Source organism: Schistocerca nitens, chromosome 5, assembly GCF_023898315.1.
Source record: "Schistocerca nitens isolate TAMUIC-IGC-003100 chromosome 5, iqSchNite1.1, whole genome shotgun sequence".
Lineage (NCBI taxonomy): Eukaryota > Metazoa > Arthropoda > Insecta > Orthoptera > Acrididae > Schistocerca > Schistocerca nitens.
This window is the reverse complement of record NC_064618.1, coordinates 147,596,645-147,668,733: the sequence shown is the minus strand read 5'-3', so window position 1 is coordinate 147,668,733 and position 72,089 is coordinate 147,596,645. Positions and strand designations below refer to the sequence as shown.

The 72,089-nt window shown below is 43.3% G+C and overlaps 1 protein-coding gene across 1 annotated transcript; it reads right to left on the bottom strand.

Moving 5' to 3' along the window:
• Positions 1-20,971: 20,971 nt before the first annotated feature.
• Positions 20,972-69,328, bottom strand: LOC126260167 (odorant receptor Or2-like). The gene is made up of 6 exons (XM_049957430.1): positions 68,984-69,328; positions 68,664-68,812; positions 64,264-64,363; positions 48,717-48,818; positions 25,923-26,078; positions 20,972-21,479 (listed from the first exon to the last, which is right to left on the bottom strand). The coding sequence occupies exons 1-6, from the start codon at positions 69,326-69,328 to the stop codon at positions 21,426-21,428; spliced, it is 906 nt and encodes a 301-aa protein (XP_049813387.1). The 3' UTR covers positions 20,972-21,425.
• Between the last annotated feature and the right edge of the window lie 2,761 nt (positions 69,329-72,089).

Genomic DNA, 72,089 nt, shown 5'->3' with positions numbered 1-72,089 from the left:
ATCGATTTTTACCTCTTCTCTTAAAAAACGTTCAATCTCGTGTGCCTTTGGTCGTGTATAGTCGTTCGCAAACTGAAATTCAAAGTCGTTTTTCTGTACGAGTGTGCCATCTCGTTCGAGACTCACAACACCGCACACGCGAAGCTGCTCCGGCGTAAACAAACAGGCGCGCACACCACAGCGCCGCCGGCAGGCAACACGGTCCGCACTGTGTCACTGCCGAAGGCAGACTGCAGGGATTTATCTCTAGCACGCCTCTCGCGAAACCCACATTCTCAACGTATTGTCCCGCACTACATTTGTAGTGCCCCCGCCCATTATACTCATTACTCGCGGCGCGTTGCCGATTCCCGTAAGAGTTCGGGCACTGTTTGTGCATTCCCACAGAAGAAGAAGATGGTCAAGTGGCCGGTGAGCCTTAACTATATATTTACTAAGATGGTATCTTTTCTAAGGTAGAGAAATCCCTGACACCTCGCAGCGCTTTTGATAGCTTTCAACTGTGAAGCGCAAACGTCTGTAGGTGAAAAATATCGACATCTGTAGAGGTACGAAGAGGCGTTGCCATAACGATGTTTATAAAACCGCTTTGTAGACTTGCAGAGCAACTGCGTCCAGCGTACAGAAACTATCCGGGACGTTACACTACAAAACAGTTCATTTTTCGTTTTTGTTTCTGATAGAAAACTGGGTGGCAAAATGAATACCTGGTCAATGCCAGATTCGTCAACTATTATGTTACAAAACCAGTTCCAAGATGGAATTTCACCGAATCATTAACACTAATTCAATAGCACATGTCTTGTTTTTGGGGTTTACAGAATAGCACAGGCCATTGCACTATTGTGGGGCTATCCTATTGTTTAACTAGCACGCTTATTGAAGATGATTACATATTTTTGTAGTGAAAGAGAGTCCAGATGGGACATTATTGTATTGTTAATGCTGAATATAACGTATGTCATTGTATTAGTGACTATGGACTTGTCACTACACTAAACGTGAGACTGACAATTGTCGTTGTAAAGTTGGAAATGATAGTTATAACAGTGACACATTATTACTTTTGAATACATCGTGTGAGGAGACAGTGATTAATGTTATTACTAATAGTTACTATTAAAATCAGTCTTGATAACAAACTTATTTATTCTGGTAACCGGTTTCGACCATGCCTGTGGTCATCTTCAGACCAAAATGCTGTATGAGCAGGAGCCTCCTTCTGGTGGTAAATCACTTCGTGACCGAAACCGGTTGCCAGAATAAATAAATTTGTGATCAAGACTGTTTTTAATAGTAACTATTAATGATACATGAGTTTTGAATATATAATTGTTTAGAATAAAATGCATTAACATAGCTAGGTTAAGCTTATCTTTTTCTCTACAAAGCTGTAATTGATACTGAGGTTCATTGTTTTATCTTTATGTGCTTCTTTGCATGTCTCTTACCTTTTACTTTATCGCACTCTGCTTCACGGAAAAAGTGATCAGACATGTATAACTTTTCCAGGACAGAAAGAGATGTAAAATCAGACAATTACTTGCGATAGTGCAAACTGAGGTGGACTGAGATTAAGAAGACATAATATCTTGGATGTCGCAAATAATTATTTATTTCTCACAGAATTCATGTAATGTTAAAATATCGAATGTAATATACTTACAAGATACTACTTGTCTCTTATATGTTTTATTCTTTTATGTTCAGGGATTTTTGTTGTCAAATGTTGAATTAGTTTTGAAATAGTTCTGTGTTGCACAAATTGCCTGGAAGGGTCTTGCACATCCTGGCGATGTACAACACTCTTTGGACTGTACTGATATCTAACTGATCAATTTAGGAGGTGTACTAAATTGATCGATACCACGACTCTTAGTTCATGTAGCACATGTAATCACCCAGATTCCAATTAACATTATAATTATAATGTAAATACAACGTTTGTACCACTGATCTCTACTGTATAATCTTGAAACAGCAGTGCACCAAACGTATAGAGCAATGTTGATTGGTAAAAACAACTGAAATTACGATATTCTGTTATAATTAATGGATGATGAAATCATGTAGTGCTGTGTTTCTTAATTTTCGCCCAACGGTCTAAATACCTGAAATGACATGTGATATGTCAACGTATAAAATTGGACGTTCATACCTCTTTTGGAAAGTTGGCTATTGTTTCCGCTGTTGCGTGCCTACACAAACTCTGAGACTGAGATATTATTGTTGCGAGTGGTAGCAAGCAAACAGTTGTTGAGAGCAGTCGGACGCAGCCTGGGGTGGAAAGAAGCGGCGCGTCAGGAGAGGTCGCAGCTTGCCCTGACGATGCTAGTGGTGCCAGAGGAGATTCAATGTGTGAATTCTCAGTTTCTCAGAATATACTAAATTAAAAGTTTTTATTCACTTCTTTCATTTTTTACACCGGTTAAGGCTGGTCATTGAATTTCTATACACAAAAGGGAGTAGTTGCAGCAGTAGCTGTGACCATGCATTGCACTCTGAATGGATCGCAGTATTTATTTTGAATTATTTTAGCATGTTGCTGTATACAGAATCTTCACGCAGTTGCAGCGGCAAGACGAGATAAGTTGTCTGCTGTGTGCAGGAGCATTGCAGTATATCTGTTGGGAGATGTTAGAGAATATTTTAAAAATCGCACTCAGATACAAGAGAATTGATTTTTCATGAATTATAGGAAGAGCAATTAATTTCTGTTTTTTGTTCTCAGTGACAATATTGATTGTCAGAGATAGAGCTCCACACATTTTTCGTGCGTCTGTTGCCATGATAATAATTTTTTATAATAAAACTTTCGCCAGAATAACAATAATACTAATTTTTTATAATAAAACTTTCAATGGAAGGAAGTAAAAGACTAAGTTCAACATCCTCATAAGCAGAACAACTTCAGGCAACTTACGCACTTCCAGGGTATGAATTACTGTGATGTTTTTCATCAATATTCTGTTTTATTGCAAATTTTATATGATCTTTCTATCTTTCTTAAAACGAAATATTTTTCTTACTAACTGATTTCCAATTAACTCTACATTCTACACCTTCAAGACTCAATCGAATAGTAATCTTGTCTAAGCAGTCCGTAATCACATTGAATTGGAGGGGAAGGACGTAATATGCGCTTCCAATCATACACATTCCAGAAAAAATCATGCAACTGTTCACTTATTACTGGAATATCATCGCAAACTACGCATTGAGGATGTTCTTAGCTTGTGCCATGCATGCATCCACGTGGCTGTTCCAAGTTTCCGTCACTATCGCAAGATGGGCTAGCATACACTTTTGAAATATATTTACATCTAAATAATTTAATATACAGAGGATGTAGCTATTTATCTACTATGGCCCCTGTTACTAACAACGTCTTCTTAAGTTTCAGTCATGCGGCTGATAATGACGCCTGGACACAAGTAGCCACAACATGGAAGCATGCCAAAGGTCTCCAGCAGCCGAAAGCTTACAAAATCAGAAGTGTTTGGATTATATAGTGCCCACATAGTATCACTGTAATCTGTGTGAGAAGATACGCTACTTATCGTGGTTACAATGAATCTACATGAAATTCACAAACACTTCGTGGTAAGACGCCATCCGCTGATCACATTACAAATGAGCGATAATTTCTCAGAATTTACGAGATCAATCCATTCGTTCTCCATGCATCAGTGAGCTTAGTGTACAAGTAATTCCCCATGCACTTACGCTAAAACGATCTAACACAGATTCCTAGACCACGTGGTGACTGGATGCATTGGTCAAAGTTCTCACAAAAAAATCTCATTTAAAATCTGAATTAAATGCGCGAGTAATTTCTTTGTTACCATCTCCTGAAAAATCGAGTGAAGTTAACAGCTGGAATATTGATCGCAAGGCCACCTGATCTAGAATAAAACTCGACCTTCAATCTACAGTAGCATGAACAAAGCCAGGTTTAGAATTGAAACTTTCTCACAAAAATTACCCTGAAATTGGAATTTATTCGACCGGGCTCCGCTTAATCGTAGTTCAGTTCTACCTAATAATATGAGAATATCGAACTGCTCGAAAAATTTAAGAGCAAAATGCCTTTCTTACGTAAAGTACTTCATAAAAGGATAATATTTTAAACCAAACAATATTACAGGCATTGATACCGACATGAAATTGGTAATTTTTGGTAAAATTATAGATAGGTGGCGTAGCACACAAGACGACGCTAAGGACTGTAAGAGAAAACAGGTACTGGAGGTGACATCAGACTAAGAGGCTTACAGACGAGTTGCCACAATGTGGACATGAAACAAGTCGTGCCATCTACTAACAATCGAAGAAATAAGCTGCTTACATTACAAAAATATTTTAAATAGCATATAAGTGGTTATCTCATGACTGAGTAGCCAGTATTATACAAACTGAAAGTTATGCATCAGAATCCAAAAGCAATTATTCTATACAATTTGTAAGATAACGATTACAATGTAACTAACAAGAAGGAAAGAAGAAGGCGATATTTTATAGCCTACTCTGAGGACAAACAGGAATCAATTCCAGGTATTTCTAAGTAAGGACTTTATACCACTGAAGAAATTTCTATTACATAGCTCCAACGTTTCGTTCAGAATGAAACCGTCATTATTTACAGTCACAGAGTATTTACAATGAACGTACTAGTAATGGATCAGTTGGAATAGTACTGGCATAGCATGACTACTGAAAGTAAGACACAGATAAATGTGAAAGAAATGGTAACAGAATGTTTGTAGTAGGGTAAAGAATTCTGCATTAGTGTTTGGCAAATTATTTCGAACATCTATGGGACACCTGATTTAGCTGTAATACATTATCCCTGTGGAAACATAACTATACATTATGTAATACTTCTGTCTACTATTTCTGATATTGTTATCTTTTATCGATGAACTTTATGTCAAAATTCACTATATTGTTTCCTTACTGTTAAGTGAATGATCTTACATGTTGAGATTACTTTTACAATTACTGGTAGTTTCAGACTTTAAAAGGAGCTTTTTGTCACATATGAATGGTTACCAAATGTTTTCTTATAATTGGAATAATGATACATATACCCATCACTACATTGATTATGGATGACAAGAGGATTGTAGGTGATTTGGCTCTTTCAAGATTTTATAAACCTTGACGATCCACACAACAACATGAGAATATTCATGTGCAGTCTAATACACTTAATGAATTATTACATTAATTTTGATTAACCTTGTTACACCAGACCCATTGTAGTTTAATCGACTGTCTGACTGAAACACGTAACGCATGTTGGTTCTTTTACAGGACGAGCTAGCAGTACATGACTAAGTACCACATAACAGTTTCCCACCTAGTAAATGGAGCACACTATTGTCTATCATTGTGAAACAGAGATGAACTGGTTTGGCTCATCACAATACTAGACTACAAGAAATATGACGCGTTTTCATTTTAACTGAACATTTTAACTGAAATTCATTTTAACAGAAGACATTGAAATATCTCGAAAACTACACGTCAGGTCAAAAAAGTTATAATTCCAATTTATTTGCCTCATAGGAGGACACCCAACGATACTACACTTGGCCCACCACAGGGGGGGAATGCCCCGTTTTCACTGCAGATTACGATTCTATGCAAAATCAACATACATTTGGTCTGAAGCATTATCTTCGTTTCACTACAGATGGAACTATAATCAGAGTAATAGAAATGGATACATAACTGTAATTTATGACAGGCTACTCAATGGTCCTTGAATATCCAATGGCAAGTGGGACACCGTCTGCATGCTGGAAGGGTAGAACAGGCCAGTATTTTATAACTTCTAATTAGAAACCCCATTCGCAACGTTGTATTCCTCCGACATATCGAATAGGGGATTACTCGATGCGCCACTGTGGCCTGTAGCGAAGAATGACGTGTCATAACCAACAGCACACTCCGATCGAAGCTCACGTATAGTGCAGACGTAGAACAGATAGCGGCTCTAAACATAACAATACTCGTGCGGTATTTATTGCCTTCACACCTACCTATCATTTGCAGAACAGATGTGCAATTGGACGATGAATGTTGCAAGCACAGAAGAAAAACTGAAAGGATCCCCATTTACGGAGAATATAGGAGAAATGTTGAGGCTACTGTTGCCTTGTATGCCGAGCGTTTTCCAGAGAAAGCTCGCTGTCATTCGTTCTTTTACAACAAATGGAAACAATCCCCACCTTCATTGCCGAGGTATTATTTTCGCGATGAGTCTATATTCACAATTGAAGGTAGCGTTAATCGGCGCAACATGCGTTACTGGCGTGTAGACAATCCCCACAGGTTACGACAAGCTGGCCTTCATCGTCCATGGTCGGTTAACGTATGGTGTGGCATCATGGGAAACAAACTCATTGGTCCGTATTTTATCGACGAAACTTCGAATGGACGGAAATACAGAACGTTTGTGGAACAGGAACTACTTGTACTACTGCGGGATGTTGCCCTGGACATTCGACAACATATGTGGCTTCGGCTTGACAGTTACCCAGCGCATTAAGCAACTGAAGAACGGAAGATATTACACCGTTTTTACACTGGATCGGTCGAGGTGGCCCTATTAATTGGCCCACTAGGTCACCGGATTTGACGTCTCCGGATTTCTTTTTGCAGAGATATTTAGAAGATAGGGTGTACCAGCAAGTGCCAACAGGCCGTGAAGACATGGATGACCGCATCAGAAACAACTGACCTAACTTTCCTGCAGATATGCTTCTGTTCCGTGTGCAGTGGTTTGAAAAGAAGATCACTAAGTGTATTGAAGTTGGCGGTATTATGTTTGAATACTTGTTCTAAGTAGAGTAGCGTTCGCCTCGAGCCACAGTCACAGAGACGCGTTAAGTAATCCCCTGTTCGGTGTGTCAGAGGAATACAAAGTTGCGAATGTGGTTTACAATTAGAAGTTTTGAAATACTGGCCTGTCCTACCCTCACAGCGTGGATATGTCTAACACGTACCATTGGATATTCAAGGGCTATTGAATACCATGGCGTAAATTACGATTGTGTACTTATTTCTATTCCTCCAAGTACAGCGCCATTTGTGGCGAAACGACGAAAATGCTTCAGACAAAACGTATGTAGATTTTGACGTAGAATCATAATATGGAATTAAAACTGGGCTTCTCATTGAAGATTTCAAAGCTGCTCTCCGCCCCCCACGCACAGGGTGTTGGGGGCTGTGGGGAGGGGAAGGGGGGGGGAGGTTGAGTGTGGTGTTACTGGATGTCCCGCTCCGAGGTAGACTAATCGGAATTATAGCTTTTTTGATCCGCTGTGTAGTTTTCGAGATATTTCAATACCTTCAGTTAAAATGAACACCATATATATATATATATATATATATATATATATATATATATATATATATATATATACCTGATTATTACCATTCAGTCGTATTTATATTGGTAGTTACTGATGATGGAAAGCCATATTATATCAATGAATGAAAGGGATGAAGACATATAAACGATTCCTTGGCACTGTGTACAGCGCATGCTATTGAACTAACGTGATGCTATAAAATTGTTTAATTAGCAGCCTTATTGAAATGATTGTTGATAAAAGGATATATTGTGTTAAAAAAAGAGAGGCAAGATGGAGTTTCATTTAATCGATAACACTAATTGAACAGCCTATGTTATTGTGCTATTGCGATAGTATACTATTGTTTAATTAGCCTACTTATTGAAACTGATTAATGATAAAGGGATATCTTCACATATTACAAAAACAGATGTCTGTGTGTATGTTTGTGTGTTCCGCGTCTCCTTCTTAACCACTGGACCAGTTTCAAACAAACTTGGTGCACATATCGCTTACTGTCAGGCAACCATCATAGTCCAGGAGACGTGACGTCATTAACAGTGAGTGTGAGAAAAACTGCTGCAGAATACATGACATTTAAGTTTATTACTTCCGTGCTATTAACTCTAATTGCAAAAAATTTCGCAGACAGTATCACATATGTTACTAAATACACCTACATAATCACATCATGGTACTGCACGCAGTTCAGGCGAGATGACATAAACACTTCAATGCGTGAAAAACTGCACCATGTTATAGTTCTGGGTGGAGATTTTAATTTGCCTGATATAGACTGGGAGACTCAAACGTTCATAACGGGTGGTAGGGACAAAGAATCTAGTGAAATTTTTTAAGTGCTTTATCTGAAAACTACCTTGAGCAGTTAAACAGAGAACCGACCCATGGCGATAACATATTAGACCTTCTGGTGACAAACAGACCCGAACTATTTGAAACAGTTAACGCAGAACAGGGAATCAGCGATCATAAAGCGCTTACGGCATCAATGATTTCAGCCGTAAATAGAAATATTAAAAAGGGTAGGAAGATTTTTCTGTTTAGAAAAAGTGACAAAAAGCAGATTAAAGAGTACCTGATGGCTCAACACAAAAGTTTTGTCTCAAGTACAAATAGTGTTGAGGATCAGTGGACAAAGTTCAAAACCATCGTACATTATGCGTTAGATGAGTATGTGCCAAGCAAGATCGTAAGAGATGGAAAAGAGCCACCGTGATACAACAACCTGTAACCTCCCCCTCACTTATCGACCTTAATGACAGTGAAAAATTAAACTGCGTGTACCTAATGGAAATTTGGGAAAAAGCAATCGTCACCGAAGTTAATCTGTCGGTAAAGAGGGAGGAAAGGGTTACATCTAAATGAAAGGAAAAATGCTAATGAAACTGGTGGAAATTAATTTTGAAATAGGGGTAAAGTTAATAAAGAAAGTAAATGTGCGGCCGTTTCGTTAACAATCAACTAGCGGTAATTAGATATGTGAGATTTGGGGGAAATTACGGTCGCCAGTGCTAAGGACAATTACTATAGTAACTGAAAAAGAAAGATTATTACACATATAATTAGCACTAGAAGCGTGGCAACTGAAGGTTGACAAGTGTAGTGTGAAAACTGAAAGTTTGTCAGAAGTAATAAATTTCGCTACACTTAATTTAGCAAAAGAATTAATAAAACCGGAAAATCGAAAATTAATTTAGTGACTGAAGTTAATAGTGAGCTTTCTTTCTGAAGCACATCGAAATTCAGTAAAATACGGTTAGTCTTGGACTACCTCAACAATCATTTCAAAAGCTACTTGAATCTACGCAATTTAGAAATAAGAGATTTAACTTTGAACTTGAATTAAACGATTCTGAACAATTAACAATAGTAAAATTTAGTACGTACCAAGCTGAGCTGCAGTCACAGGTAAGCTAAAATATGGTAACAAAACTAGCACTCTTAATTTGTGCTTGTGTAATCGAAGTATTGTAGCCAGCTATGAATACTTTAACTGAACTTTGAAATTAAAGCAGTGAAATGGAATTATGCTGGCGTTTGAATTTCAACGACACTCGGGTTCATTTCGGAAAAGGAAGGGACCCTGCTTGGTAATGCAATTGGGACAATGAGCAACAAAGGTTCATGCTAAGTAGCTGTAATTTTGTGATGCAACAATTTTAAAAGTTTGAAAAGCTGAGGTCTGCCATACAGTTCTAAAACTTTACGTGCTTCCAGTCTTCCTTGTTTGTTGATTGAAGGTTTGAAGCCATCGATCGAGGATGTGGCGACAGTCACTCATTGTCGGCCGTCGCTGTTGCAGAAGCTAGACGTTGGCGCGCCTTCTTCTCGACACGGTCACCAGACGAAACGGGCTCTTGATGTGCGCCAGCTAATGCTTCCCGTCCGCGACACCATGTCAGAAACTATCATCGCAAGTCGAGCGCAATTACATGCTGCCAAACCCCGAAAGCGCGGCAACTCGCGGGAGCTTCACACCACACACCTGCTCCACTCGCTACTCCAGCCAGACTCTCTCATGCTCTGCCCGCGCTCCACGCGGCAGAGTTAACACTACCAAAGATCCTACACACTTTGATTCTTCACACGACCTATCGATGTAATCGTTCGATAGCAGTTTTCCCTAGGCAAGACCCAGCGTAAAAATACAAATAATATTCACAAAACAAACCAATTATACATCGACATAAAAGCATATATATATATATATATATATATATATATATATATATATATATATATATATATACATATAGTAAAACAATTACAATATACAAAGACACAGAAATGTTATATCTTCAGGTAACAAAAATAAGCAAAACAAATTTATAGTACAATAGATGGAAATAGGAGGATATGCATTTCCGGCGTTACAAACCGAGTTAGAAAACTGCTGCGGAAGCAAAGGGAACTTCACAGCAAACATAAACATAGCCAAAGCCTTGCAGACAAACAAAAATTACGCGAAGCGAAATATAGTGTGAGGAGGGCTATGCGAGAGGCGTTCAATGATTTCGAAAGTAAAGTTCTATGTACTGACTTGGCAGAAAATCCTAAGAAATTTTGGTCTTATGTCAAAGCGGTAGGTGGATCAAAACAAAATGTCCAAACACTCTGTGACCAAAATGGTACTGAAACAGAGGATGACAGACTAAAGGCCGAAATACTAAATGTCTTTTTCCAAAGTTGTTTCACAGAGGAAGAGTGCACTGCATTTCCTTCTCTAGATTGTCGCACAGATGACAAAATGGTAGATATCGAAATAGACGACAGAGGGATAGAGAAACAATTAAAATCGCTCAAAAGAGGAAAGGCCTCTGGACCTGATGGGATACCAGTTCGATTTTGCACAGAGTACGCGAAGGAACATGCCCCCCTTCTTGCAGTGGTGTACCGTAGGTCTCTAGAAGAGTGTAGCGTTCCAAAGCATTGGAAAAGGGCACAGGTCATCCCCGTTTTCAAGAAGGGACGTCGAACAGATGTGCAGAACTATAGACCTATATCTCTAACGTCGATCAGTTGTAGAATTTTGGAACACGTATTGTGTTCGAGTATAATGACTTTTCTGGGGACTAGAAATCTACTCTGTAGGAATCAGCGTGGGTTTCGAAAAAGACGGTCATGTGAAACCCAGCTCGCGCTATTCGTCCACGAGACTCAGAGGGCCATAGACACGGGTTCACAGGCAGATGCCGTGTTTCTTGACTTCCGCAAGGCGTTCGATACAGTTCCCCACAGTCGTTTAATGAACAAAGTAAGAGCATATGGACTATCAGACCAATTGTGTGATTGGATTGAGAAGTTCCTAGATAACAGAACGCAGCATGTCATTCTCAATGGAGAGAAGTCTTCCGAAGTAAGAGTGATTTCAGGTGTGCCGCAGGGGAGTGTCATAGGACCGTTGCTATTCACAATATACATAAATGACCTGGTGGATGACATCGGAAGTTCACTGAGGCTTTTTGCAGATGATGCTGTGGTGTATCGAGAGGTTGTAACAATGGAAAATTGTACTGAAATGCAGGAGGATCTGCAGCGAATTGACGCATGGTGCAGGGAATGGCAATTGAATCTCAATGTAGACAAGTGTAATGTGCTGCGAATACATAGAAAGATAGATCCTTTATCATTTAGCTACAAAATAGCAGGTCAACAACGGGAAGCAGTTAATTCCATAAATTATCTGGGAGTACGCATTAGGAGTGATTTAAAATGGAATGATCATATAAAGTTGATCGTCGGTAAAGCAGATGCCAGACTGAGATTCATTGGAAGAATCCTAAGGAAATGCAATCCGAAAACAAAGGAAGTGGGTTACAGTACGCTTGTTCGCCCACTGCTTGAATATTGCTCAGCATTGTGGGATCTGTACCAGATAGGGTTGATAGACGAGATAGAGAAGATCCAACGGAGAGCAGCGCGCTTCGTTACAGGACCATTTAGTAATCGCGAAAGCGTTACGGAGATGATAGATAAACTCCAGTGGAAGACTCTGCAGGAGAGACGCTCAGTAGCTCGGTACGGGCTTTTGTTAAAGTTTCGAGATCATACCTTCACCCAGGAGTCAAGCAGTATATTGCTCCCTCCTACGTATATCTCGCGAAGAGACCATGAGGATAAAATCAGAGAGATTAGAGCCCACACAGAGGCATACCGACAATCCTTCTTTCCACGAACAATACGAGACTGGAATAGAAGGGATAACCGATAGACGTACTCAAGGTACCCTCCGCCACACACCGTCAGGTGGCTTGCGGAGTATGGATGTAGATGTAGATGTAGATGTAGATGATATTTAAATTTATTACTTCTTTGTTACTTACTATATTCGCGACGTATTTCACGGACAGTGCCCGCATATGCCGTTGATTGTACCTGCATAAATATGTATATTGATAGTTCAAGAGACATGACATCATAAATACTGAGATGCGTCCGATCACTTTTTCCGTGAAAGAAAAACGTCAGGTAAGATAGATGCAAAGAAGCACATAACGATAAAACAATGAACCTCAGTACCAACTACAGCTTTGTACAGAAAAAGATAAGCTTAACGGTGTTACGTTAATACATTTTATTCTAAACAATTATATAGTCAAAACTCATGTATCACTGTTATAACTATTATTTCCAGCTTTACCACAATTATCAGTCTCACGTTTAGTGTAGTAACAAGTCCATCGTCACTAATACAATGGTATATGTTATATTCAGCATCAACAATGCAATAATGTCCCATCTGGACTCTCTTTCACTACAAAAATCTGTAATCATCTTCAATAAGCGTGCTAGTTAAACATTGGGATAGCCCCACAATAGTGCAATGGCCTGTGCTATATTGTAAACCTCAAAAACAAGACATGTGCTATTGAATTAGTGTTATTGATTCGGTGAAATTCCATCTTGGAACTCTTTTTGTAACGTAATAGTTGACGAAGCTGCCATTGATCAGGTATTCGTTTTGCCACCCAATTTTTATTAGAAACAAAAACGAAAAATGAACTGTGTTGTAGTGTAATGTCCTGGATAGTTTCTGTACACTAGGCACAGCTGCTCTGCGTGTCTACAATACGGTTTTGTAAACATCGTTGTGGCAACGCCTCTTCGTACCTACAGACGACGATATTTTTCACCTACAGACGTTTGCGATTCACAGTTGAAAGCTATCAAAAGCGCTGCGAGGTGTTAGGGATTTTGTTAAGTTGACACGACTGTAGAAGTATCTTACTAGTAAAGTATGACTGTATTAAGACTTCATGCATGATGTGGTTTTTTTATTTCTCACAGAATTCATGTAATGTTAAAATATCGAATGTAATATACGAGTTTTTTACATGATACTACTTTTATCTGTTGTATACTTTTATGTTCAGGGATTTTTGTTCCCAAATGTTGAACTAGTTTTGAAATATTTCTGTGTTGCGTAAATTGCCTGGAAGGGTCTTGCACATGCTGGCAATGTACAGCACTCTTTGGGCAGTACTGATATGTAACTGATCAATTTAGGAGGTGTACTACACTGATCGATACCACGACTCTTAGTCCATGTAGCACATGTAATCACCAAGATTCCAATTAACATTATAATTATAATGTAAGTACAACGTTTGTACCACTAATCTCTACCGTATAATCTTGAAACCGCAGTGCACCAAACCTACAGAGCAATGTTGATTGGTAAAAACATCTGAAATTACGATATTCTGTTATAATTTCTGGATGATGAAATCATATAGTGCAGTGTTTCTTAATTTTCGCCCAACGGTCTAAATACCTGAAATGACATGTGATTTGTCAACGTATAAGACGAATGTACATATAGTGAGTTTTATTGACGTAATTAAAATAATTCAAGAAAAAACACAGCTTGACATGTGGAAACAAATTATCAAACGGGACTTTTATGTAAAAGAACGGAAGTTCTGTGCATATTAATAAAAGGATATCATCATATAGAAGCCACATACATGGTAAAACATTGAATGCAGTTGTACCTACATAAAAGTATGAAAACTAATAAGGTGATTGTTTACTTTACATGTTTAATGCGAATTCCTGTAATAGCGTTCTATTTTCCGTGAACTGTATGTCTATCACTGATCAGAGTACTAGGTACTGTAATTTACAGGTTTCATTCAGTTGAATGCAATTATTTTTAACTGTAAATTCGAAAATCTACCATAATAATAAGGTATACATTGTTTGGAATGATATACATGCGAGAAATCCAGTTCGCTGGTGGGCATTCTTGATCAGAGGTTTTGTGACGCAGTACCTATGTCACTGTGTGCAATATATCTGCAATGAGAAGTGATCTCTTCTTTCACATTACACGCTGACTGAACCTAAAATTGAACGCGGTTCTCAGCAAGAACTCCAGGACAACGAGCAGATAGCAAGTACAGTACACGCTGTTACTGATTTAGATCACCCACATAGACTGTTTATATATCATCGAGTTTCTTACTGCAGTAACTTTATGTAAATATATTTTCATTTAAAGAAGAATAAATAATTTCTCAGTAACAAGTAATGTGCCAGTTTCAACAATCCGTGGAAAAACTGGTCCTGGCTCTGCTTAATAATAATTACAGTATAATAACGAGTAATGTGCAATGCCTCTGCTGTGTCAATATTCACAGATTATAATGCTGCACAATATTACGAAATTTCTTTAGGCATATTATCCATAACATATCCTTGTTGAAATCATTTAAAACTGTTAACTCTTCAGTTCGTTCTGGGGATAAGTCCTTCATGAAACATTGTCATTGTGGTTTTCTTCACAAATTATAGTGTCATTTCTTGCTCTTCCAAGTACTCTCCATAGACCGATAGTTAATGTTGGAACTGATAAGTCAATATTCGTCGACCAATCTTTTATTGGCCGTTTTCTCTTCATAGGTCAAAATTTCCATATTTATTTGGTTGATCGGCCACATTCAATTTGGCCCATCTAGACAGTGAACGACGTTGATCATTTCTTTAGTCGTAGCAGTATTCAGAACTTACTGCAGATTAAACTACAGCGAACCTGTTTGCATTATCTCTGGCGACGTCTGCTGATGATTTAAAAAGTACGAGTATATAATTTTAAAGAAGGTACATACGCTTTCGATATATTAACAATCATTTTTACTTACTAAGGTGTCGATACTAGTTGTGATAGCGTTATATCGTACTCTAAAGTACAATTATACGGCAACAGAGCAGCATACGTTTAAAACACCGACTCAAAAGCAACTGAACATAAACTTAAGAGAAACGAAAATATGGTAGCTGGAGGGTGCCAAGTAGAGATTGCAGAGAGGAGGTGGAAGAGTTTCTTACACAAATGTGCTAATCTTCTCCTGACACAAGCAATGTGAGGACGCGCGTTATCCTGTTGCTGGATGACCTTCTTTCCAGGGCGTTTCTCGTGCAGTGCATGACGAAGCTTCACAATGGTTTGGATATAGTGGGCAGCATTTGTGGTTTGTCAAGGTTCAAGAAAATCACTCAAAATGCAACCCTACACATCCCAGAAGACAGTGCACATAACAATTTCCCAATGTGACAATGTCTTCGCATTCATCTTTTATGGCCAATTCAAGTAATGCCATTCCATACTCTGATGTTTTGTTTCAGGTTCGTAATGATGGAACCAGCTTTCATTGCCTATCACAACACTTATCAAAAAATTATCTCCTTCATTCCGAAATCTCTGAAGAAGATTCTGCATGATGGTTCTTTTCTGAAGTTTGCAGTCTTAGGTCAATGAATGGGCACAAACGCTTCGATAATCTAAGCCTTGAATCATGTCTTGTGCTGTACTGTGTTCTACTGTAAGTTTTGCAGCTATTTCACTCGCTGTGACGCGCCTGTCTTCTCTAATAAGCTTATCACCTCTTCCCTTGCGTTCCGTGGAGGCAGTTCATGGCACCCAAGAAGACATCTCTATAGACAAGTTGAAGTCGGAGGTGAAATTTCCCTTTTTAACAAGAAATCCAATGACAGCACACTGTCGAAACGAAACTTTGATGTAGGCCATTTTGGAAGTTCTGTCCGTTCTCATGTGATACAGGGTTAATGACGTCACAATATGGCAGATTGTGGGGTCAAGTCTATTGATTACGATCCTGCAGTCATTCTTGTTACATTGTTGTAAGTGAAATTTTAACAATGAGTTGTTCATGAGTTTCAGTATGGCCCTTGTATTTGTTGGTTGCATAGAATAGTAGAGACAGCAACTTTCATTTTCTGAACCAATAGTCCGATAAAAATTACTTGATAGAAGATCACACCTGAACCGTTCGAAATTACTAAACTGCCGTGACAGTTAGTTCACTTGTAATTCTTTCTTTCTTGATGTGTTTGGAACCTAAAGCCCTTTTATTTCTTATTTCATCACACATGACAACCACGAGGTCCGACAATAAAGTAATGAGACATGTGAAAAAAAATGTTGCTTACCGTTTTAGTCAAATTTAGTGTTGTCTGCTTCAAAGTAGTTCCCTTCTGATTGCACACACTTTTTCCATCCCTTCTGCCATTGATGGTAACATTTCTGGAACTCATCTTCTGTAATATCCTCCAAGACCCCTCGTCACAGCTTTTTGGACATCTTGTATTGTTCGAAAATGGTGTCCCTTGACCACCGTTTTGACTCTTGGAAGTAGATATCTGGTGAATACGGCGGCTTTGGTAGTACTGAAATTTGTTTTGAGGTTAAAATTGCTGTACTGACGGAGCAGTATGGGATGGCGCATTATCGTGATGCAGAATGCATTTTTGCGAAAAACTTTCTCATACCAAGATCTTCAGTTATTATTAGACGAACCGTTTCTCGATACATGTTCAGTTCTTCTGCAATCATTTTCATGGATAATCTTCGATCAGATCGTATGAATTCACGCACCCTGGCCAAGTTGACATCCGTCCGTGAGGTTTTGGTTCAAATGGCTCTAAGCAATATGGGACTCAACGTCTGAGGTCATCGGTCCCCTAGACTTAGAGCTACTTAAACCTAACTATACCTAAGGACAACACACACATCCATGCCCGAAGCAGGATTCGAACATGCGACCGTAGCGGCCGCGCGGTTCCGGACTGAAGCGCCTAGAACCGCTTGGCCACAGCGGCCGGCGAACTCGTTGCCAGCCATGTTGAAGGCGTAGTATACCGTTATCAGAATCTATTCTGTTGATGGTGCGAATAGAACGGTGTACTGCCTGTCGAGTCTCTGGAACAGTTCTGAAGCGAATGCCACGAAGTGGTTTCTAATATCTTCGGAATCAAATCAAAGTCACAAGGAGTCAAGTCCGGGGAGTATGGTGGATGGTACAGTACTTCCCGGTCCCACGACTGAACAGAGCAGCCACAGCTTGTGCTGTATGTGCCCGCGTATTGTCGTGCAAAACGATGGGTGTGTTGCGCAGAAAGTGTCGCCGCTTCTTTCGCAAAGCTGGTCGCAGGTGATGCTCCAAAAACGAGCAGTAATACTGAGCACTGACGGTCTGCCGTGGAGGAACGTAATGCGTTAGGATAACACCATCACAGTCGCATATGCACTTTCGACTTTCGCGGCGACGCATAATGACGCCATTCGTTGGACTGGCGTTTCAGTTCTGGTTCGTACGATGTGGCCCATGTCTCATACAGTGTTACGATACGGCGTGAGAAAGCCTCTCCTTCCCGCTCATAGTGCGTCTGAGCAGCGTCGTAACGCATCCATTACTGCATTTCCGTCAAGCGATGCGGAACCCATCGTGACCCAATTTTTCGCATCCCAGGCGTTCCTTCAGGATGCGAAGCACAGTCGTATGCGCTAATTCGGTTTCGTGGGCGAGCTCGCGAATTGTTTGGCGTCGATCACTGTCCACTAACGCAGTAACAGCATGTACTTCTCCTTCAGAGACGCTAGGACGACCTGCCCGATGCATGTCTGCCACAGTCTGCCGACCTTCGTGAAGGTTCTTACCCAACGTGCCACTGTTCTGTACGGCAATGCTGGTTCCCCGCACGCCTCTTAAAGACCTTGTTGACACCGTCGGGCTGTACGACCTCTGGCACATTCAATCTTGACCCAACTCCGTTGTTCCTGTTTCGAAAACATAGTGACGCCGTTGTGTTAGACCACTCGCTCCCAAGTGACTGTGTTTCCCTCGATTGTGCGCTCGCCGGTGACGTGGGACAGGCGAGTCCATTTGCTCGGAAGTAAGGTACGTCAACAACGAGTGCTATCAGCGACAATAGTAGATTCCATTGCATAGTGTCTCCATAGTATTTATGCCACTATTTAAGTTCCAACCTACGTAGGGGGATAAATCTTGAAGAGCGAGATGATTTTCCAAGTATTGTACTTCTTACGCTTAATGACTGTGTAACTGAATCTGGAAATTCTAAATCTGTTCTGTTGTCGACTGTAAAAACCTGTAGCGCAATTTTACGCTAGCACAGGAAAGATTCAGTTAATGAAAGGACTAGGCCACAATTCTCAAACGTGATTGACTTTATTGCAATATAACTCTCTGAGCAAGTTTCATTCCTTGGTACTTATAAAAAAAAAAGAAAAAAAAGAAAAAGCATAAAATTTTAAGACAAAGTTTGTCATAAAAATATTACTGTAATTACATATAGAAACGTCAAAAACAAATTCAAGCTGACAAATGAATGACTTTAGAGTTAACTTCTGCAATAGTTCAACACAGGATCATTAAACAACACTAAACAAACTCGTGGTTTTAAAATTGAGCCACCACTCACGCAACTACAAATGCATCAAGAGATCCGCTACGGTCGCAGGTTCGAATCCTGCCTCTGTCATGGATTGTGTGACGTCCTTAGGTTAGTTAGGTTTAAGTATTTTTAAGTTCTAGGGGACTGATGACCTCAGAAGTTAAGTCCCATAGTGCTCAGAGGCATTTGAGCCATCAAGAGATAATGGTTATATTTGGAGGCGTATACTCAAATCAGGATTACACAACTTTCCTTTCATTACACATGAACTGCCGCTCTTGGTACGAGCCCTTTTACTCTCCAACAATCAACAGACCCAGCTCGCACCTCTCCTCAGGCAGGTCGTTGTACACACGGGAGAGAACACAAAGGAACAAGACAAGCTTTTAAAACATACCAACAGATGGTGTTAATTCAACAAACCTCAAAAACATGTTCATACGTGCTTCAAGGAATACAGGCCAGACAATAATGACAATTTAAACTATGGCCTGGAAAATTTCAATCAACCCATTGGTCCAGTAAATAAAATTTTTAAAAAATTGACCACACTTGATAAACCACAAAAACACGGGCATTTCACTACTAAGTAAATCGTTCAGGACTGGCAGTTGGCAATACCCATAGCACAGATTGAAGTAGCTGACGAGAATTTCAAATGAGGCAACAAGAGGCAGCAATACATTAAATCACGTTGTTACCACAGTTCATGGGCTGAAATATTGCTCACCCAAAAAAAAAAAAAATAAATAAAAAATAAAAAAATAAAAAAAAATAAATAAATAAAAAAATAAAAAAATTATATATATACGTGGTCGTGAGCAGAAACAAGGCTGTCCACTCAGAGTCCCGCGAACCAATGAACGTCAGAATCACCAACGCCAGTACCAACAGTCTCAGTTCTACGCGCAGCCAGCTTATCTGCCGCCTAGCGTGCATCCAAACAGTGCAAGCGCGTCTCACGCCTCCTAGCGGCTCCGTGTTCACTGTCTCTTCCCGTGTCTCATCTCAGGCGCGCGCTGTGTGGGCAAACTTTACGCCAGACGGGATCGGTAAAGCGCTAGGTCGATGTGCACACACCAAAAACATTTTAGTGAACCATAATGTCGTGGTATGTTTTTACTTACCTGAAACTTGGCAGAATTTTACTTAGAGACACGTCTTGGTACTTTTACTTAGTACAGAAATTATGTAGTAATATGGAAAACCTACGTTTCTAGCATTAGACTTAGAGAAAGCTTTTGACAATGTTGACTGGAGTACTCTCTTTCAAATTCTAAACGTGGCAGGGGTAAAATACAGGGAGCGAAAGGCTATTTATAATTTGTACAGAAACCAGATGGCAGTTATAAGACTCGAGGGGCATGAAAGGGAAGCAGTGGTTGGGAAGGGAGTGAGACACGGTTGTAGCCTCTCCCCGATGTTATTCAATCTGTATATTGAGCAAGCAGTAAAGAAAACAAAAGAAAAATTTGGAGTAGGTATTAAAATCCATGGAGAAGAAATAAAAACTTTGAGGTTCGCCGATGACATTGTAATTCTGTCAGAGACAGCAAAGGACTTGGAAGAGCAATTGAACGGAATGAACAGTGCCTTGAAAGGAGGATATAAGATGAACATCAACAAAAGCAAAACGAGGATAATGGAATGTAGTCGAATTAAGTCGGGTGATGCTGAGGGAATTAGATTAGGAAATGAGACACATAAAGTAGTAAAGGAGTTTTGCTATTTAGGGAGCAAAATAACTGATGATGGTCGAAGTAGAGAGGATATAAACTGTAGACTGGCAATGGCAAGAAAAGCGTTTCTGAAGAAGAGAAATTTGTTAACATCGAGTATAGATTTAAGTGTCAGGTAGTCGTTCCTGAAAGTATTTGTATGGAGTGTGGCCATGTATGGAAGTAAAACGTGGACGATAAATAGTTTGGACAAGAAGAGAATACAAACTTTCGAAATGTGGTACTACAGAAGAATGCTGAAGATCAGATGGGTAGAACACATAACTAATGAGGAGGCATTGAATAGAATTGGGGAGAAGAGGAGTTTGTGGCACAACTTGACCAGAAGAAGGGATCGGTTGGTAGGACATGTTCTGAGGCATCAAGGGATCACCAGTTTAGTATTGGAGGGCAGCGTGGAGGGTAAAAATCGTAGAGGGAGACCAAGAGATGAATACACTAAGCAGATTCAGAAGGATGTAGGTTCCAGTAAGTACTGGGAGATGATCAAGCTTGCACAGGATAGAGTAGCATGGAGAGCTGCATCAAACGAGTCTCAGGACTGAAGACCACAACAACAACACGGAAAAATCTCCGTTCGAAAAACATATTCCTGATTTTTAGTATTATTTATTTGTGGTAGAATATTATATGTTAACAAAGACACTGGATAGTGATAGATTTACTCTTATCGTAGCAATTAATTCTAATGTACGTAAAACGACTACATTACAAGCCTGATAAACATATAAACACTAGCCCCAAGGAAACGATTTCTAGAATAGTACAACTGATGTTACAATGTTGATTTATGCGACAGTGTTGTTTACAGCGTGAAAAGTCACTTTGGTGCATGGATTTCGAACAATTACAAGTACGTTAAAAAGTGAAGGTAGGACAAAACAAAAATATATTTTATGATTTTGTATAAGGCTGTGACACAGTTGTGAAGACTACAGGTGTTGACCGCCATGCATGAGTTCCTGAGTCTTTTCTAAGCTCGGCCGAAGAAAGTACCGATCCCAACTGGGTTTGCCGTACTTCCCAAAACCTTTAAGATGCTCTCCACTGTCCTGTGCAGGAGCGCCGTATTTCTTCTTTCCCATCAGTTGTCCAAATTTTGAAGAAGTGTGTAGTAAGAGTACGTCGCTTGAATCAACTGAAAACAGTAACTTGATATGAGGTTTAAACATTAGTTGCTCGTAAAGTCTGTCATTAGCATGAGCAATCTTTAATATGCTTAGGCATTACCATAGTCTCAAGTACAGAGTGGCAGAATCTAATGTTACTTACATACAGTGTAGACGTGCTGCGCCCGTGATACAGCATGAATTCAGACCCTCGATCGGTATAATAATTTCGGTTAACCGCACGGAATACCATAATACAAAGAAGACGGAAGATATAGAGAACATTGTACCTACACAGGATGATCCTTATTAACGTTTAAAAACTCTGAAGTGACGCAGATGAAGCTGAGATAATTAATTTAATACACTGCTGGCCATTAAAATTGCTATACCAAGAAAAAATGCATATGATAAACGGGTATTCATTGGACAAATATATTATACTACAACTGACATGTGATTACATTTTCACGCAATTTGGGTGCATAGATCCTGAGAAATCAGTACCCAGAACAACCACCTCTGGCCGTAATAACGGCCTTGATACGCATGAGCATTGAGTCAAACAGAGCTTGGATGGCGTGTACAGGTACAGCTGCCCATGCAGCTTCAAAACGACACCACAGTTCATCAAGAGTAGTGACTGGCGTATTGTGACGAGCCAGTTGCTCGGCTACCATTGACCAGACGTTTTCAGTTGGTGAGAAATCTGGAGAATGTGCTGGTCAGGGCAGCAGCCGAACATTTTCTGTATCCAGAAAGGCCCGTACAGGACCTGCAACATGCGGTCGTGCATTATCCTACTGCAATGTAGGGTTTCGCAGGGATCGAATGAAGGGTAGAGCCACGGGTCGTAACACATGTGAAATGTAACGTCCACTGTTCAAAGTGCCATCAATGCGAACAAGAGGTGACCGAAACGTGTAACCAGTGGTACCCCATAGCATCACGCCGGGTGATACGCCAGTATGGCGATGACGAAACATGCTTCTAATGTGCGTTCACCGCGATGTCGCCAAACACGGATGCGACGATCATGATGCTGTAAACAGAATCTGGATTCATCCGGAAAAATGACATTTTGCCATTCGTGCACCCAGGTTCGTCGTTGAGTACACCATTGCAGGCGCTCCTGTCTGTGATGCAGCGTCAAGGGTAACCGCAGCCATGGTCTCCGAGCTGATAGTCCATGCTGCTGCAAACGTAGTCGAACTGTTCGTGCAGATGGTTGTTGTCTTGCAAACGTCCCCGTCTGTTGGCTCAGACATCGAGACGTGGCTGCACGATCCGTTACAGCCATGCGGATAAGATGCCTGTCATCTCGACTGCTATCGATACGAGGCCGTTAGGATACAACACGGCGTTCCGTATTACCTTCCTGAACCCAGCGATTCCATATTCTGCTAACAGTCATTGGATCTCGACCAACGCGAGCAGCAATGTCGCGATACGATAAACCGCAATCGCGATAGGCTACAATCCGACCTTTATAAAAGTCGGAAACGTGATGGTTCGCATTTCTCCTCACGTCAGCACGTTGTGGGTGTCGCCACCGGCGCCAACCTTGTGTGAATGCTCTGAAAAAGCTAATCATTTGCATATCACAGCATGCGGCGGTTAAGTCCGTCGGCATTTCGGACCTGAGCTTCGTAAGCCAACTCAGCTGTTCGGGTCGGTGTGGCTATGGGCCCTCTTGGTCGACTTAGCTCCTGGAGCTCACGATAGAGTACTACGTCTAGCATGCAGTATTTTCTTCATTGCGTTAAACACTTACGTGTTTACACAGAGGTAAAATTTACTGTGTTATTTACTTTTGGTTTATTATAAAATACGCCGGCCGCGATGGCCGTGCGGTTCTAGGCACTCCAGTCCGGAGCCGCGCTGCTGCTACGGTTGCAGGTTCGAATCCTGCCTCGGGCATGGGTGTGTGTGATGTCCTTAGGTTAGTTAGGTTTAAGTAGTTCTAAGTTCTAGGGGACTAATGACCACAGCAGTTGAGTCCCATAGTGCTCAGAGCCATTTGAACCATTTTTTAATTTTAAAGCACAGTACAATAATACAAAAACCTACCGTACTGCGTCGCAAGTGTGTGAGTATAAGGGATTGCGCCGGTACCGATAAATTACCTACACTACTGGCCATTAAAATTGCTACACCACGAAGATGACGTGCTGCAGGCGCGAAATTTAACAGACAGGAAGAAGATGCTGTGATATGCAAATGATCAGCTTTTCAGAGCATTCACACAAGGTTGGCGCCGGTGGCGACACCTACAACGTGCTGACATGAGGAAAGTTTCCAACCGATTTCTCATACAAAAACAGCAGTTGACCGGCGTTGCCTGGTGAAACGTTGTTGTGATGCCTCGTGTAAGGAGGATAAATGCGTACCATCACGTTTCCGACTTTTATATATGTCGGATTGTAGCCTATCGCGATTACCCTTGACGCTGCATCACAGAAAGGAGCGCCTACAATGGTGTACTTAACGGCGAACTTGGGTGCACGAATGGCAAAACGTCATTTTTTCAGATGAATCCAGGTTCTGTTTACAGCATCATGATAGTCGCATCCGTGTTTGGCGACATCGCGGTGAACGCACATTGGAAGCGTGTATTCGTCATCGCTGGCGCGCCCGGAGCGCATCGACGCCGCCGACGAGTGCCGAGTAGCGGCGGTGGCGCGCCAGCAGCAGCGCGGTCTTGGCGAAGCCCAAGGACACGGGGAAGGCGTTGGAGAGCGCGAGCTTCAGCAGCTGCAGGTCGCCGGAGCAGGCGTAGACGGAGCAGGCGGCGCGCAGCAGGTGGCCGGCGCCGAGCGCCATGACGGCGGCGGCGAGCGCGCGGGAGGCGCGAGGCGCGGGGGCGACGGGCGGCCACACCCCCAGCGCGCACAGGAAGCGCACGTTGTGCCGCAGCAGCGAGCCGGCCGCCGAGCGCCACGTCACTGACCCCTCCTCCATCCCGCACCTGGAGGGGGCAGGTGTTTCTCCGTGACAAGTACACTAGTGGCCATTAAAATTGCTACACCACCAAGATGACGTGCTACAGACGCGAAATTTAACCGACAGGAAGAAGATGCTGTGATATGCAAATGATTAGCTTTTCAGAGCATTCACACAAGGTTGGCGCCGGTGGCGACACCTACAACGTGCTGGCGATTGCGGTTTATCGTATTGCGACATTGCTGCTCGCGTTGGTCGAGATCCAATGACTGTTAGCAGAATATGGAATCGGTGGGTTCAGGAGGGTAATACGGAACGCCGTGCTGGATCCCAACGGCCTCGTATCACTAGCAGTCGAGATGACACGCATCTTATCCGCATGGCTGTAACGGATCGTGCAGCCACATCTCGATGTCTGAGCCAACAGACGGGGACTTTTCCAAAACAACAGCCATCTGCACGAACAATTCGACGACGTTTGCAGCAGCTCGGAGACCATGGCTGCGTTTACCCTTGACGCTGCATCACAGACAAGAGCACCTGCGATTGTGTAGTCAACGACGAACCTGAGTGCACGAATGGCGAAACGTCACTTTTTCGGATGAATCCAGGTTCTGTTTAAAGCATCATGATGGCCACATCCGTGTTTGGCGACATCGCGGTGAACGCACATTGGAAGCGTGTATTCGTCATCGCCATACTGGCGTATCAGCCGGCGTGATGTCGTGGGGTACCATTGGTTACACGTGTCGGTCACCTCTTGTTCGCATTGACGGTTCTTTGAACAGTGGACGTTACATTTCAGGTGTGTTACGACCCGTGGCTCTACCCTTCATTCGATCGCTGTGAAACGCTGCATTTCAGCAGGATAATGCACGACCGCATGTTGCATGTCCTGTATTGGCTTTTCTGGATACATAAAATGTTCGACTGCTGCCTGACCAGCACATTCTCCAGATCTTTCACCAACTGAAAACGTCTGGTCAATGGTGGCCGAGCAACTGGCTCGTCACAATACGCCAGTCACTACTCTTGATGAACTGTGGTATCCTGTTGAAGCTGTATGAGCAGCTGTGCCTGTACACGCCATCCAAGCTCTGTTGGACTCAATGCCCAGGCGTATCTAGTCTGTTATTACGGCTAGAGGTGGTTGTTCTGGGTACTGATTTCTCAGGATATGTGCACCCAAATTGCGTGAAAATGTAGTTGTAGTATAATATATTTGTTGAATGAATACCCGTTTATCATCTGCATTTCTTCTTTGTGTAGCAATTGTAATGGCCAGTAGTGTACGTTTTCTGATGTCTGTAAACGAAAAATAAGGGATGTAAGTAAAGAAACATAAAACAGAGAACCACTTAATGATCTGATTATGGTCTCCAAAGACTGAAATCGGTTCCCATGAATAAATATTTAGAAATTAAGTCCGATTACTTTATTAAACTGGATTGTAAACCGCTTTCCTGCAACCACGTTGTCGGAAATCATATACCCCTCCGTGGTTGACTCCTGTCGCAGACTTGACTCACCGAGAGGAAGGTGGCCCTCTTAACGGCGTAGAGCTTGCCAGCCGTCAGCGCCAGAGGCTTCTGGGCGCGGCTGATCACCAGCTGCAGCGCGCGCTTCAACTTGCTGCTGCTGTCGCACCAGGCGCAGTCGTATGCCGCCATCGCTACCGCCTCACTCTGTCAACACAACAGTACAGAATAACATGGTCCCAGAACGCCACACACTGGAGCTGTATTATCAGCATCTATTTTCCAAAACGCCGCGCGTGGAAACGGGATTTTCCGGTGTTCATACCTCGGGTTCTACTCGTGAAGAAAAGATTGGACATGTATTTTGGATAGCTCCTGAGCTAGGGACCATTTGCATAACCAACAGAAAGATCGTCTTGTGTCAATATCCTACAGTACACAGTCAAGATATGAATATTACACACTTCCTCCTTCTTAGGCAAATGGAGGAAATCGGTTGGTGCTTTTTGCATTTGATATGGTCTACGTTGGGCTTGATGGGACTTATGGAGGCACCATTAATTCATGGTCGGTTCTTCGGAAAACTTCAGCAAAACTGTTTTTTAGTATATTTTCGCCGTCACCAACGGACCAAAACAGAGGCAAGGATTCCAAGACAGCTATGCACAGCAAATGTGTGAAATTTTTATGATACATTCCTAAGATCTCGAACATTCTTGACAGTAGGGGATATCAAATGTGTACAGGATGGGCGTATGGGCAGGCGGTGGGCGTTATAGAATGATTAGGATTATTTTCAAAGAAAGGCCATTTATTGGCGAAAGCATGTTGAAAGGGGCTACATAGGCCTAGGGAGATGAGGGTGAGCCAGAGCTTGGAGTTTGGCGAAACATTGTTCGCGAAGCTACCGAAAGTGGTTGTCTGCCAAAACTAAGTTCAAATGGCTCTGAGCACTATGCGACTTAACTTCTGAGGTCATCAGTCGCCTAGAACTTAGAACTAATTAAACCTAACTAACCTAAGGACATCACGCACACCCATGCCCGAGGCAGGATTCGAACCTGCGACCGTAGCGGTCGCTCGGCTCCGGACTGTACCGCCCAGAACCGCACGGCCACTCCGGCCGGCGAAGAAACTAAGTCCACAGTGCCGCAGCACCGGGAGAAGCGGGAGATGTTCAGTGCTACAGGACGCGCATCCGACTCGCGGGTGAGCAAGAGTACAAGAGAGCTGGCCCGGCGACGGGCGGCCGGGTACATTCGACGCGCCACGTGGCTTCCTCCGCCCTGATTGGTCAGGACCGAGCAAACCGTGCGGCCGGCATGGAATTTTCCAGAGCGTTGCCTGCTAAGCGACGCCTGGGGCGGCGTTACCTCGTAGGCACGTGAGAGAGGCGCGTGGCCAAGGTGCCCTTCATCGGTGCAGACTTCCTGTTGCTAAACCGTGAGACGAAAGAATTTACAGGCAGCTAACATTGCCGGCTGTGGCTTGGCCGCAATGGAAAAATGAAGTTACCGTTTGAAAGCTCATATAATAAAGTAAAAGCTCCTACAGTCTGGCTCATCCTTTACAAATGAAACACCTTCAGCTGTTTAGTTTCCAAACTTATTTTATTTGGCTACTAGTTTCAGCGTTTTACTACACCATCTTCAGGCCTCTGACCGACATGCAGGAAGATTCTGCCTCAGTTCTGATCAAAACAGGGGCCAGCAATGCCGGTATTAGTAGACTTTTGCTATAGCGATCACTTCAACCATCATCTACCATCATCTGAGCCGGCAGATGATGGTTGAAGTGATCTCTACAGCAAAAATCTACTGATACCAGTATTGCTGGCTCATGGTTTGATCAGAACCGAGGTAGAATCATACTACATGTCGGTCAGGGACCTGAAGATGGCTAGCGAAATAAAATAAGTTTGGAAACTAGACTACTGAAAGGTGTTTAATTTGACATCCTGTATCGGACAGCGAATACAGTAACCATCTCTAAAAACATGGACATACAGATCTTTGACAATGTTCTTATCTTTATCCGTTTCCGAGGTACAGAGGTTCAAATGTACCCTAATTGTACACGTAAAATACGCACGTAAAATCCGATGTGAGTCGGAAATGTAGTTTATTAAGGGGAGCCGGAGGTGCCTATGCTGCCCATGTTAAAATCACTAAGTTTGAGGAACACTTATGAATAAACTACCAAATAGAAAAATTCGAATTTCTTTTTACATATAGAGTGGTTTCGTATTGGAATTATGACAGAGGGATTTTGGAGTATCTTTTCTAGTTTCCTTCCAATTATTTTTTTTATTAATGACCCAAATTTTTTTACAAATAATTGCTTTATAATTAAACTGAAATGAAACTACTGAACATATTGCCAGATGGCTGTGTTACAATGTAAGTTTGACCACTAGGAGTGCTGTATAAATATTTCATCTCTCTAGCTTGAGTGGATTTTGAGAAAACGTTCCTTATATTCGAAAAATTCTAATTTATGGGAAATGGCTATCAAAGTTTCTCAATACATTCCTGCACTATAGGATGGATTATCAGGGTCTTCTTCTTCATCCTCCAAAAGCTTCCTCTTCTGTCTTCTTTTCTGGCCTGTTGTTCCATCATACTTCATATGCCTTTCTCTTCTTTCTGCTCCTCTTATCCTTTCTCTGTCAATATTTCTTAGTGCTCGTACAGTGTTCACCCCAGCTGTAAATCGTAATGCCTTCAGAACTTCACACTTCAAACTGTTCCCTAGGTTGTAGGTTGCTATTGCATCATAAATGCCAAAGTGCAGTGTTTTTATGCTTACAAACACCCTTTTGGGAATCTGTTGTGGGTTGGCAGGAGAGCCAACACCGGGTTACTGGAGGAAGCCGAAAGGCACGCGATTTAGCTCACGCAGGCTGGCGTGAGGTCTGGAACAGGACAAGGAAATTAGACTTTAGAAAAACGGACGTAGCTGGTGGAATACTTAACTTTAATTCATTAATTATGAGCGTCGCTCTTGACTGTACATGATTCAGTATCAATAGTAACTGGTAATGGCGCCTTGCTAGGTTGTAGCAAATGACGTAGCTGAAGGCTATGCTAACTATCGTCTCGGCAAATGAGAGCGTATTTTGTCAGTGAACCAACGCTAGCAAAGTCGGTTGTACAACTGGGGCGAGTCCTAGGAAGTCTCTCTAGACCTGCCGTGTGGCGGCGCTCGGTCTGCAATCACTGATAGTGGCGACACGCGGGTCCGACGTATACTAACGGACCGCGGCCGATTTAAAGGCTACCACCTAGCAAGTGTGGTGTCTGGCGGTGACACCACAGAATCACTTTCCAAATCAAATTGTTTACGCTCTCATTAGGATTCTGCGTCTTTCCGTGTAGACATTTGTGTAACAATTCTGGCTGTGCTAAGTCATGAAAAAATCATCACTGTCACTAACATATTCACGAAATCTGTCACTTCCACCAATCAGCTTCTTGCTAAAGATGTCACAGGGCTATGGCCGGCCATGTGTTGCTTAGCAGAAGAACGCACTGTTTCAGTAATTGTAGTATCGCAACTTGGTATTAGTGTTAATTTTCTTTTCCCTACGTTCTTCCTCTTCTTATATACACGGTTACTAAAACGTGGCATCGTAACCAGAATAACGCTTTACACAAGAAGTATAATACTACCAACAACAGGCGCAACACTGAACTAATTCGAAACGGTAAACAGCAAAGAGACGATGTTCCGCGCTCTTAGCGCTTCATTTGTCACAGAAAACAATGTAGCCAACCCTTGCACACTCGTTGTATGCGTAACATAAGGCGCTGTGTGCGTAACATCCCGAGAAAATCCCAAGGAGTTCGCCAGGAAGTCACGGGAGAGTGTTATATGCATTCAGCGCCCGCCCATTTCCTCTGCAGGCGTGGGGGAAAATGGTAATAACTCCACTTCCAGGGCGAGTAGAACAATAATTCAAAGTTTACATTAAAGAGGAATGTTCCAGTTAATTATTTGGTAGCAAAAAAAATCGTAATTTTTTGGATTTGACCACCTCCGGTTCCCCTTAAGTGACGAAGCACGAAGAAATATGTTGTCAAGCGGTTCTTCGGAAAACTCCAACAAAACGGTTTTTAGTATATTTTCGCCGTCACCAACGGACCAAAACACAGGCAAGGATTCCATGACAGTTATGCACAGCAAATGGCTAAAATTTTTATGATATATTCCTAACATCTCGAACATCCTTGACAATAGGGGATGTCAAATGAAACACCTTTCCATCTGGGAACCCCATGTCGTAGTACTGAGCGATATGTAGTTTTTTTCACCTGAAATCCAGTCTGATATGTAAAATTAGTGGCCCCGGCGGAGGTTCGAGTCCTCCCTCTGGCTTGGGTGTGTGTGTTTGTCCTTAGGATAATTTAAGTTAAGTAGTGTGTACGCTTAGGGACTGATGACCTTAGCAGTTAAGTCCCATAATATTTTACACACATTTGAACATTTTTTTTGTAATATTAGTTTTGTGTTCTTTCAATTTTCATCCAAACATATTCGCGCTTTTTCATGCTGATGGAGAAGACCACAATGACAGTGGCACAGAGACGGACAGTAGTAAGTACTGGAACATAGTAGACAATGGCTATGTTATAAAAAGAGCATAGGAGACAATGGCCTCGTGAGACAAAGAGAGGGATACATGGTAGTGGAACAAAATTGACAGTGACAGAACAGTGCTAGGAAAAGAGTGGAAGAGACAGTGCCAGAGGGAGAGGAATAAAGAGAAGAAAAAAATGGTTCAAATGGCTCTAAGCACTCTGGGACTTCACATCTGAGATCAACAGTCCCGTAGACTTAGAACTACTTAAACCTAACTAACCTAAGGACATCACACACATCCATGCCCGAGGCAGGATTCGAACCTGCGACCGTGGCAGCAGCGCGGTTCCGGAGTGAAGCGCCTAAAACCGCTCGGCCACAACGGCCGGCCAATAAAGAGAAGGAAAAGGTGGAAATGGCTGAGAGCTAGTGATAATGAGAGACAGAGTGTCCGACAATGAAACGAGGGTGAGAGATAGAGACTGTGAGAAGGGCAGCAGCAGTAGGAAGGAAGGAATGAGATATTCACAGTAAGAGAGGGCAAGAGGGAGACAGTGTCAGTGGGAGAAGACTGTAGTAGTAGGACAGAACGAAGATGACTGTGGGTGTGACACAGGAGGCAATGGCAAAGAGACATAAAGACACAATAATATTCTCTTGGGTTGAATCAGCGATTGAGTGACTGATAATTGGCAAGCGGGTGTGAATGGGTATGGTCAACTTACAACGATGGACTAGTAGGTGTGAGTAAGTTACAGTTAGGGGAGCCTAAGAGAGTATGAGGTTTACTGCATGTTAAAAAAGTACGAATGTGTTCGGTTGCCAAAATTTTTGGAAAAATTTTTATAGGTGCTGAGGAAGGTAGAATGAGGCAGCTAGTACCACACTTTTCAGTCTGAGTCTTTTAAGCGAAAAGGAACATATTCGCATTTTTTGTGCTCCAGGAAGAACATTTTTCCACTAGTCTACTACAACGCTCAACAGTAGGGCCCTGTATGAGAAGAATCATAACTAACATGACCGGAGATCTTTTCACAAAAACGAGTAGCTAAACACCTTTGGTCATTAGAACTAAACATTTGCTAGAAAACTTAACAATAAGGTCTGTGTAATGTATTTTCAACAGTACATTTAATTCTTCAATACACACTTCGATGCACAGCTTTATCAACACTTCAGTTGATTATCAAACGCACTCCATTGTGATGTCAGCACGCCAGAAACTCGTATCTGCGAATTTCAGCAAAGTCTGTATATTCCTAATACCATCGAGATATTTCAAGCGTGCACGTATAATTCTATCGTTATTGCTGTAACGAGACTTATGTATCTTCTTCATTTCCTCGAAGGATTCGGCGGTCACAGCGATACGCTGTACGAGAAGGGAAGGTTCCTCTTGTAGACTACCGCTTCGAAACATTTAATTATGAATCGTACTCAGTGAGGAATTCATATCAACTTACAGCATCAACTGCCACAAAATCGTGCCCAGGTTTATATGACTCCCATGAATGGTCTTTCGTCGTAATTTTCCATGATCGCTCGTGACGGGCGCTACTTACAAGGGAACCTCCCCATCGCACCCCCCTCAGATTTAATTATACGTTGGCACAGTGGATAGGTCTTGAAAAACTGAACACAGATCAATCGAGAAAACAGGAAGAAGTTGTGTGGAACTATGAAAAAAATTAGTAAAATATACAAACTGAGTAGTCCATGCGAAGATAGGCAACATCAAGGACACTGGGAGTCAAGCAGCGCCGTGGTCCCGTGGTTAGCGAGAGCAGCTACGGAACGAGAGGTCCTAGGTACAAGTCTTCCCTCGAGTGAAGAGTTCAATTTTTTATTTTCAGTTTATGTGAAAAACTCTTATGTTTTCATCACTTTTTTGGGAGTGATTATCACATCCGCAAGAAAACCTAAATCGGGCAAGGTAGAAGAATCTTTTTACCCATTCACTAACAAGGGGAGGCCGCCAATTGTGAAATTCAGATTCGATTCATACTGCGCATAATAAAAGCTCATGGCCAGAGGTGTAATGTAGCAAAGCACCAAGATGCACTTCTCAGCCGTTGTCGAGAAAATCGACAGTTAAAATAAACCGTTGCGGTGAAATACTCTCTACGATTAATATATTTCTACAGCGGCGTGGCGCAGCGGTAAGCGCGCGCGTTCGTAATCCGGAGGTCGCCGGATTAAATCTCGCGCCATGCAAAAAATTTTTATTATTAGTTTTTTGTAATTCAAATATATATAAACTATTAATGAATTGCTTATGCATGTTGGTGAAGGCGAATCGGTCTCCAATTGTACCGCCTCCATTTTTGCGTTTGTTTAACAGGGTGTACCAAAGCTCTCACGTCCGCACTGATTTTCGACGATGTTATAAGTTGCGCTAGGGACCGCATCGACCTTCTTTCGAAGTTAGCAGGCAACTACGCTGTTATGCGGCGGCTCGTTTCGGCCCATTCAACATCTGTCCTTCAAGTGTAACGAGCGAGTAACGGTGTTTATGTTTCATACCTGCCACAGCAAATTTGTGTTCGTGGGGTTTCTGTTCTAATTCGAACGTTTGACTTACGCTATACGTATTCGTTTCGGAATATCGTTTCTACGTCTTCCGTTAACTATACGTGGTTAACATTATGAAGAAAATTAATAACATTTGTGAAATACAACTTTGTTTGCGGAAAACATAATGATGTTCGAAGTCGCCAGTTTTTCCACGACAAACGACTTTCAACAACTTATTATATGCATAATTGTTGCAACTGATTACCGGGAATTATATATATACAGCTGCGCAGTACTTTTCCTACTCGTATGGAACTTACTGTGTATAGCAGTAACACCACCCGTCGTGCGCTCGTTGACAGGAGATAGTTCACTAAGCCAGCCAGGCCTTCCGGACAATCAGTGAACTCGCCCAGTGAAGTATATATATATATATATATATATATATATATATATATATATATATATATATATATATATATATAATGTGTGTGTGATATATACACACATCTGAATTACAAAAAAAAATACAAAAAAACCGTTGCATGGCGCGAGATTCGATCCGGCGACCTTCGGATTACGAACCCGAGCGTTTACCGCTGCGCCACGACGCTGTAGAAAACTACTAATCGTAGAGAGTATTTCACCGCAACGGTTTCTTTTAACTGTCCATTTTCTCGACAACGGCTGAGAAGTGCATCTTGGTGCTTTGCCACATTACACCTCTGGCCATGAGCTTTTATTATGCGCAGTATGAATTGAATCTGAAATTCACAATTGGCGGCCTCCCCTTGTAAGTGTACAAGTTAGGTGGGTCGACAACATATTCCTGTCATGTGACGTACATGCCGTCACCAGTGTCGTATAGAATATATCAGACGTGTTTTCCCGTGGAGAAATCGGTTGACCTATGACCTTGCGATCAAATGTTTTCGGTTCCCATTGGAGAGGCACGTCCTTTCGTCTACTAATCGCACGGTTTTGCGGTGCGGTCGCAAAACACAGACACTAAACTTATTGCAGTGAACAGAGGCGTCAATGAACGAACGGACAGATCGTAACTTTGCGAAAATAAAGGAAGTAAAATTTTCAAGCGAGGGAAGACTTAAACCCAAGACCTCTCGTTCCGCAGCTACTCACGCTAACCACGGGACCACGGCGCTCCTGAGCTCACATTCTCCTTGATATTGCTTATCTTGCACATGGACTACTCAGTTTGTATTTTTACTAATTTTTTTCACGGTTCCACACAACTTCTTCCTGTTTTCTCGATTGATCTGTGTTCAGTTTTCCAAGGCCTATCCACTGTGCCAACTTATAACTAAATCTGAGGGGGGTGCGATGGGGAGGTTCCCTTGTTAGGCTGCGTTCACGCTGCCGGCCGGGCCGAGCCGAGCCTGGCCGGGCCGCCGCCCGCTTTGATTTTAAACACATGGTTTTGAATTGCGGTGTTCACACTGGCGGCTGGGCCGAGCCGACACGGCGTGAGGCTCCCGGAGCCGAGCCGGCGACATCCCGAGTGTTTAATATTGCCGGCGCGAGCCGGCCGCAGGCGCGAACCTGTGAGCAGCACAACAGCTTCTGCAGTACACGCATCACACGTCTCCCATCTGCTTTCATCACAAGTGTGACTGCACACGTCTTTTATTTTAAGATGTTACCTCACATTTCACAATCAGTGAGGAAAAATTACGTTTATTATAATGATACATGAGAAATTACTTTTATTTCGTTTATTTAATCTACCGTATTTACATGCATTTACAACAATAGCTTGCTAGCGATCGAGGCATTGCCGCCACTGAATAGTTCGCATTTACTTGTAAACGGAGACAGATATGAGTGTCCCTGAGGGACGGAAATGTGTCCCTACCAGATGACAATGCATTGTAAAGTCATGCTGTGGCACGTTACTATAAGCTGTTGTCTGTGACATCTTTTTGCGATGTTCTTACTTTAATGAATGCAGAATAACATATACATGACATTAACCTGTGTCCATCAATTTGGTATCAGAAATTCGGCTAGTATGACAGTAATCATGCAGTTTCCAGATTATGTAACTATGTAACCAAGGAGTGTGTTTCAGACAGTACGCACAAAAATAAATTATTTTCCTTTATAATTTTATTTGTTTTATTTACAATGAAATGAGATACACAAAAATACAGTAAATAGCTAAGTACTTTCAATTCCAAATTTTTTAAATTATTTTAAGTTGCATTTTTAACCAAATATTCAACAAAAGTGTTCCTGACAGTTTTCGAACGTAATGTGGAATTTGTGTTGAATGTGGCACCAGCTGTCTGCATATCAGAATTGTTACAAAACTTTTCAGCTTCAACATTGCATCCTTCTCTGTCAATGACAATATTATGAAGTAGACAAATGCACTTGACTATGTGATCAGCTACATCAATGGATGTTTCAATTTCCTTCCTCAGTAGTCTCCATTTATTGGTCATTATACCAAATGCACATTCAACAACTTTTCTTGCTCTGGAATGCATATCATTGTATAGAATCTTCTCGTTGTCCAAATTTCTGCGAGGAAAAAGTCTCATCAAATTCTCTAATAAGGGGTAAGCTTCATCTCCCAAAATGATGTACGGTAGTTCCTGATACATTCCTTCAAGTCTTGTTGGTGGCGGTAATAACAGCTCCCCATTTGTAAGTTTCTTACATAACATACTTTCTTTAAACACGCCTGCATCAGACTGTTTACCGTAGGCACCAACATCTACAGCTATAAATTTGTAATTTGCATCAACAACTGCTTGGAGTACAATCGAATAATACTGTTTGTAATTGTAAAACATGCTGCCAGAAAGTTAAGAACATTGGACACGTATGTGCTTCCCGTCTATACATCCAACACAGTTTGGAAATCCCCATCTCGTAAGCATTTCACTGGCAATTTCTTTAAATCGAGAAACAGTAGGCATTGGTGAATGAATGGGAGCAAGTGACTCCCATATGGCCATACAAACGTCTTTCACCACCACTGATACGGTGGACACTCCTAATCGGAATGACGATGCTAGTGCATGAAAGGACATGCCAGTGGACAGATACCTGAGAAAAAAATCGTAAAATGTGTTACTCAAGTCGTGATGGCTGGGTGTTGTGTGATGTCCTTAGATTAGTTAGCTTTAAGTAGTTCTAAGTTCTAGGGGACTGATGACCATAGATGTTAAGTCCCATAGTGCTCAGAGCCATTTGAACCATTTTTTTTTTTGTTACTCAAGTGTGGTATTGGGTGAAGCTTTTACAGTCTTCTTTGCACAGTAGATTTTTACTTAGTCCATTTCATTTCACAGTTATACAAAAATAAATAATCAGAGACATTTTCTTGCACCCTTCTATATTCTCTCAATTAAAATAATGAAATCGAAATGCAAAGACCTGAGAGACAGCTACAGAGAATAACTTGTATAACTTGGCAAAATAAGGTCATATGATCCAGGGAACAGTATATTAAAATGGAATTCCACTCGGGCTTTCTTCTGTCATATGATTTTCCTAAGTTCCAAGAGCTATGAACAGTTCCTTATCAGTGGAAATAGAACCACTGAGTCAAAGGGCATTATCTCGAAACTCTTCGCCTATCAATCTATCTATCTTACAAAGTAATGAAAAGAATTCTGTGAAGTCATTAGTGGCTTCACATGATGAACCATCACCACTGCCAAGCGCTGCATCATGAAGAAAAAAGAAGAAAAAAGTTGGAAAATTATGAAGGAGTATTTCTGCGATTCTTCGTTGAAGGCACAGCAAGACATTACCCAAAATGACGAAGCTAATTACTTCCTAATGATTCTCAGGAGCCCCACAAACTCTCTTCCCCTCAGAGGTAAGCGTTTATGAAATTTAAAATAAAAAAGCATTACCACAATTAATTGGAGGTAGTGAACGCTGTACAAAGTTCTACTGCAAACCAAAAAGTGTGTACTAACGAATCTTACCTTATCGTTCTACACAATTTTTCTCCTGCTGTTATACTTCTGCGAAAATTTGTGTTCTGTTTCGAAGTTTTGTCTTGAATGTTCTGCAGCACATACTGAAATGTATTATGATTCATTCTGTAACATGAATAAAATTTTTCAGGATAGTTTTTAAGTTCTTCATGTAAAGGAAAAAACTCTCCTAAATGTCGGTCGCTATTTATGGGATGAATCCATTACCTCCTAGTTCTTCTGTACTTCAAAACTCGACGAGTTACTGCAGAGTCAAAACAATAGCAATAAAAGAGTGAAGACATTGTTCTACACGACAGCACAGACTAGCTACAGGCGAGAAACTGTTGACTGCAGCTGCGTTTTCTACTGACTTGCTTGTCAGCTGTCGAAGGGTGGGGATTCTTTTAAATTTATTTATTTGGCCTCCAGCAGCTAACAGCCATTTAGGCAAAGAGTGGGGATTACCTTGACAGTGCAGCGCAGCCCGCCAAGGAAGAAAAAAAAAACAATGAAAAACAATGAAACGCACATCTGTGTCGATCTACAGTGGTTTCATTAACTCTCCATTATTTTTTCTGTCAAAGTAGACAACGAGACTACAGAATTGCGCTTCAGTTTCTGCAGTAAACATATCACAAATCTCCAGTTTGTTTTTGTGATTAGTTTTACACCAAATTTTATCAGACCTATGTCATTGACACTTCTACCTGTACATGTGCGCAATCGCGCATACATACAGACCATACATTTAGGTTTTTAAATGGGTTCACGTGTGTATGGCGTGCGTGCATGGTGGGAAGAGGGGTTGGAGGTCGTAGGGACTCCCTGAAAGCCATTCGTTCCAGTTGCAGTCAGGCAGTAGCAGGTCAACATCATTGTTCTGTGTTACGTGCTTCATACTGCTCTTGTCATCATGGATGTGGAGCAACTTATAAATGAAGTTAAGCTGCGCCCAGCTATTTGGGACCAGAGACTGGGCGAATACCACAACCGTGACGTAATTTCCAGTTTATGGAATGAAGTGGCACAGAAGTGCTGTTCAGATGGTAGGCATGGATATAAATTATCTTTCTTTATTCTTAATTTTTTTACTTATAATGAACCGATATGCAGATATAATGTAATAAATTAGTATATATTATGAGCTATTTTGTTGTGGATTATTGAAATGTTTTAATTTCTATTTGTTAATAGATGTTCAACGAACGAGTTTCTGACTGCCTTCGAACGTAATGTAGAACTTCTGTTGATTGTGGTACCAGCAGCTTGCATACCAACATTGTTTGAAAACTGTTCAGTTTCAATAATGCATCCTCCTCTATCGATGACGGTATTAAAAGGGCAAATGCACTCAGATATTTGATCAGCAATGTCAATGGGTATTTCAGTTTCCTTCTTCAGTGGTTTCCATGCATCTTTCATATTATCGGATGTGCACTGAACAACCTGTCTTGCTCTGGAATGCATTTTTCTGTACAGACTCTTCCAGTTGCTCATTTATATGCACGGAAAAGGTATCATGAAATTCTCTAAAAATGGATAAGCCTCATCTTCCAAAAATACATGGTGATTCATGTGACATTTCTTGAAGTTCTCCATTGGTAGGCCTCTTACACTAAGCATGTTGTTTGAACAGACCTCCATCATTCTGTTTACTACACACGCCAATATCTCTGCCTAAAAATGTGTGACCAGCAACTGCTTGAAGTACAATTTAATAACACATTTTGTAATTTTAGAACATGCTACCAGAATGTTTAGGACACTGGGTATGTATGAGTTTTCCATCTAAATATCATACGCAGTTTGGGAAACCCTATGTCAGACGCATTGAAATATTTCTTTAAATCAGGATACATTCAGCATTGCTAAAATAATAAGAGTACGTGCTTGCCATATGGCCAATCAATCTTTTTTCACAACCAATGATACAATTGACATGTCTATTCACAATTATCGTGGTAGTGCATGATAGGATATTCCAGTTGAAATATATCTGAGAAGCAACTTGATAAACTTTACTACTCAAACGTGGCAACGTGGAAAGCTTTTTAACAGTTTTATTAGAGAATATAATACACATTTACATAGTTAGTTCATTTTCATACTTCTGTGGTAGTAGGGAACTATGGAACCTGTTTTCTTACACCATTGTATTGTTCTTTCAGTTAAAACTGCGAAATCTAAATGGAAACATCTGTGAGACAATTACAGAGAAGAACTTACAAAACTTGGTAATGTTAGATCAGGTGACCCAGGAAAAAGCCCACAGAAACGCAATTCCACTTGGCCTTGGTTCCAACACATGCATTTCCTAAGGGATATTTTAATTCCAAGAGCAATGCAGAGTTCGCTGTCATCACAAACGGAACCAGCAAGTCAATCTCAACTATCTCCAGAATTTTCGTCTAACGACCACTCTAGTCCACAAGATGAACGTGATCAGTCTGATATATCATCATTAGTGGCAGCTGATGAAACGTCGCCACTGGCAAGCACAGTATCACAAAGGAAAAAAAAGAAGTAGTGGGCCAAATATTGAAGAAGAATTTTTAAAGCTCGAAAAGGACAAATTAGCCGTGATGAAGGCACATCAAGACATGGCCCAAAACGATGATACATACCACTTCCTGATGAGTCTAAGGAGTGCAATAAACTCCCTTCCAGTTCAGTGGCAAATGTTTGTGAAACTTAAAATACAAGAGCTTGTTTATAATGAATTGGAGGCAGTGAGTGCAGTGCCAGGTTCTTCAAAACAATGACTGCGCTAATTCAACTTACTTCTTCATTACAGACAACTTTGATTTTTGTATTATATTAATGTGAAACTGTATTCCGTTTTGTAATTGTTACCTGAAATGTTCTTTGATAGTGGTACATGTTATTACTCAATCTGCAATATAAATAAAAGTTTTTCAGGAACCTTCTTTATTATTGTAATTAAAAACTTTTACTAAATGCCAGTCGATATTCTTCGAGAAAGCCAATGTCCACCCCATTACAATGTGCTCAAAATTCGATGAGTCACCAAAATGTGAAAACATAACTAAGATAACAATGAAATCATTGTTACATAAGACGGTTCTAATTGGATAGTGGTGAAAAACTTCTGGCTGCACTTGTGTTATCTTCGACCTTCAGCTGCTAATGAATTCAGATCCCTTTGCCGCTGGGGACAAGACCACCAAGGGGAAAAAATACACAGAAGCAAACAGTGACACACACTTCTCATCCTTTACACTGCTTTGAACTAGACGAGAATGTAACACATCAATCGACAATAATTCATTTACCTGTCCTGCTGTGCTTGAGGCTATGCTGAATCCGCGCATTTTCTTTCAGTTACAGTAGAAAAATCGAAATGGCAGCAACTTATAGAAAACGATAACTTAATCATTTCGTCGTCCAATGATCCAGCAAAGCGTTGATTGAAACGCTGTCCCACTCAGCCTTGGTTTCATTGCATTCATTTCCTAAAATAGAGCTATCCACAGATATTTCTAAGTGGAGATAGGGTCGATCTAAAGAACGTAATTATTTACAAAAAAATGGTTCAAATGGTTCTGAGCACTATGGGACTCAACTGCTGTGGTCATCAGTCCCCTAGAACTTAGAACTACTTAAACCTAACTAACCTAAGGACATCACACACATCCATGCCCGAGGCAGGATTGGAACCTGCGACCGTAGCAGTCGCTCGGTTCCGGACTGCGCGCCTAGAACCGCGAGACCACCGCGGCCGGCAATTATTTACACCTTGCGGTATTACCTGAACTGCAAAAGTGATAATACAAAAAAAAATGAACTGTTTGCGCCTTAGTGAAACTTAGACATAGAAACATCTGTAAATGTATTTATATTTTTTAACATCTGCTGTTTATTATATGCAACTAGAAAGAAATCATGTAGAATGTTGCAAGCTTTTATTATAACGCATCAGGAGCAAGATCTCATCTTAGATTAATATACTCTTATCTTTTAGTTCGAAATACGAAATGTACATTATACTAATTGTAGGATGTTGATGACAAATAATTGTTTGTCTTTTGTGATGCAACGTGTGGCCAATTATAAAAGCATAGCAGGTGATTGTCCAGTAGCCGAGGGAAAAATTCTTATACATTTGGATTTATCTAGACAATGAGACCATTAAAATAATACGAGGGACCGACACTAGGTCTGCGCTGATCACTAGTAATTTGTTTTTTTCTGTGCTGCATTATATGACTACACTAAACCAAGCTGTAACCGCGCGAACTAGCCGGCCTGTGTGGCCGTGCGGTTCTAGGCGCTTCAGTCTGGAACCGCGTAACCGCTCCGGTCGCAGGTTCGAATCCTGCCTCGGGCATGGATGTGTGTGATGTACTTAGGTTAGTTAGGTTTAAGTAGTTCTTAGTTCTAGGGGACTGATGACAACAGATGTTAAGTCCCATAGTGCTCCGAGCCATTTGAACCATTTTTTTGAACCGCGCGAACTCCGTGGCCTGCGGACGCGGCACTGACGCCACTGAATAGCTCGCATTACTTGTGACCAGAGACAGATAACAGTATCATTATCACTTCAAAAACTTTTTGGTACTTTTAGCTACATTTCGTTCCCCACAATGTATGGTCTAAAACGGATCTAACAGTAAGCTACCCGCTACATAACTTTTTCACTACAAGATTTGTAAATCGATTGCACAACGTTGACAAATAGCATCATTTCACAATGACTGTTAAGAAATATGGAAAGATAAATTATTCAATACGAAGCTAAGATGTTACACTACCACGTGCACAAAAATCAGATTTTTTAGCCGCATACTTTCTTCAAAATCGGTTGGGAAGCGTTACGAAACGAGGAAATCACGCGAAACGAAAAGTAGACTTTTTCTTTTTTCACGACGTAAGTAACGCTTTTAAGGAAAAAATAAGTTCATAACGCGATGTGGCGAAGTCTTATATACCGCTAAGAATTTTTAAAGCATGAAAATCGGAGAAGTGGATTTTCCCCCATTTCGCCATCCCGGCTCGGCGCGGCGCGCAATGTGAATGCACTACACGTCGGCCTGAGCTGGCACGAGCCGAGCCAGTACGCGTCATCGTGGCCCGGCCCGGCTGGCAGTGTGAACGCAGCCGTCACGCTAATAGAGCGGATGACCTCTCGTAAGGTTTTACCCATTTTTCCGAGGGGCTGCTTCATACCGGCTCAATAGGGGGGCGTGTGGGGGGGGGGGCGGGTGGAGGGCAGAGATCTGGTGAGATTCAGCAAAATTACTACAGTGGCACCTAGAGGGCATTCAAGAACGACTGGGATTGCACGGCGGCACTAGAGCTGCTGACTAATGTGAGAGGAAGAATTCATTTGCGTCTTACAAATTCCAGTAGCTGGACGCCAATCAGGAAGCGCCAACCACATATGACTGTGGTGCACTAGTATATCTAGAACATTCAGCTCAAGAACAAACTTGTTCATATGGAAGACAGAGTCCCTTATAATGATGATCTTGGATAATAAACGATGATTACCGAGAAAGGGGCCACACCTAGTCAAACAGCGAATGTTGTATCCTATAAGAAGCTGCAGTACTTGCTATGAAAACATGCACAGTTTACTGCTTTAATCCACGATGTAGGAGGTGAAGAAATGGTAAGGGAAACTGGAGAAACTGAAGAATACAATGACTTTGAGCGGACCGGAACGAGTACAGGTAAAACAGCTTCAGTGACATGGTCGATGACGAGTGACAGGAACATAAGCGGCTGTACCGGCAGGCCAACACATCTCCTCAGAGCCGACTGTTACGAGAAAAGGAGAACAAAGAAGACTTGCGTGGGAGCACATCAGGGACGGAACGCGGACCGCGAAGGTTATGGCAACTGAGAACATCCACAATCCATTTAGTGGGGTGTACCGGGAATTATGAGTACTGAGTATCTGAATCCAGATATGAACACTGCCAGAGAAACACCTACACAGTACGCGTAACTGACAAATCTGTAACACATAAACTGTCTTTATCATGTCATTGTATGTGGCATGCTTGTTTGTGTAAATGGTTAGCAACAGGCCGATTTTATAATAGTTTGTTTAGACAGATGAAGGAAGCTGGCAGGTTTTGATGTACTTCCGATACCACAAAGCGTCACACAACAGTAATTTTGGTATTAGAGATCCCGTATATGAGTATAACGTACTTATTTTTTCCTTTCTTTCCTCTTTAGGTTTTGTTTTTGAGCCTATGTAACGAAATAACGTTTTAACAATAAACATATCAGCACGCCAGACTTGTTTACTCTGTCATAGTTACGAAACATTTTTGTCGTCTAGAATGCAGCCCCAACATAAATAAAACTGTAAATACAAATCAAAAAATTGGCCCGGTGCGAATAGGACTCGCTCACTGACGTTTTCGTACAAACGTAATTATGTATTATTTCCAGGAATTGAGATTCTCGACGACTTTTTCCTATTATCGACGTTAATACTGGCAAGATACCGGCCCCAAGGATTCCAAGACTTTAGAGAATGTTTTAATTCCAAGTCTGAAGTCGGATAACAAATGACAAAATAATATTTTTCCGTGTGATATAATTACAAATTAAGAAAACTTCATGACTTTTTCGTTTACTTGTATTGTGAGGCCTTTTCTTCTTTTCAAAGTTCACGATTCTACGTGAAGGAAACGTACACTGAGTGAATTTGTATCAAAATATGTGGCATAGATTGCCCTATCTTTTGACTGCATTGACTCAGAAGCTTCACTTTCTTATCTTGAGAATTGGAAAACAGTATGTTGCTTGATATTTTCTTTTAGTGTATAAGCTAATTTCGGGTTTATTGCCTTCGTCAGTACATGTCCTGAAGTTTTAGATGGGCGTATGTCAACTTTGAGTAAGCCATTATTGCTGTCTGTAGTTGCTGGTTGTAATATTATTTGGAGCAACACTGCATACTGTTTTCCAATTACCAGCACAACGTCTTATTGTAACATAATATGTGCTGCAGATCTCACAATAAAGAAACTTCACTTTTTTTACAGCGCCAAGGGAGCGGAGATCTTAATATGTAACAAATTTCAACTTGATACGTCAACCCGTTCCTGAGGAAGAGGGTTTTGAAAACTCAGGCAGACAGACAACAAAGTGACCCTATAGAGTTCCGTTTATACCGGTTGAGGTACGCAACCCTAAAGATAGTAGTTTTGTAAAAAAAATCTGATCCGTGCGTCAACTACAGTTTCCAAGAATCGTGCCAATTAATGAATACACACACGGGCACACATACAGGGTGTCCCAGCTATCTTGTCCACCCAAAATATCTCTGGAACAATAACAGCTATTGAAAAACGACTTTCACCGGTATCAATTTAGGGCTGGGGCCCATGAATGTACATATTTGGAAACATTCTAAAACGAAAGCATTTGTGGTTTTTTAACACAAACTTATGTTTTTTTAAATGGACATCCTATATTTTTTCTTCAGCAATCCATAGCATGACAAAGCACATACACAATGGCGTTGATTGCATCGCAATATTCCCATTACATCCCGAGATATTGAGACGCGAAGTTGACACTTTAAACACCCGACATGCGCTGCTAGCGCACGTCCTGAGGCTCAGGCGTGAACCCCATGCTGCCCGTAATCGAGATGTGATTGACATGTGTAATCACACCTCCATACTTATCAAGAGGTCCGAAACGAATAATACGGTCTGCTGCCATCAACTCTCATAAGCACATAATGGTTTCCCTCTTGCACGTTTTACGTATCTACGTACACAATATGAACCAGTACCGATCGGTGTACACCCGTCAGGTTGTCTTATTTATCCTGCACACCCAAAATAAGGTTTATCTAATGCGTTATATGACCCATTGTGCCTATCGCGCGGGGCCTGGCTCTACCTGGTCAAGTGTCCAACGTAGTTCCCACTACTGCCACAGTTACCACTTCGCCTTGTTTATGATTTGCGACCCATGCAAACTCCTGTACTCCACCACCCTCCGAGCATCCCATTTGTTGTTGCGTTGGCGTGCAGTACACCGCTTGCCAGTGTAGTCGTGCATCAGAGTAATCTAGTGACGGCACGGAGGTAGTACACATTGTGAATAAACGTTGTGTTGTGGAACTTATACTATACAGTATAATGTACACACATGAAGATATGGTAGAAATGCTGCTGATCTATGGAGAATGTACGTTGACGGGAAATACGTTATGAGATTGCTTGTTTGGTGATAGTACTGTTAGCGAACATTATGATTATTAAGTTAATATGTCTGTTTTCTACCCTACTCTACATACCTGTACTGTACCCTGTTGTAGGTGGACGAAATGCTGTTCAGGCAGAACGACTGTACAGAAGACGATTCCCTGACAAGCCATCGCCTTCGCGCCGGATGTTTGGTCGCCTCACATCTCGTCTACGTGAAACGGGAAGCTTAAAATCCAAGACCTCAACATCGTCCTAGAACCCGCACAGATGAACGTGCTGAAGTTGCTGTGCTCGCTACCATAGTTGTGAATCCTCAAATCAGCACACGTCAAATTGAACGTGAAGTTGGTGTGTCGAAATCAAGTGCACAGCGTATTCTTAAACGTCATAAATTTCATCCTTACCATGTTCATTTACACCAGGATCTTCATGGAAATGACTTCCGCAATAGGGTAACATTTTGTCGGTGGGCTCAGCAAAAAGTTCTGACTAATCCAAATTTTTTGCAGATGTTCTCTTTACCGACGAGGCATCATTCTCCAACAAAGGAATTGTCAATATGAGGAATATGCATTATTGGTCCGCAGACAATCCAAAATGGCTCCGTCAGGTAGAGCATCAAAGTCCGTGGAAAGTTAATGTTTGGTGTGGGATTATTGGAGATACCATTATCGGACCTTTCTTTATAAATGGCATCCAAAATGGCAGACAATACTCCAGATTTATACGACACAATCTTCCTGTTCTCTTGGACACCGTACCTCTGAACCGGAGAATGGTCATGTGGTATCAGCATGACGGATGCTCTGCACATAACGCCTTACGAGCACGACGACTTCTGAACCCTAAGTTCCCTGGTAGGTGGATTGGACGAGGTGGCCCAGTTAGGTGGCCTGCCCGATCTCCGGACCTTACACCGCTGGATTATTTTCTTTGGGGAGAAGTGAAGGATGCTGTTTACCAACATGAACCAACAACACCAGAGGACATGAAGCAACGCATTATTGATGCTTGTACAGCCATCAAAGAGGAAACAGTAGCACGAAGTAGGGCATCCTTCACCCGCAGAGTGACCCTATGTATGCAAGCCAATGGGCATCACTTTGAGCATGAGATGTGAACGCTATGTTTAGTATGTAGTGCTGGTATCACAGTGGAAGTTTCTACAAAGGGCCATTTTACCCAGTGATGTTAAGAAACATTTGTTTGCAACAATTTGTCATTTAACGCATTAGATAAACATAACAGTGATAATTATGTGATAATAAAACTAATTGGTTAAACATGTTTACATGCATCTTCTGTGTCCTACCTGAACTTCCCAAATCAAAACATTTTTACCTAAACATCGGTAAAACTTTTAGTCCACTTGCTCGTTTCACTAAAACAATCAACATGAATTTTACTATTACGAGTGAATGATTAACTGTCACTTGCGCTGGATCTACAGTAAAGTAAAGTTTTAACGTTGAACGGCATTACCTTGTTAGTAACGGATTAACGATAAGCGAAGTTAACTTTGTGACTAACGTTGCGGTACACAGATATGTTACAGAACCGCATCACCCCTAGCCTATGGGATAAATACCTGCTGGAATGTACGACGTTAACGCAGGATGGCAGCAGACCGTATTATGCGTTTCGGACCTCTTGATAAGTATGGAAGTGTGATTACGCATGTCAATCACATCGCGATTACGGGCAGCATGGGGTTCGCGCCTGAGCCTCAGGACGTGCGCTAGCAGCGCATGTCGGGTGTTTCAAGCGTCAACTTTGCGTCTTAATATCTCGGGATGTAATGGTAATATTGCGATGCAATCAACGCCATTGTGTATGTGCTTTGTCATGCTATGGATTGCTGAAGCAAAAATATAGGAGGTCCATTTAAAAAAACATAAGTTTGTGTTAAAAAACACATATGCTTTCGTTTTAGAATGTTTCCAAATATGTACATTCAGCCGGCCGAAGTGGCCGTGCGGCTAAAGGCGCTGCAGTCTGGAACCGCGAGACCGCTACGGTCGCAGGTTCGAATCCTGCCTCGGGCATGGATGTTTGTGATGTCCTTAGGTTAGTTAGGTTTAGCTAGTTCTAAGTTCTAGGGGACTAATGACCTCAGCAGTTGAGTCCCATAGTGCTCAGAGCCATTTGAACCATTTTGTACATTCATGGGCCCCAGCCTTACATTGATACCAGTGAAAGTCGTTTTCCAATAGCTGTTATTGTTCTAGAGATATTTTGGGTGGACAAGATAGCTGGGACACCCTGTATACAAGGTCGTTCACAAAGTAAGTTCCGTTTCTGTATCTATCCGCGGCAGCGCTACGATCGCAGTTCCGAGCATGCGCGACAGTTACTCTGACTCAAGAATACATGTACGCCATTTTCAGATCGCTGCTGCCGACGTGTGCTTTGTAGTGCTTCTTTATAATGTCAGCCATAACTGAAAATGGCGCCGCGTGTGAAATCAGATCTGTGATTCAATTTCTAAATGGAAAGAAAGTTAAACCAAAGGAAATTCATCGCCAAATCATGACCTTACGGACAAAATGCTATGAGTGATTCAATGGTTAGAAAATGCTTCAGACTGTTCAGTGAAGGACGTGATCAAGTTCATGATGAGGAACTAAATGGACGCCCGTCTGTGGTTACTGATGAACTGGTTCACACAATTGAAGAGAAGATTAAGCACAACCGCAAGTTTACACTTAGTGTTCTTGCTATGGAAGTTCCGCAAATCTCACGATCACTAATTCATGAAATTGTTACTGAAAAACTGAAATTTCGAAATCTTTGCTCACCTTTGGTACCCAAAATTCTTGCCAAACAACACTAAAAAACAACTGATGGGCACTTCAGTTTTTGACACGCTACAATGAAGAAGGCGATGGTTTGCTTTCTCGGATAGTCACGGAGGATGAAACTTTGGGTATCTTACGTCACCCCTGAAACAAAACGGCAGTTAATGGAATGGAGGCACACTTCATACCCAACGAAGGTTAAGCCTAAGAAAATCTTGACACCTCGAAAAGTCATGTGCATCGTTTTTGGGGACAGAAAAGGCATTTTGCTGATTGATTTCTTACCGCGAGGCCAAACAATCAATGCACATAGTTACTGCGAAACCATCAAGTTATTGCGCCGAGCAATACAGAACAAGCGCCGAGGATTACTGTCAAAAGGTGTTGTTTTTGGCACGATAATGCCCGACCTCACACGGCGAACGTGACCCAACAACTCTTGTGGGAATTTCACTGGGACGCGTTTGATCATCCTCCGTACAGCTCGGACCTCGCTCCTAGCGACATTCATCTCTTCTCACACCTAAAATCTGTCCTTGGTGGTCAGCACTTCAACGATGATGATGAGCTGAAAGAACCATATGGTTGAAGAAGGCATACAAAAACTTGTGCCACGCTATGACAAGTGACTACAAAATTTCGGAAGCTATGTAGGAAAGTAGTTTAACAGATGTAGATTTTTGTTCAATAAATATTTTTTCTGTATTTGTACACGTTTTTTTTATATCACGAAACGGATCTTACTTTGTAGACGACCCTCGTACGTACACAGACGCCAGCAGCGCTCACCTGGTCCAGAATGTGCTGAGCTCCTGAGCAATACAGGAACAGCTGCGTCAGCAGTAGGGGAAGCGAACCCCAACACTTCAGCGCGGAATTGCTGTCTGGGCTCTGCAGAGAAATAAAATCGTGTTCGTGATACAAGAGGCCAACAGCGCTAAAGAAAATCAATTGACTGGGAAACAGAGCATGTACAAAATAACCATAAAAATTAAAATGGTGTATAGCCGCCTGTGGAATTCCATACAGTCAGCGTTTTCTCTGAGGGTCTATGCATAAAAACCCTGAATAGAAGTTGATAGCATTCTATTTGATGCGAGTACCTCCCAAAGAACCTTTCAGTTTTTCAGAGATTCTGAAATGGCTATGGCGGCCTCAATTACGAGCGCTTGCTGAAAAGTAATACCTCCGAATTTTTTACGTGAAAACTCTTAAAGCTTTATAATAAAACAGATATTATTAACGTTTTACATCTGTATTCTTCCTGTCTACATAACTGCAGCCCTTTGCTGCTACAGGGCTCCCAATTCTTGCGTGTAACAAGGTCAATGAGGAACAGCGTGTTGTAATAGAGTTTCAAAATCGAAGAGTTCATCTACACATGAAGCCTCTTTTCTTCAGCTTGGCAATTCCAGACCACACACGAGTGTTGCAACACCTGCAACAATCCGAAGCCTTCGGTTCACTGTCATTGGTCATCCTCCGTAGAGTCCCGACTTCGTCCCACCATATTTTCATCTGTTTCCAAAACTTAAAGAACACCTTCGAGGACTTCCTCTTGACAACGATGAAGTTGTGCGAGCAGCGGTAAGATTGTGGCTCCGCCAACAAAGTCAAAAATTCTATACTATGAACAATCTGGTCTCTCTTTAGGAGAAATATGTTCGTCCCTGTGGTGATTATGTGGAGAAATAAACACATCAAAAAAACTTTTGGATCACCCCAGTTCCCAGAACTCCTGTTGATACACGTTAACTGTGGATATTGTATCACAGACACAGTCCCTTCGACTGTTCAGAGATGTCACTAAACCCGCCCAAAGCTGTAAACAACCATGCATGAGCAGCGCCTATTAGACGGAGGGGGTCCGACAACCGATTAGTTCCAGTCATTCCAACAGGAGGAGGTACACGGCTCGTGTTGTCTGTCTGTCAACCATGCCTAGACGGTCAATATCGCGGTTCGATCGCGTCCGCATTGTTACTTTCTTCCAGGAAGGGCTCTCAATAAGGTAAGTGTCCAGGCGTCTCGGAGTGAATCAAAGCGATGTTGTTTGGACATGGAGGAGATACAGAGAGACAGGAACTGACGATGACATGCCGCGCTCAGCCCGCCCAAGGGCTATTACTGTGGTGGATGACTGCTACCTATGGATTATGGCTCGGAGGAACCCTGACAGCAACGCCACCTTGTTGAATAATGCTTTTCGTGCAGCCACAGGACGTCATGTTACAACTCAAACTGCGCGCAATAGGCTGCATGATGCGCAACTTCACTCCCGACGTCCGTGGCGAGGTCCATCTTTGCAACCACTACACAGTGCGGTACAGATGGATCCAACAGCATGCCGAATGGACCGCCCAGGATTAGCATCACGTTCTCTTCACCGATGAGTGTCGCATATGCCTTCAACCAGACAATCGTCGGAGACGTGTTTGGAGGCAACCCGGTCAGGCTCAAACGCCTTAGACACACTGTCCAGCGAGTGCAGCAAGGTGGAGGTTCCTTGCTGTTTTGGGGTGGCATTATGTAGGGCCGACGTACGCCACTGGTGGTCATGGAAGACGCCGTAGCGGCTGTACGATATGTGAATGATATCCTCCAACCGATAGTGCAACCATATCGGCAGCATATTGGCGAGGCATTCGTCTTCATGGACGACAGTTAACGTCCCATCGTGCACATCTTGTGAATGACTTCCTTCAGGATAACGACATCGCTCGACTAGAGTGGCCAGCATGTTTTCCAGACATGAACCCTATCGAATATGCCTGGGATGGACTGAAAAGGGCTGTTTACGGACGACGTGACCCACCAACCACTCTGAGGGATCTACGCCGACAATCTGGACGAAAAATGCCTTCATGAATTTGTGGATAGTATACCACGACGAATACAGGCATGCATCAATGCAAGAGGACGTGCTACTGGGTATTAGAGGTACCGGTGTGTACAACAATCTGGACCACCACCTCTGAAGGTCTCTCTGTATGGTGGTGCAACATACAATGTGTGATTTTCATGAGCAACAGAAAGGGCAGAAATAATGTTTATCTCTATTCAAATTTTCTCTACAGGTTCCGGCACTCTCGGAACCGAGGTGATGCAAAACTTTTTTGATGTGTGTAGATATGTAGACATGACGAATAAATATATGGAATGTTAATAATGTAGTGTTGGCAGAAGAGCCAACACTGTTTTTCTAGAGGAGGCCGAAATGCACGCGTTTAATTACACGCTGACTGGCGTGAGGTCTGGAACAGGACAATATCTTGAGAACTGCAAATAAAGTAAGTAGTTGATATAATACTTAACTTTAATCCACAATTGTAGAACTTCGCTCTTGATGATACATGCTTCACATAATAAATATCAATTGAATACGGCGCCTTGCTAGGTCGTAGCAAATGTAGCTAAAGGCTATGCTAACTATCGTCTCGGCAAATGAGAGCGTATCGGTCAGTGTAGCTTCGCTAGCAAAGTCGGCTGTACAACTCGGGCGAGTGCTAGTACGTCTCTCTAGACCTGCCGTGTGGTGGCGCTCGGTCTGCTATCACTGTCAGTAGCGACACGCAGGTCCGGCGTATACTAATGGACCGCGGCCAATTTAAAGGCTACCACCTAGCAAGTGTGGTGTCTGGCGGTGACACCACATTCCTCCCCCGCAAATCGGCGGGGGAGGAATGTGGTCGCCCGCCATGGGGAGGACCCTATGTTGACGTATGCGACGAGGTGGGGAGCCTAACAACAGGCGAGGCTGTGCCACCCGCACCCGGCCATTCGGTCCGAGGGGAGCTAGGAAACGCCTGAAAACCTAGACCAGGGTGCACGTCAACATGCGGTGTATGCGCCCGTAGAGAGACAGGAGGGGCCGAAGATTCGACCTCCATCGGGGCGGGGCAGCCGACGGGCGAAGACGACATCTGGTCCGGAGCCGGCAAGAGTTCCATGTCGGAGGACAGCTGGTCACGGGAAGCGATTGGCGGCGCGTGACCCAGGGAGGCGCTTGGCGGCTGCAGCAAAGCGTCCACTGCGGCCGTCGCCGGCGGGAGAACAGGCGGCGGCGGCGGCGGCGGCGGTGGCGGCGGCGGCGGCGCGTCGCCATGGGGAAAAATGGAAGGCAGCGTCGGTAACACCTGGGGCTGAGGCGAGCCAGTAGATGGGTCCCCAGGGCGCTGACCGGACGGCACCGTCGCTGTAAGCAGACGGGGAGCGGCAGAACCCGTGCGACGACAGAGGCGCAGCTGATTGAGATGCCGACGCACCTCACCAAAGGCCCCCAAAATCAAATACATAGCGCGGCCGAGGCAGCGAAGAATGCGCCCTGCGAGCCAACGCCGTGAACCCCAATAGTTGCGATAGTATACAACGTCGCCTGGAGCAAAAGCAGGCGTCTGCCGCTGCACAGGAACCTGATGCGGCGGATGCAGCAAAGACATCAAGGTTCGATGAGGACGACCGTGGAGCAACTCAGCCGGCGAGCGACCATCTCGGGGCTGAGAGCGATACGAAGACAAGAAGAGCAATAACGCGTCCTCCCGAGAATGCGACTCTTTCAACTTCAACATCTGTGACTTGAAAGTCCGGACCAATCGTTCAGCGGCACCGTTTGACTGAGGCGAAAACGGCGCGGATGCCAGATGTTGAATACCATTGGCCTTGCAGAATGACTGAAATTCTGCAGATATGAATTGTGAGCCATTGTCGGAAACAATAGTCTGTGGAAGACCTTCAATGCAAAAGATAGCGGATAACGCTTGGATGGTGGCTGAAGACGTCGTGGAAGACATCCTGACAACAAAAGGAAAATTACTGAAGGAATCGACAACAACCAACCATCGAGCATTCCAGAATGGACCAGCAAAATCGATGTGTAAGCGTTGCCAAGGGGAAGTGGCTTGTGGTCATGCAAAGAATTTCCGCGGTGGTGCAGATTGGTGTTCGGCACACGCCATGCAAGAAGTGCACATATTCGTAATCACAGCATCGATTCCGAACCAAGTACAGTGCTGACGAGCAAGTTGTTTCGTTCTCACTATACCCCAATGTCCTTGGTGGAGAAGCCGTAAGACAGAGGACTGTAACGAACGTGGGACCACGACCCGGGACTGATCATTATCGGAACGCAACAGCAAAACACCACGTCGAACAAAAAGTCTCTCCTTGTGAGCAAAACATCGGCGAACCAACGGATCCTGGATCCGTGACTTTGACAAGGGCCATTGCGTAGCAACAAAACGCAAAACGGTAGCAAGGGCAGGGTCAGCAACTGTGGCTGTAGCTACACGACGAAAATCAATCGGAAACGATTCGACCACGTCATCGGTTTCCGCATCAATGAACATGCAAGCAAGTTCGGAAGAATCGAATGCTCTATCCTCAGCAACAGGCAAACGGGACAACGCATCGGCGTTTCCGTGCTTAGCAGTGGACCGATACAAGACATCGTAGCGGTACTGCGAGAGGAAAATAGACCAGCGAATGAATTTCTGCGCTGTACGTGGAGGTACAGGCTTGTTCGGATGAAAAAGCGATGTCAAAGGTTTGTGGTCTGTGATGATGGTAAAGTGACGACCATACAAGAAATCATGAAACTTAGTAACACCAAAGACGAGAGCCAAAGCTTCTTTCTCGATCTGGGAATAATTTCTTTGCGCAGACGAGAGCAATGTGGACGCAAAGGCAATAGGGCGATCATGCGATCCATCTTTGTGCGCAAGCACAGCACCAACCCCGAAATCCGATGCATCTACCATCAACAAAAGGGGTTTCTGGGGATCAAATGGCGTAAGGCAAGTACTAGAAAGCAACGCCGATTTCAACTGGCGAAAGGCGAGTTCGCATTCCGTCGTCCAGACGAACGGAACACCTTTACGGCGTAAGCGATGAAGCGGAGCTGAAATGGAAGAGGCATTGCGGACATAGCGATGGTAGTAATTTATTTTACCCAGCACACTCTGTAGCTGCTTCAAATTCTGCGGCGAAGGCGTCTTGTATGGCACGGAGGTGCTCTGGACTAGGATGTATGCCTTGGGCATTGATTACATGTCCCAGATATGGTAAATCACGAGCAAAAAACACATTTGTCCTTCCGCAAGCGAAGACCATTTTGTCGCAAGACCTGAAATATTGTTCTGAGATTGGCTAAATGTTCTTCTTCCGTCTTTCCGGAGATCACAATATCGTCCAGATAGTTTGCTGCAGTAGGGATGGAGGCACAAACAGTTTGCAGATATTGCTGAAACAATGCAGGGGTGGATGCACACCCGAATGGCAGTCTTTTGAATCGATACAAACCAAGATGCGTGTTAACCACCAAGATGCGCTGGGATTCGTCGTCCACTGGTATTTGCAAGTACGCATCTGCTAGGTCTAACTTCGAAAAATATTTACCCGGGCACAGTTTGTCAAAAAGATCTTCCGGGCGGGGTAAAGGAAAAGTTGCAATCACTAATTGTGGATTCACTGTTGCCTTGAAGTCCACACAAAGTCTCAATTTTCCAGAAGGTTTTGGCAAAATTACTAAGGGTGATGCCCAGAGAGAAGCCTGCACACGTTCAATCACACCTTGTGATTCCAAATCATTTAATGTTCTTGCGACCTCATCACGCAATGCGTGGGGAACATTGCGCGCTCTAAAAAATTTTGGTTCCGCGTTTACTTTCAGTTCCAAATGGGCTTCACAGTTCTTAGCGCAACCAAGGCCCGGTGCAAAAATGTCTGCAAATTCTTCACATAGACTAGAAACACTGGCTGAAGGCACAGTCTGGTTCACTGATAGGACCTGATTTACTATAGACAAGTTAAACAACTGAAATAAATCTAAACCAAACAAGTTCACTGCAGAAGAAGAACGAAGTACGTAAAATGACACAAGTTTTGTTTGTCCCTTGTATGTGGCAAGAAGGCTGCACTGTCCTAACACAGGGATATTCTGACCGGAATAACTATTTAACTTAACATTTGCGGCACGCAACGGAGGTGTGCCCAGTTGTCTGTACATGTCTTTATTGATCAAAGAAACTGCAGCTCCGGTATCGAGCTGGAATGGGATCACGTTGCCATGAATGTCCAAATCTACAAAACGTTTATTGTCCTGCTGACGACAAGAGCGACTGTCTCGTGCAACGTGAACAGACACTGGTACAGAAGCACTTGCGACTTGACGGGATTTCTGGCGACGTCGACGCACACTATTTGTGGGACGAACACAGTCACTGTTACAGAGAGTGGCACTGGGCGGAGTGGTATTAACTACATGAATTTCCATGGGCGAAGGTTCACGAGCCTGAGTATTCTTGGTTCGATTCCGGCGCGAAGCAAAGGGCCTGGAATGGTTGTGAGTGCCTGATCTGAGCTTTTTCCGGCAAACACTCTGAACATGTCCTTTTTTATTACAGAAGAAGCAAATAGCTTGGCGTGACGGGCAATTTTCACGCGAATGTCTAGTAGCACACCGCGGGCATGATTTCACTGCATTTGCGTGCTTGCGCGGCACACGTGGCTGCGCGGATGGGCGCGAGGGCTGTTTACAATTCTGTGCAGCTCGCCCGGCGGGCCGGTTAACGTGACACACGGCTGGCGAAGTTGCAAATGATTCCTGAGCAAAGTCAAGTGTGTCTTGCCTATCCAATATGTCTATCACTTGTTGAAGGGAGGGATTGACTAGTTTCAAAATTTGCTCCCGTATATGAACATCAGAAACGTTCTGTGCAATTGCACCACGCACCATAGTATCTGAATAAGGGAGTCCACATTCACACTCAAAAGCACAATCCCTTGTAAGGCCTTGCAAAGTTGCAACCCACTCCCTATTAGTCTGACCGGCCGTACGTTTTGTACGAAAGAACGTATACCTTTTTGCAACTACATTGACTGATTCCTTGAAATATGCATCTAATGCAGACAAAATTTCGTCGTAGGACAGAGTTGCTACGTCGCGTCGGGGAAACAATTTCACTATCACACGGTACGTCTGGACGCCTACACACACCAACAAAAAAGGCTGCCGCTCGTTACCTTGAATTCTGTAGGCGGCGAGATGGAATCCAAATTGGCGTGACCACTCTGTCCAGCTTTCCAGTGCCGCATCAAACGGACGAAAAGGTGGAGCAACTGCATGTTGTGGCTGCGGTAGCGGTGGAGCGGCGGCGGCCGCATCGTTTTGCAGTGCATGTTGACCCTGGACGAGCTGTCCAAGGACATCCAATAACGCCTGCGTCTGCTGATTCTGCAAGCGATAAAATTCGGACAGTACATCTGGAGATTGTGGCGAAGCCATGACACAAGTAAATTAAGCAAGTAGAAAAAAGAAGGCCCTTTTGAGACTCGTCGCCAATTTGTAGTGTTGGCAGAAGAGCCAACACTGTTTTTCTAGAGGAGGCCGAAATGCACGCGTTTAATTACACGCTGACTGGCGTGAGGTCTGGAAAGGACAATATCTTGAGAATTGCAAATAAAGTAAGTAGTTGATATAATACTTAACTTTAATCCACAATTGTAGAACATCGCTCTTGATGATACATGCTTCACATAATAAATATCAAATGAATACGGCGCCTTGCTAGGTCGTAGCAAATGTAGCTAAAGGCTATGCTAACTATCGTCTCGGTAAATGAGAGCGTATCGGTCAGTGTAGCTTCGCTAGCAAAGTCGGCTGTACAACTCGGGCGAGTGCTAGTACGTCTCTCTAGACCTGCCGTGTGGTGGCGCTCGGTCTGCTATCACTGACAGTGGCGACACGCGGGTCCGGCGTATACTAATGGACCGTGGCCGATTTAAAGGCTACCACCTAGCAAGTGTGGTGTCTGGCGGTGACACCACAAATAACGTTTGTTTTATTTATAAACCATTAAAAGTTTTCACATAAGAAATTTGAAGGCATTACTTTTCAGCTCGCCATCGTACTTTACCAGTACAGACTATAACATTTAGTTTTATAACATTCAATGCCGGAGAAAAAAAATGGCAATCGAGGAAGTATTATTTTACCTTCAAGCCCATCACACCAGCTGTCGGATTATTAAACAGGGAAGGTAATGTGTGTCGCCAGTACACACCCGAAGATGGCCAGAAGATTCTGCGCCGACGTTTAGGAGGTAGCAAGTTACAGACATTCACCAGTTGCGCGAAATTTCTTGGAACTATGCTAATTTAGTCTAACGTTGGTTGCGTACGTCGTAATTTGAGTCTGTATTTAATTTCTTTCCTTCTTATCTTTCAACTTTAAACTTTCAACTTTCTAACGTTGGTTGCGTACGTCGTAATTTGGGTCTGTATTTAATTTCTTTCCTTCTTATCTTTCAACTTAAAAAAAAATGGTTCAAATGGCTCTGAGCACTATGTGACTTAACATCTGAGGTCTTCAGTCCCCTAGAACTTAGAACTACTTAAACCTAACTAACCTAAGGACATCACACACATCCATGCCCGAGGCAGGATGCGAACCTGCCACCGTAGCGGTCGCGCGGTTCCGGACTGAAGCGCCTAGAACCGCTCGGCTACAGCGGGCGGCTTTTCAGCTTTACAGTTATCCAATAGTAATTTGTTTTCATTCAGTTTTGTACATGAAATCAAGCAGAAGATAATTTAGAATAGCACTATCCGCTCAGTTCCATAAAAAAAATTATTCTGCTTTACTAGGTAGCGGGTAGCCGCGCGGTTTGAGGAGCCTTGTAACAGTTCGCCCCCCCCCCCTCCCTGTCGGTGGTTCGAGTCCCCCCTCGGCCATAGTCGTGTGTGTGTTATCCTTAGCGTAAGTTAGTATGAGTTAGATTAAGTAATACGGAAGCCTAGGGCTCTTTGACCTCAGCAGTTTGGTCGCATAGGAATTTACCACCACCACCTTCCTTCAAGAAGGCGTAACACTTTCGTCGCAATGACTGCTTTTTTGACATTACAAGTGGTCAGTGCTTCTGGATTATTAAGGATACATTTCAACTAGTAACAAGTACTTGCAGTAGTACATCAAAACTCGACACTGGGCCCTTACTTGAACAGACCTTACGTGGCAGATCTTCTGTTGCCATCTCGTGTCAGCAAATACATACAATCTAAAGACGACGCTCTCATCTGCAGGTACAGACGACAGATGTGATAAGAAGACTAGGGTGAGTGCAGAGATATCGTAACATGGGCAACAGACTCGCGCATTAAGCTCAATGCTGCAAAAAGTCAAGCGACTGTCCTCACGAAACGATGACCACGAGCAATGGATGACATAATTCTATTCGGTGCACCAGTACCATGGATTCCGACTGCAAAATGTCTTTTTGTTCCGCTTGATCACCAACTGCCGTGGAGAGACCATTCAGACAAAGTCTGGAAGCAATCATCTGCCATCTTGGCTTCCCTATATCCAATCGTTAACGAAATATCTACACTCTCTGAATAATGTGGGTTGCTAATCCTCAGCTACACTTGTCCCCGGTGGGAACCCGCAGGCAAGACACATACTCTATGTGATCAAAAGTATCCGGACACCCCCAAAAAGATACGTGTTTCATATTAGGTGCATTGTGCTGCCACCTACTGATAGGTACTCCATATCAGCGACCTCAGTAGTCATTAGACATCGTGAGAGTGCAGAATGGGGCGCTCCGCGAAACTCACGGTCTTCGAAGTGGTCAGGTGATTGGATGTCACTTGTGTCATACGTCTGTACGCGAGATTTCCACACTCCTAAACATGCCTACGTCTTCTGTTTCCGATGTGATACTGAAGTAGAAACGTGAAGGGACACGTACAGCACAAAAGCATATAGGCGGAACTCGTCTGTTGACAGAGACTGCCGACAGTTGAAGAGAATCGTAATGTGTAATAGGCAGACATCTATCCAGACCATCACCCAGGAATTGCAAACTGCATCAGTATCCGCTGCAAGTACTATGACAGTTAGGTGGGAAGTGAGAAAACTTGGATTTCATGGTCGAGCGGCTCCTCGTAAGCCACACATCACGCCGGTAAATGCCAAACGACGCCTCGCTTGGTGTAAGGAGCGTAAACATTGGACTATTGAACAGTGGAAAAAAAGTTGTGTGGAGTGGCGAATCATGGTACACAATATGGCGATCCGACGGTGAATGTATGTAGTGCCAACAGTAAAATTCGGAGGCGGTGGTGTTATGGTGTGGTGGTCGTGTTTTTCATGGAGAGGGCTTGCACATCTTGTTGTTTTGCAAAGCACTATCACAGACAGGCCTACATTGATGTTTTAAGCGCTTTCTTGCTTCGCACTGTTGAAGAGCAATTCGGGGATGGCGATTGCATCTTTCAACACGATCGAGCACCTGTCCATAATGCGCGCCCTCTGGCGAAGTGGTTACACGACAGTAAGACTCCTGTAATGGACTGCCCTGCACAGAGTCCTGATCTGAATCCCATAGAACATCTTTGTGATGTTTTGGAACGCCGACTTCATGCCAGGCCTCACCGACCGACATCGATACCTCTCCTCAGTGCATCACTCCGTGAAGAATGGGCTGCCATTCCCCAGGAAACGTTCCAGCACATGGCTGAACGTATGCCTGCGAGAGTGGAAGGTGTGGGCCAACACCATATTTAATTTCAGCATTACCGATGGAGGGCACCGAGAACTTATAAGTGAATTGCAGCAAGGTGGCCGGATACTTTTGATCACATAGTGTATATAAAAAGAACAAATCAAGAACAACGCGCTCCTGCGCATCCACCACGTCCAAGAAATTTGCTAGTTGCTATCCCCACGAAGTTGCAGGGGAAATACAAATGCACCAACGTTTCCAAGACCACGCCACAAAATTACATCGTAAGTCACGATACTCGCTTAACTGTTTCATCCGACGCTCAGGTATCAGATGCTTGTACTTAATAAGACACTGCGGAGAGGTTGAAATAATTTCATCCAAGATATTGATGCAAGGTTTCGTAATGAGAACTTAACACCACCACTTCCCTCCTCTTGTCGGCGAAATACTAGTTCTGGAAGTTTCTCCCACTTCAACGTATCGAATCGAGCGCCAGCAGAGGCCTGGTTTAGCAACCTTGGCTACAGAGTCCTGTGGTTGGTTGCAGAGATTGTACACCATAAACCCGAGTGAGATTTGGCTTTCTTTAACCGTGAATTATTCTTTGTGATGTGTTTTAGGATAGAATATGAATCAACTAACTAAGTTTTCTCCTATGATTTTAGATACGTCGATGTAGGTACCCAATTTCCTTCTTTAAAACTTAAAAATGGGGAATTGAAACTGAAATTAGGCTTCTGGATATGGTGTTCATTTACACAATAAACTGTCAGTAGTTTAAGAAACACGTTCTGTTAACAGTTAAAGAACTGTAGTTCACTAGAGGAATAAATTATTTCAGACACATATTTTGTGTAGTGTAACTGTTGCAGATGGCAATGTCGACGAACTCTACATTAAATATCATAGAGCTTACTGCAGTTTGTAGAATTAGAAAACTTGTTTAGGGTAACAAGTGTATACCACCATCTGTCTCCTTATTTACATTACTCTGGTCTGCCCTAGCAGATCATTTGTTGGGGTAGTTCGCATAGTTAGGAAACAAGTATGAACACAAATGAGTTGTAATCTATCCAATATTTACAAATATTTTGGTCTCCAATATGGTATAAAGTAGGGTACATCCACAAACGTTATTAGTGAGCGGAGTATTATTTATAACATTGGGGGATGTTTTGCCAATCAAAACACAAGAAATAAATCGAAATAGTTACTTTTAAATACATTATGGGAGTGAACAGTGATCAATGTGTTACAAATATTCTTGATCACAATTTATTTATTATGGTGACTGGTTTCGACCACTACTGTGATCGTCTTCAGACCAATGAGTAGGAAACTCCTTCTGCTGGAGAATCACCAGCAATCTCCAGCAGAAGGAGGTTCCTACTCATTGGTCTGAATACGATCACAGTAGTGGTCAAAACCGGTCACCATATTAAATAAAGTGTGATCAAGACTGTTTTTGATAGTAAATAAATCGAAATAGACTGAAGAATTTATTACAGTTGTTTTTGAAGTTCACAAAATGTGATACCCATGTCAATCTTGCATCGCATATGGTGTCCAAGAGCTGTATTTGTAGTCCTGGCCCTTCATAGTTGCTCCACTCCCCTGCCATATGCGCACAGTTAAAGTTTTGCGAAGGCAGCCTGCAGGCGTCAACAGTGTTGATGTACGAGAGATGTTCAATAAATAATGCAACACTTCTCTTTCTCGGGCAATTTTGGTTGAAAACGGCGTTCGTTATGGGAAATCGTGAAATATTTTCATTTCTGCCCCTACAATTTCCGTAGTTCCAATAGATGGCGGCTATGTATAGCCTCCAAAATGGCGGCTGTAACGTAGATGCGTTCAAAGCAGAGAGCTGTCATCGAGTCTCTTTTGGCGGAAAACCAGGACATCGCAGACATTCTTAGGCACTTGCAGAGTGTCTACGGAGACCTGGCAGTGAACAAAAGCACGGTGAGTCGTTGGGAAAGGCGTCGGTCATCATCGAAACAAGGTCACGTATACCTGCCCGATCTCCCTCGTGCCGACCGACCGCACACAGCTGTGACTCCTGGAAAGTTGGAACGCACGGACACTCTCATTCGACGTGATCGACGGATCACAATAAACCATCTCGCTGCTCAACTGGACGTCTCTTTTGGTAGAGCTGACACACTAGTCCGCCAGTTGGGGTACTCAAAGGTGTTTGTCCGCTGGGTTTCTCGCCACCTAACAAAATTACTATTCGCTAGCTCACTTGAGCAGATGTAATTTCGATGAACTGCTCACGCGCTGCCTGCGATATGGAATATCTATGCTACAATAGAATCGCAGGTCAGGGTAGTGTTGGCAGTAAGTAGAGCTTAGTAGCTCGCAGAGAGCAGTCGTGTTTTGTAGCTCGCACAGAGCACTTGAATTATGGAGTTCGGACACGGCGGTGCAGCGGTTGACTTTTGTTGGGCCGGTCGTGCAGAACGATGGTGGTGCCTCAGCGATGTGGTATAAGGCAAAAAGAAAAAATATTATTGTTCTTTGTTGCTGCGAGCATATGTTAATTGCCACAACTGATTTAACCACAATTGTAATGTGAAAGTCTCATGTAATTCCTTGCAGAAATGTTTCAATAATAGCTTTTGCCAGTCATTTATCTGAGTTTAAAGATTTTACGAATTTTTCCTGTGCATACTCATGCTGATTAAGCAAAAGAAAATCAGTTGTTTTTCGTAAAAATGAAAATCTAGTGTCCAGCATTGCACTGGGCTGTGCCAAAAAAAAAAAAAAATTCTTATAGGAGCAGATATATACGCGTTATCCAGCGACATCATTGTGAGGTAAGAATTTTTCAGTTTATTCAGGATGATTTCACAGGGCCATGACGCAGCGCTGCTGACATCAAAACTTATTAATGTCGATATGCAGTCAGTCTTTAATGGAAAGTCACATTAAAACTCGAAATTTTATTATTGGAAAGAAATTTTTGCCGGCCGCGGGGGTCTAGCGGTTCTGGCGCTGCAGTCCGGAACCGCGGGACTGCTACGGTCGCAGGTTCGAATCCTGCCTCGGGCATGGGTGTGTGTGGTGTCCTTAGGTTAGTTAGGTTTAAGTAGTTCTAAGTTCTAGGGGACTTATGACCTGAGATGTTGAGTCCCATAGTGCTCAGAGCCATTTGAACCATTTGAGCCAAAGAAATTTTTCTATTGGAAACTTAAACGAGATTTTTCTGTTGGGAGGTTATACTAAATGCGAACATTATAATTATTTTTCTGTTGGGAGGTTACACTTGTCGACTTCCGGCCAGGATTGTATTTTGAGAATTTTCTGAGAAGTAGTCAGTTACATATCCGCTCTTATTTCTCTAGTGTTAAATGTAGTTTGCATTTGGCGCAACACATTTACTAATTTGTCACTCCTTTTTCATAGATCATTGCTCTTTGTTGTCATTGTATTTATTCCACTTTGTATCCGCTTTGTCTTGGTTTGATTTTGTGTCCACCTTTAATTTATGAAAAGTGCCGCGAAAAAGTGCAAACAGTACATCGCGAAGTGTAATGAATGAAAACACCGACGTGAACAGTTTGGCAATGTAGGAGATACTCGGTGACATAATTATAATCTCGCAACTTTAGATAATCAGTGAGCGCCAACCACCAGTAACAATTCAAACTTAAATGATGAGCAAACAAATTTAATTATGGCCACTGTAAATTTAACAACAACTGATGACGCGGCGCGTTCCACCACAACGAACGCTGCCCAGTTTGACACATCAGATGTGCAAAATTTACACAGTGAGCAGATAAATGTTAACAATGAAGATGAACAATTTACTCAAAATATGTCAGATTTATTTAATTCTGATCTAGCGACCAACAGTGCACAACCAATCAGCAAACTTTTTCGTGAATCAGACAATGACCAAATGGTTACTAAACACGACTGCTCTCTGCGAGGTACTAAACTCGACAACACTGCTCTGACCTGTGGTACTATTGTAGCATAGATATTCATATCGCAGGCAGCGCATGAGCAGTCCATCGAAATTACATCTGCTCAACTGCGCTAGCGAATAGTAATGAACCCCTAATGAACCCCTAACACCATAAAGAGCATCTGTGTGGAATTGCTTGCGAGTTACAAGGCTGCTCGTGTCAATTTCTTGTCGAATGTCGTCACAGGCGATGAAACATGGGGTATTCAGTTCCATCAGGAAACAAAACGGCAATCCATGGAGTGGCGACTCACCACATCACAGTTCAAAGCCGCACTCTCACCCGGTAATGCCATGGCAACCGTCTTCTGGCACCTTGAAGGGGCTATTATGCTTGATGCCCCTCCTCATACTGCAACGACCAACCCTGAAGAGCACTGTGCGAACCTCAACAAATTGAAGAAACCACTTCAGCCTTTTTCGTCGCCATAAAAATGTAAAGGAACGTCTCCTTTTCCACAACAACGCAAGCCCTTGCACACTTCATTGGACTGTTTTTCCTCATCCACACTTCAGCCGGGGTCTCGCACCTTCCGACTTCCATCTGTTTGGCCCAATGGTGGATGCACTCCACAGGAAGCAGTCATGGATAATGCAGCAGGACGTTGGCTCCGACTTCGACCAATAGAGTCGTACCATGCGGGAATACAGGTCCTCCCAGTAAGGTGGTACGGCCGCCACACTGAATGGAGATTACGTTGAAAAACAGTTTTGTAGCCGAAAGAGTGGGAAATAGTACGGTGTATTCGGATCCTGAATAAAACAAATCTGCTCTCAGGAAAAAGTGACGCATTACTCACTAGTATGTAGCTAGGAAAGTTTCTTCATTCGTGCAGGGTGAAGCGTTACGTACGTAGGTGGCTGAGAAGAGCACCACGCAGGAGGAGACGGCTCCCACCAGGAACTGCAGCATCGCCACCGGGTTCATCAGCGACTCCAGCAGGCCAACCAATCTGAAAACGTGCGGCGAGAGATGGCAGTGTCCATTAACGACATAGAGGAAACAAAATTTTTCCTTGAACTGGTGAAGCCGTACTTACCAGTGTGTCATAAAATGCCTAATCCCACACGCATCAGTAAACTGGGGCGTTGCAGGGGGAGGTCGGGTGCCGGCCCCTGTGGCCGAGCGGTTTTAGGCGCTTCAGTCTGGAACCGCGCGATCGCTACGGTCGCAGGTTCGACTCCTGCCTCGGGAGTGGATGTGTGTGATGTCCTTAGATTAGTTAGGTTTAAGTAGTTCTAAGTTCTAGGCGACTGATGACCTCAGATGTTAAGTCCCATAGTGCTCAGAGCCATTTGTACCATTTTGAGGTCGGGTAGTATCGCACATCGGATTCTATTGGACAAAAACTATGATCGCTGTGACAGCAGCTGACGCACCACTACTGCTACGCAGGCACAACAGTAAAAACACGATTTTGAATCAAAACGACTGTACATTTCGGAACGGCGACAAGTTATCTGCTCCTAATGATTTTTTCGGTGCAAGAACTATTTCTGTAGTGTTGTGTTTTCTTTGCAATACAGATTTTTATTGTATACTTAGATACAAGGGATTTTATTCTGTATACTGTAGGCTATGACTATCTCTAGCTCGAGCAATAACAGTCGGAATATTAAACTACTACAGCGGTACATTTGGGTCCCACCGGACAAAACAACTTTGGCTTCTACTGGACAAAACACAAAGCATAAAAACTTAAATTTTTACTGTTTTTAAGTAAGCAGCACTGGAGAAGTCGGTACGTAAATGAGATGAAAATTTTATCTTTTTATTTATTTATTTATAATTAAACTAGGAAGATTAGCGCCATCACACTCTCCGCCAAGTCTAGCCAGCCATTCTACATAACTGCACATTATATACTATACTACCGAACCCGGCAATGCTTTGCAATTGCTAAATATGTACGCGAGTTTGATATACATCCTAATCTCCTTCTTCCCCCTCTCTCTGTCCATCTTCTTCTCCCCTTCTCTCTGTCCATTTCCTTCTCCAATCTATCTCAACTCCTCCTCCTTCTCCTCCACCTCCCTCTCTCTGTCCATTTCCTCCTTCCCCATCTCTATGTTTATTGCCTCCCACCCTCCCATCTGCTCTGTCCCGTCTATCTGACCTTGAGCCTTGTTTAATGGTATTGCCAACGAAACCTTGATTGGGAATTGAAGGTGTTTAAAACGAATGCGTAAATCATTTGCGATCATTAGTATACGGGGTATGAGAGACCTTCCCTGCTGCTGGATCTTTGAGAACAAGCGCTTCTATGACAGTATTTCGCAAAGTTTTAATATGAAAAAGGTGTAATTACAAAGTTTCGAACGATTTAGTTTCCGTAGTAGTATTTATCACTAGCCGATAAGCCATAAGCACAACTTTCTTGTTTTCTGTTGAAACCCACTGCGAAGAAGAAAACAAAACAGCACATAGTAGTGTATGCAATTTTTGTTTAAAATTATATATAATTAAAATGAATATATATCGGAGAAACAATTTGTCTAATGGTTTAAGTGCCCTGCTATCGTAGTTAAAACTGACTGCGAAAGATAAAACAAAAAAATGTTAAAATTTCTTTGTCCAGAACTTGAAAGGCGTCAAGTGAATATCAGAGAAATACGATTTCAGCAGGATGGTGCCACAGCTCACACGGCGAGAGCACCCATGGAAGTGGTTCGACAAATATTCCCAGGACGTTATTTCGAGATATGGTGATGTTTACTGGCCCCCTCGCTCGCCCAATTTGTCGATATGCGACTTATTTTTGTGGGGATATTTAAAATCAAGAGTCTACATCAATAAGCCTCGCACAATCGATGACCTGATGAATTCCATTCGTCAGGAAATTGAAGCCGTGCGGACTGAAATGTTGGAGAGAGCCATGTGTAACTTTCGGGCGAGGATCCAGATTTGTATCCAGCAAGAAGGACGTCATCTCCAAGATATTATTTTTCGAACCTAAAAAGTATGTATATTTCAAAACTGCATTAAAACTCAATCACTTAATGCTTGCTTCTATTATTTTTATCAAGCCGTGTCCTAGTCATTCAATTGTGAAAAACATGCGTTTCCTCTGCTCCACCCTGTACAAACGAAGGCCACGGCCACACTGATTTGTCTACAGACACCAGAGATGGCGCATTCAACTGAGATGGCTTCATGCTTCACAGCTATCGGTCGTTCATCTTCGGGGCATGCACACGAGGGGCATTCAGTAAGTAACGCAACACATTTTTTTTCTGAAAGTAGGTTGTTTTATTCAGGATTCCCATACAGCATAGTGACGAAACCCTATTTTTCAACATAATCATCGTTCAATGTGAGCAAACTTGTTGCTGCATCAATAACCAGCCCATCATCTGCGTACTGCATCCCATGGAGTCCGTCCTTCACTGGGCCAAAGACATGGTAGTCGGAAGGTGCCAGACCCAGGCTGAATGGCTCATGATGAAGAACAGTCGAATGAAATTTTGTGTGCTCTCGGGTGCGCAGACTTCTCCGATGACCAGCTGAGTAGCGAGGTGTTTGTGATCAGTCGATCCGCACGTTCCAACACTGCAAAAGTCACAGCTGTGGAGGCCAGGGGGCGCTTGAGTGATCAAACACGTTTGCGCAGTCTTGTTGCGATGATGACAGACGCTCGCCAAACGACTCACCGTGCTTTTGTTCACTGCCAGGTCTCCGTAGACATTCTGCAAGTGCCTACGAATATCTGCGAGGCTCTGACTTTCCTCCAAATGAAACTCAATGACAGTTCTCTGCTTTCACCGCACCTCCGTTACAGAAGGCATTTTGAAGGCTAGCCTATAGTGCAGACACCTATTGGAACTTCACGAAGCTACAAAGGCTGAAGTGGGAATATTCTACGATGTCCCACAACAAATTCCGCATTTTTTTCAACCAGAATCAGCCGAGAAAGAGAATGTGTTGCAATACTTATTGAACGCCCTTCATACTTACTCTGTGATCGGAGTACTCCCATTGTTTAATAGGCACACCCCGTAAGTTCTTCGTACAGTAGAAATGAGTAACTTTCATATTTAAAAAAAAGTTTTGAAATGCGCTTTAGCAGCTAAAATTTTCACGGTGAATTTCTTTTGGTGCATTCCTCCTGTATCAAAAATTTCAAGGTATGTCTTGACTTGTCGAATTGGATCATTCCATTCCCTCGTTAGTTTGATGTTGCCTTCGAACCTACTTTCACCTGATCGAATTACATGTTCCTAGAGACATACTGGGTCTTAACTTTGCCTTTGATAAGGAAAGAATCTGAATTAATGAATTAAAATTTGTGCCAAAGCCAGGATTTAAACCCAAATCTCCCTCTTACTAAGGCAAATGTGCTTTCCACTACACCATCCTGGCACTCTCACTGACGCCGCTAGAGCAGTTGCCCACGAAAGGCAAAGGTCCCGAGTTCGAGTCTCGGCCCCGCACACAGTTTTAATCTGCCAGGAAGTTTCATATCAGCGCACACTCCGCTGCAGAGTGAAAATCTCGTTCTGGAAACATCCCCCAGGCTGTGGCTAAGCCATGTCTCCGCAATAGCCTTTGTTTCAGGAGTGGTAGTCTTGCAAGGTTCGCAGAAGAGCTTCTGTAAAGTTTGGTCGACCAGGGTGGCCGAGCGGTTCTAGGTGCTACATTTTGGAACCGCGCGACCGCTACGGTCGCAGGTTCGAATCCTGCCTCGGGCATGGATGTGTGTGATGTCCTTAGGTTAGTTAGGTTTAAGTAGTTCTAAGTTCTAGGGGACTGATGACCACGGATGTTAAGTCCCATAGTGCTCAGAGCCATTTGAACCATTTTTTTTTTTTTTTTTGTAAATTTTGAAGGTAGGAGACGAGCTACTGGCGGAAGTAAAGCTGTGAGGACGGGGCGTGAGTCGTGCTGGGATAGGTCAGATGGTAGAGCACTTGCCCGCGAAAGGCAAAGGTCCCGACTTCGTGTCTCGGTCCGGCACACAGTTTTAATCTGCCAGGAAGTTTCATATCAGTGCACACTCCGCTACAGAGTCAAAATCTCATTCTGGATTGACTAGAGTAGTTTGTGTAGTTATGACAGGCACAGCGCCAGGTTTTTGTAGCGGATATCACATCTTTCTAGTAAGCAGGAGGCCAGGGTTCAAGTTCTGGCCACGACACAAATTGTAATTTATCACTTCAGCTTCTATCCTACTATCACCTATACGAAATGTTACCATGATCTGCAAAAGTTTCGAGATACTGACCGGTTACAGAAATTACTTTAGGATCACCTACCTGATGAGCTCTTTGTGGGTGTCGACACATAAGCACAGCTCATTATACATGTCGCCGTGAAGGGTGGACGCATCATCGGATTCAGCGCACAGTTTTATCTTCTGTGTTCTTTCCCGAAGGCGCAGTCCCGCTATTCTCGAAGCCAGGACCTTGAATTGCATCGAGATGTGAGCCATAATAGTCGCGAAAAAGCAGTCTGTGTTCATGTCGATGGAGCAGAAAAAGAAGGTGGCCACACACTGGTGGACGTACAGGAACCAGTAGGTGGGTGCCCGGGTAAGGTTCGGCCACGGGAGCTGCTGAAAGGGAAATATGCGCACCTGGGGATACATCGAGAGTGGCAGCAGCGACCACACGATCAGGGCCGACAGGACGGAGGAGAAGAAGAGGAAAGTGAGTTTGACGGACCAGCGCCGGGTCTCGCGGAAGGCGGCCGCCAGCTGCGGGTCGGCGTCGCAAAAGTCGCGCTGGCGCGCCCGGAGCGCGTCGACGCCGCCGACGAGTGCCGAGTAGCGGCGGTGGCGCGCCAGCAGCAGCGCGGCCTTGGCGAAGCCCAAGGACACGGGGAAGGCGTTGGAGAGCGCGAGCGTCAGCAGCTGCAGGTCGCCGGAGCAGGCGTAGACGGAGCAGGCGGCGCCCAGCAGGTGGCCGGCGCCGAGCGCCATGAGGGCGGCGGCGAGCGCGCGGGAGGCGCGAGGCGCGGGGGCGACGGGCGGCCACACCCCCAGCGCGCACAGGAAGCGCACGTTGTGCCGCAGCAGCGAGCCGGCCGCCGAGCGCCACGTCACCGACCCCTCCTCCATCCCGCACCTGGAGGGGGCAGGTGTTTCTCCGTGACAAGTACACTAGTGGCCATTAAAATTGCTACACCACCAAGATGACGAGCTACATACGCGAAATTTAACCGACAGGAAGAAGATGCTGTGATATGCAAATGATTAGCTTTTCAGAGCATTCACACAAGGTTGGCGCCGGTGGCGACACCTACAACGTGCTGGCACGAGGAAAGTTTCCAACCGATTTCTCATACACAAACAGCAGCTGACCGGCGTTGCCTGGTGAAACGTTGTTGTGATGCCTCGTGTAAGGAGGAGAAATGCGTACCATCACGTTTCCAACTTTGATAAAGGTCGGATTGTGGCCTATGGCGATTGCGGTTTATCGTATCGCGACATTGCTGCTCGCGTTGGTCGAGATCCAATGACTGTTAGCATAATATGGAATTAGTGGGTTCAGGAGCGTAATACGGAACGCTGTGCTGGATCCCAACGGCCTCGTATCACTAGCACTCGAGATGACAGGCATCTTATCCGCATGGCTGTAACGGATCGTCCAACCACGTCTCGATCCCTGAGTCAACAGATGGGGACGTTTGCAAGACAACCATCATCTGCACCAACAGTTCGACGACGTTTGCAGCAGCATGGACTATCAGCTCGGAGACCGTGGCTGCGGCTACCCTTGGCGCTGCATCACAGACAGGAGCGCCTGAGATGGTGTACTCAACGACGAACCTGGGTGCACGAATGGCAAAACGTCATTTTTTTGGATGAATCCAGGTTCTGTTTACAGCATCATGATGGTCGCATCGGTGTTTGGGGACATCGCGGTGAACGCACATTGGAAGCGTGTATTCGTCATCGCCATACTAGCGTATCACCCGGCGCGATGGTATGGGGTGCCAATTGGTTACACGTTTCGGTCACCTCATGTTCGCATTGACGGCACTTTGAACAGTGGACGATACATTTCAGATGTGTTACGACTCGTGTCTCTACCCTTCATTCGATCCCTGCGAAACCCTGCATTTCAGCAGGATAATGCACGATCGCAAGTTGCAGGTCCTGTACGGGCCTTTCTGGATACAGAAACTGCTGCCCTGGCCAGCACATTCTCCAGATCTCTCACCAATTGAAAACGTCTGGTCAATGGTGGCCGAGCAACTGGCTCGTCACAATACGCCACTCACTACTCGTGATGAACTGTGGTATCATGCTGAAGCTGCATGGGCAGCTGTACCTGTACACGCCATCCAAGCTCTTTTTGACTTAATGTCCAGGCGTATCGAGGCCGTTATTATGGCCAGAGGTGGTTGTTCTGGGTACTGATTTCTCAGGACCTACGCACCCAAATTGCGTGAAAATGTTATCACATGTCAGCTCTAGTATAATATACTTGTCCAATGAATACCCGTTTATCATCTGCATTTCTTCTTGGTGTAGCAATTTTAATGGCCAGTAGTGTAAATACTCAATTCCAGAATGAAATTTGACTCTGCAGCAGACTCTCTGCTGGTGTAAAGCTTCTTGACATATCAAAACTGTGTGCTGGACCAACACTCGAGCGTGCAGTCTTCGCCTTTTGCAGACAACTGTTCAACCGACTAATTTGTCCAAACACAACTCATGACTTACACTCACACACGTCACTGGAACTACTCCGTCCCTGTTTATTGGATACTTTTCAGGGTGGCTCAAACCTTTTGGGTGAAACTGAAACAGGCACTAGTGTTCTGACAACCGATCATATCGAGATAGGAAATCAATGGTAGGAAATGCATAAAAAAAACGTAGCTCATTGTACTTGTTCAAAGCGATGACTGTCAGTCTCAGTGCATGCATTGCAACAGTCTCATAAAGATCCTGGGTGTCTCTTGTACACTGGAACAGACAGTGAGTAATAAACAGCATACACCTCGACCACAAAATAGACATACTGCGCACAGCTTAGCTCATAGCATGCGTGTCATGCGACAACCACAAGCATCACACCAGCACATTACTGTGCCACACACATACCAGTGTCCATTGCATCAGACAGCTTGTGGCGTTCCCATGGTGATGTGTGTTACTGTGTACAGTGCATGGAATGTTACTCATCACGAGAGATGGCAGACATGCATTTAATATACATTGTGGATGCGTGTATGTCCCATAAACCAGAATGAATGTACAGAGGATGCTTTCCCTACTGGCATCATCGTAACTGGAGCAAGTTTATCTCCATGGATACCAACTTATGAGATGCATGGTCGTTCACACCACAGAGAGCTGGGAAAGGTTGTACCAAAACGTATGTCCGAATATCAGACTTTGAGGAAATTATGTTGGATCGTATGGCCAACCACGTCTGTGTTAGAATGGCAAACTTAGTACAGTTTGTATTGTTCATGGATGAGGCCTCATTCACCCTTGATGGTGTTTTCAACAGCTCCAACGGACATGTCCAGAGTGAGGACATCCTCATGCCACCCACACTGGTGGGCACCAGCAATGTTTCTCTGTCAATGTATGGGTGGACATTGTCCAAAATCACCTAATAGGACCTTTTTGCTGCTTCCCTGTTTGACTGGCCTATGTTACCTTGTGTTCCTGCGATACACCACAGTTTTGGATACTGAACCCCTTGTTGTCCGTGTACAGATGT

Coding starts and splice junctions, on each gene's coding strand:
- LOC126260167 (XM_049957430.1), bottom strand. CDS start 69,328: ATGGCGCTCGGCGCCGGCCACCTGCTGGGCGCCGCCTGCTCCGTCTAC. Junction 64,364..68,663: donor ACCCACAAAGAGCTCATCAG/GTAGGTGATCCT, acceptor GCACGTTTTCAG/ATTGGTTGGCCTGCTGGAGT. Junction 26,079..48,716: donor CTCAGCACATTCTGGACCAG/GTGAGCGCTGCT, acceptor TTGTGTTGACAG/AGTGAGGCGGTAGCGATGGC.